This window comes from Nuphar pumila, chromosome 8 (genome assembly GCF_984573655.1).
Source record: "Nuphar pumila chromosome 8, dmNupPumi1.hap1.1, whole genome shotgun sequence".
Lineage (NCBI taxonomy): Eukaryota > Viridiplantae > Streptophyta > Magnoliopsida > Nymphaeales > Nymphaeaceae > Nuphar > Nuphar pumila.
Window position 1 is genome coordinate 120565554 of NC_143256.1, and position 72089 is coordinate 120637642.

At 37.5% G+C, this 72089-nt stretch overlaps 1 protein-coding gene and 1 pseudogene across 4 annotated transcripts; one reads left to right on the top strand and one right to left on the bottom strand.

Moving 5' to 3' along the window:
• Nucleotides 1–11611: 11611 nt before the first annotated feature.
• On the top strand, nt 11612–35510 carry LOC149830441 (uncharacterized). 3 transcript variants are annotated; one of them, XM_090015814.1, is made up of 9 exons: nt 11612–12025; nt 12981–13073; nt 15464–15675; nt 27567–27711; nt 27803–27875; nt 30261–30407; nt 30502–30627; nt 30717–30808; nt 35139–35510. In XM_090015814.1, exons 1-9 carry the CDS (start codon nt 11697–11699, stop codon nt 35158–35160), a joined length of 1239 nt encoding a protein of 412 aa, XP_089871940.1. In that variant the 5' UTR covers nt 11612–11696; the 3' UTR covers nt 35161–35510. The 3 variants fall into 3 exon arrangements, with proteins under 3 accessions (XP_089871940.1, XP_089871942.1, XP_089871941.1); XM_090015816.1 differs by having other exon boundaries at nt 35060–35402; XM_090015815.1 differs by having other exon boundaries at nt 30717–30835; nt 35060–35246.
• Nucleotides 35511–37397: 1887 nt separating this feature from the next.
• Nucleotides 37398–59013, bottom strand: LOC149830442 (uncharacterized; annotated as a pseudogene). Its single transcript, XR_016433546.1, has 19 exons — nt 57531–59013; nt 57242–57445; nt 53626–53730; nt 53440–53505; nt 53169–53333; nt 52232–52306; nt 50237–50391; nt 47529–47664; nt 47365–47434; nt 46833–46891; nt 44716–44898; nt 44494–44582; nt 43961–44046; nt 43817–43883; nt 43669–43735; nt 43433–43569; nt 39393–39484; nt 39167–39233; nt 37398–37914 (listed from the first exon to the last, which is right to left on the bottom strand). The product of XR_016433546.1 is annotated as an uncharacterized LOC149830442 (transcript).
• Between the last annotated feature and the right edge of the window lie 13076 nt (nt 59014–72089).

Genomic DNA, 72089 nt, shown 5'->3' on the forward strand with positions numbered 1-72089 from the left:
GTTTAAAATATAAATATCATATTTAAATCATGGTATTTATGTTTTTTTCATAAATCTCATGATATTTTGAAAATCTCACGAGAAATTGTTGTTTTAAACTTTGAAGCAATTTCTAGCAATATTATCACAAGATTTTCGTAAATCTCGCGATATTTATGACACTATAGTGGACTGAGGTTCTTGAACATTATGTGCTTGAAATACATGTTTAATAGATTTTCATGTTTTTTTCTTTTATTTTTAAAATTTAACTGTATGGATGTGATCTATGTACTTGCTTTTATAGATAAAGTGTTCAATTCTGACACATGGGTGGATTTTTATAAGGTTTGAAAAATTAATGATCCAAAATTTTGTAAATTTTTGAAGCTCTAAATATCATTTTTTCATCCAAAATACATTATTCAAGTGTCCATTCCGCATAAAATATAATACAAATATTATGTATATTATATATAAATATATGGTTATATATGCATTAATAATATTATATATTAAAATTATTATAAAAATATCATATGATGCATATTATATATAATATATTGATAACATACTATAAAATATACATAGTATATATTTTTTTTATATAAAATAAAAACTTAACATGACACGATCGAGTCACTGAGTTGACCCGGTCGAGTTACGAATCACTCAAGGATGAGCCAAGTGATGAGTCATTGGGTTTTAAAACCATGTTGGAAACCAAGAGGTTAGCAAACACTACATCTTTTAAAAAAAAGTGTTTCTTGCATCTTACTTTGAATAAAGATCATGAATTATATCTTGAATTTGCATTCTACCTTTGTCCAAATTACTACTCATGTGTTATAATAATAGTGCCTTCGGTTTTAAACCTAGCTTGAGCTTGAAAGTCTGCGTCAAAAGATTTCATCTTATGACATATGATGTTGCACGACCCTAATCATCCAATCAAATGTATTTGGACAGCTAAGATAATATGTAAAAAAGCCCACAAGGGCTCCACTCATTTGGTAGGGTGATTTGTGAACTTCACCAAGTTGGCATGACCTAGTAAATTTGAAACCCCACTATGAGCGACCTTTGCCACAAGGTTGAAGCTGGGTGTCCTTCTCGTTAGGAACTAGAGACCTAAAACGTTTTACCAATCTAAGGTCTACCAATGTGCTGTTGGGGATGGGTTTTAATTCTTTTTCTCATTTTAGTCGAGAAAAGAAATTCTACAAACAAGTAAAAATGTAAAAAATTATAATATAATAAATAAATAAATATAGTCACTAGAATATGAGAACTAATGTGTGAACTGTGATTTTCATGGATTTTTTGTTATTTTCTCTTGAATTTAACCATACAGATGTAATCTACGTGCTTTGTTTTATAAGAACTCGCTCTTGAATCATCCAATTTTGATGCATAAATGACATTTTTTTGAGACTTTAAAATCGATGGCTCATGATCTTCATAAATACTCAAGTATTCAAAAATCACAATTTTCATAAAAAATACACTATCCAACGGTTGATTCCTAGCAAATTCACCGTGTCAAGCACATCCACATGGCTTGATTTGCCAAAAAAAGGGTTGTAAATGCCAATATTTTTATATACCTTGAAGCATTTTTTTGCTTGACATGAACCATCTGTATGTTTATCTTTATTTACTCAATAGATAACGTCTATTTGATTAAGATTTTTTTATGCTTGGATGTGCATTTTAAAAAGGTAAAAAATTGAATGATTAAGATATTGTACTAAAATTTTATGATAAAATATTTACATTTTTACATCAAATTATTTTAAAAGCAAGCTTGTTTCTTAGTAAACAAGCAATGATAAACACATCTAAGGGTTCACATCCAGCAAAAAATGCTTAAAAATACTATTTTAAAAGATCCTAACTAAACCTAAAAAAAAGGAGAGAGAAAGAACCATCCCCTTCTTATATATATATATATATATATATATATAAGTTTAAGAACAATTCAAACCAAAACCCTAAACCCGAACCATTTGATTATTATAGTACGACCTAACCATCCAGCTATTATGTTGAACCTTATCCAAGTGGCCACATGTTTATGATATAGTAATGCCTTTCAAAAAAAACGTTTATGATAGAGTACCGATGGATTCGAATGAGAGAGCACGTGCTCCACAACTTACAGCTAGAGATGAATTGTAAGGGGCAGAGATATTCATAAATTGTGAATAATTGAGAAGGGTCAAGGTCTCTCTCTCTCTCTCTCTCTCTCTCTCTATATATATATATATATATATATATATATATATATATATATATATATATATATATAGTTGGAAAATGCTGATCAAAATTTTCTAGTTCATTTAAAAACAGTTAATCCAACATTGTTTAATCAAAACATTGACTTGAATGCCAATTGTTTTTAATGAGTAATTTATAAAATAAAAATGACTAACTTATAAACTATTTATTCCATGGAAAAAAACTTACAAGCTATTTAAAAAAAATAAACTAATATTTTAACAATCGAATTTAGTCATCGGCTTTTGAAATTTATAAAGCAAAGAAAAATGTAATTTTGTGCCTTAGGTAGGCAGTTGTTTGCAACAACACATGGGATGTGCGCCTTGTTGTAAATAGATGATAAGCTAGGTGGCTTTGTGTAAATGACTTAATTTTGTTTTTAAAACAGTTTGTTGACATGTCACATGAATTAAAGAAAGGTGGCAGATTACTTAAAATTTAAAAAGACTTTTTTTTGTAAACAATTGACAGTTAGGCGGTCTTTTTGTAATTTCTAGTATTTTACATCTCTCTCCACTTTTTTAGATGCCCCTTCATTGCAAGGCAGGCTATTCATTAAGATTAGGGATGTCAACTGATCGGGTTTACCCGATCCGAACTAAACCCTATAAGGTCCGGGTATGGTGATAAATAAGAAGACCCGCCGCTTAATGGACTCATAGGTCTGATTAATACAGGGACCTGGGTATAGTTTGTGAAATTTTATACCAGACTCAGGCTCAACCCCAGTTCCCATTAAGACCCACAAATTTTCAATGTAAAAATGACAAAAAATATTGTTTTACCGGATATGGTTCATGTAATTCTTATCGGGTCTGAGTATGGTGTCTCTTATAATGGGTCTGATTAGACTTAGGTCCAGACCCAATACCATACCTGAAAATCAGGGTCAGGTTTGGTTCCACCTGAGTCCGAACCAAACCCGACCCATTGACACCCCTAATTAAGATACCCCCAAATCAATCATTGCCCCCCCCCCCCCCCATATTTTGACTGGGGCTTGCCAAGTTTGTTAAAATACTCCATCTTTACTGGTGAAATGTAGATGATGATACCTTGAGTACACTGCATGGCTGTGTACCCATTTCTTCCTTTTCCATAATAGTTTTGGTTTTAGGTAGGTGGGGCCCAACTCACATGGCTATTAATCTGTTTTTTAACGTGAAAAAAACCTTTGTGAGCTGAGATGAGCTGTACACTTGAGGCACATTTCACTGTTCACCACTCAGCAGCATGTTTATTCTTTCTGCTACTGACGAGATCTGTCCTGCCACACACACAAGGGCTTTGTTCATCTGATAAATGTCACCAAGCTCAAGGGATGTCATGAGTTCAAAACCCATCAGTGTAGGTCCCCACAAGGTAGAAGCTCGGTGTACTTCCTAATAGGTTAGGAAAACTTCGGGTTTTTTACCCCAATAAGGTCGAAAGGAAGGGAGGCGGTTTTCTGAATTTCCTGAAAAATCTAAAAGACTTGCCTCGACACTCCGTTTAAGTTGCCAACATCTTCTATCAATCAACTCATTTGATATGGAGAATGAAATGTCACCAAGTTGACAGGACGTCACAAGTTTGAAACCCACGAATAGCATCCCTCAAAGCTGGGTGTACTTCTTGGTAGGGGTGGCAATTTCTGACACGACCCACCAACCCGCCTCTTAGGCCGGTTCAGGTTGGGCTTAAGCCAACCCGTTTAATAAACGGGTCGACCCGCGTAACCCGTTTATTAAACAGGTCGGGTTCGGGTTGGGGGTATGCCAACCCGCCAACCCGGCTGACCCGTTTAATAAACGGGTTAGGCGGGTGGGTCAACCCGCCAACCCGTCTGCCCGACCCGTCAACCCCACCCGCCAACCTGCCAACCCGATCCGTCAACCCGACCCGCCAACCTGACCCGCAAACTTGAAAACCCGTTTACCCGACCCAACCCATTTATTAAATGGGTTGGCGGGTCATGTCGGGTTACCCGTTTATTAAACGGGTCGGGTTCGTGTTTGCCACAGCAGACCCGTTTAATAAACGGGTCGGGTTAGGGTTGAGGTATGCTGACCCGCCAACCCGACCCAATGGTCACCCCTACTTCTTGGTGAGTAGAGAGGACATCAAGAGTTTTACCAATCAAACGCCAACAAATTTGCAGTGGGTGATGGGAGTGAGGGTTCTCTTAGATTATCAAAAAAAAAAAAATTGATGCTTTATTGAAAGCTATATCACAAGGACTCCATACCACTCAAGATCTTTATTTTGTATTTTTGAAGACTAAGATATTAGTTGATAAATAATATATTCATATTTTAATATGCTAAAATATATTTGTTGTCCAAAATATTATTAAACTCATCATGACATGTTAGGTGATGTGTCGTGTCCCCTAAACAGGAGACCCTAAAAGTGTGTCCCTGTGACGTAGATTGAGAACTTTGGCATGAGAAAACCTAACCCATATGAGCAGATCAGGTAGCCTGCATGCCGTTAGAGTCGCCCAAGATGCCAATTTTCTAAGCAATGATTAACGGCATCCAACTACCATGGCAACACTTAGGGGTGGCAATAGGGTCGGGTTGGCGGGTCAGCATACCTCAACCCGAACCCGACCCATTTATTAAACGGCTCGACTGTGGCAAACACAAACCCGACCCGTTTATTAAACGGGTAACCTGACACGACCCGCCAACCCGCTTAATAAATTGGTTGGGTCGGGTAAACGGGTTGGCAGGTTAGTGGGACGGGTTGGCGGGTCGACAGGTTGGCGGGTTGACCCGCCCGCTTAACCTGTTTATTAAACGGGTCAGCCGGGTTGGCATACCCCTAACATGAACCCGACCCATTTAATAAACGGGTTAGGCGGATGGACCCGTTTATTATACAGGTTCGTTTTCACCCAACCCAAACCCGCCTAAGAGGCGGGGTTGGCAGGTCGTGTCAGGTTTTGCCACCCCTAGCTACACTATTTTGCTCTCAAATGTTCCTTTTAAATATTCTACATGGTTTTGAAATTTCTTGTGGGGCCCATCCGAACATAGGCAGCCCAGTCATCTCTTGGATGAATTGAATTGCAGTGATCCCTTACCACTGACTAGGGGTGGGCATCAGGCCCGCCCAAACCATTTAGAGCTCGGACTATCAGGTTTTAAGTATGCCTCAGCCCAGAGATGGCCCGGCCCATTTATTAATGGGTCAGGTTCTTAATGAACTCGGGTTTGAAGAGCAGCCTGTGACCTGACCCGAAGTTCATAAATTAATTCCTATAAAACCAAAAACAATAAATGAAAGTTTAATGCACCCAGCAGATTATCTTTCTATTTCTCATATAATTAATGCAACTAAGTAGGTAAATAGTAATAGTTACCAAGGTACTATGCAAGCGGCTACTTAAAAAATTAATTAGGTATTTTAGGCTCATCGCATTGGCCCGGCGAACCGGGGCCCGCCACATATATATAACAGGTTTCAGCCTGATAGCTAAGAGGTCAAGGCCTAAAACCTTTACCTAAATCCAGCCTATGGTGGGCCAGGTCGGCTTGGCCTACAGGGCTGCCCAACCCATTGCCCACCCCTACCACTTTATCCAAATTCACCAAAATCTCCTTCTTTAACTCATGTATAATTAAGGATGGCAGTGGATCGGGGACAACGGGCCTCGCCCCGTCTTGCCCCATTTAGACCGGGGATGAAGGGCATGAAACGGGGATGGAGGCGGGGATGAAGGTTAAAATTTATCCCCGTGCAGGGATGGATATGCTTTCCTCTATCCGGCCCCATTCCTGTCTCAATATCCGCCTTGCCCCGCCCCACTCCATCCCCAATCCTTTAAGGGATGACTATAGACCTAGGGGAAACAGGGCCCCGCCTCGCCCCCGTTTGGACCAAGGGTGGAGGACATGAAAAGGGGGATGGAGGCGGGGGTGGAGGTTAAAATCTATCCCCGTGCGGGGATGGAGGTTTAGATTTTGAAACGGGGCGGGGGTGGAGACCTTGTCCCCCGCCCGGGTCCACCGCCATCCCTATGTATAATGACATTAAAGAGGAGTTTTTTGTAAATTGTGAAAAGTCAAATCAATGCCTTTCATCTTTTTTTTATAAGGGAAAAATCCAATCCGTCTCATGGACGCTACACTGGCTGGCCTCCATTTGGTAAATCCCTTTGAGGTCTCCCATGACCTTTGGGGAGTACACCTAGCGACAAGAGGTGCCACACATGGATTTTGAACTAGAGATGTCGGATCAACTTGATGACATTCATAAGTCGCCCCTACCAGATGAGCTGAGCCCTTGTGGTCATCTTGTTAAATTCAAATCAATGACTCCATTTTTTTCAAATAACCAAGAAGAAACCACCCCATTCACTAAGTTCATTGACATAAAACCTTAAGTCTTCCTTGCCCACCAAAGAGGATACCTAGCTTCTGCTTCATGGCAAAAGATGTCCTCATATTTTTCAAATTTGTGACATCTCCCATCAACTTGGTTATGGTTATGAGTTGCCCCTACCAAATGAGCAGACCCTTTTAGGGTATAAATATCCCACATATTGCATCCTTCTGTGATTCAAGAATCTGGGTTTGGATTCAATTATGTGCCTCTTGGACACAACCCAATAAGTCGCATAAATTCACATGTTTCAAAATTCAAGCATGAAGAACAGTGGAATTCCAAATATTCCATAAATGCAAGCTCTGATTATATTTCATGAGCCATGACCAGTCTACAAGAACATGGCAGTCGCATCATAGTTTTTTAATGGCTCCCTTCAAGCCCAAAGCTTGACAAGCTGTACACATCAGCGATTTTTATACTACACTTTGTAATGTAAAATACATCTAAATATATTAATCACTGCTTAACAAAGTCTATATGAACTAAGCAAGTCAAGCAAACACTCGTTTGTTCATGTTCAGCTCGCCGAGCCTATTTTATGAGTTTGAACTATTTACAAGCAGAGCATGCGCTGAACCACAAGCAGCTTGTCTCCTTTGGAAGCCAAATGCCACACAAGCTTCATATAATTAGATGTAGCATACCATTCCAGGTAAAAGGTTAAATAAGGTATTCAAGAATAGGGATGGCAGACTGGGGAAGGTCTCCACCTCCGCCTGTTTCAAAATTTTGCCCTCCATCTCTGCATTCCCGCATGAATTTTGATTTTAACCTCCATCCCCGGTTCACTTTTCGTTTCATATCCTCTATCCTCAATCCAAACAGGGAGAGGAGAGGCGGGGCTCCATTTTCCCGGTCTTTTTGCCACTGTCGCCTTCCATCGTTAGACGAAGGAGAACAGAGAAATGAGAGTTGGCACGGTTTGTTAAAAGTAGAGGAAGAAGAGAGGAGAGATTCGACAAAAGGTTTTATGTTAGGGTTTTATATATATATATATATATATAAAAAGGTATAATAGTAATTTTTTAACAAAGATTGAGGACGGGGCGGGGTGAGATGGGGCGGGGGCAAGAGTAAGTCCATCTCCGCACAGGTTTTGATTTTAACCTCCATCCCCGGTCCATTCTCTGTTTGATGTCCTCCATTCCCGGTGCAAAAGGGGTGAGGAGGGGCGGGGACATGTTTCCCCGTCCACTGCCATCCCTATTCAAGAAGATGCATCCTTTAAGTTTGTTTTCAATCTATAAGCTTTCAACAAAGGAGCCATAACCAACTCAACTCAATGTTAAAATACTGCTTAATTGCTACAATTTACTTCATTTTCATGTCCATTCATCAGTCAAAAAATTAATAAAGTTCAACAAACCAGTTATTTTGCAATCTTTTATGCAAACATGGATTAAGAACATTAAACCACTAACCATAGCTGCTCAGCCTTTTTTTGGCAAAAAAACTGTCCTGACCATATTTCTTGAAGAACAAAGCTTGCATAGAGATGTTTTCCACTAAAATTACTTGGGAAGTGCAAACTTAAATGTGGATAAGAACATTTGCTATTTAACTATTAGCAGAAGGCTTTGGAGTCATGCTGAAGGAAGTTGCCAAAATATCAGAACGGACCATAATACAAGAAGAGCGTAATGGATGAATAGATATGACCAACTGCAAAAGAATAAATTTGGAAAGTTACAAACAGTAAAATGCAAATCCCCTCAGATGCCAACTGAATTTTAATCATGGAAATAGCTAAATAATAAATAGCAAACTATATTCAACAATTCTAAGATTATTAATGCTAGTTTTCTAATCCAGAAATGAGTCTGCTTCATTTGCATGGTTGGTGGCATTATAATACATTACTCTTACATGGCTGATTTCAATTATGCTTTAATAAAGTATGCCGGTTTATGCACAAACCAATGGCAATTCATCTGACTACAGTCAAGTGCATTTTGCATTACCTCAAACTTATAATTACACACGGATTAATGTTCAACTATACACTGTCTAACACATTAACAGCATTCTCTAACGTGGACTGGGCAGACTGTGTTAGACGCTTCACCAACAGCTATGAAGTTCAAAGAAACAATCTACAGTTGCTCGGTCTAGCACCGAATCAGAATATAGGGCCATTGCAAGTGCCACAGCCGAGCTAGTTAGGATTCAATAGCTCCTAAAAGAATTGGGTATTGCTCTAATACAACCACCAATTTTGTGGTGCAGTAAAATTGAAGCTGCCTATTTAACCAGCAATCAAGTATTACACGCTCAACCAAACATATTTGGTATCACATTGCAAGGCAGCATCTACAAGTGTGTTATATTCTTACACAACACCAGACTGCTGATATATTTGCTAAATACTAATGCACTATCATCACCCCCGTACCTTTTTCTTTGGTCCAAATTCAATGTGAAACCAGCCACGATGAGTATGCAGGGGCATGTTGAGACACAAAAAGGAAACGAATTATCAAGATCCTGAAGAAAGGCAAGGAGGACCTAATGCACAAAAGAGTAGCCAGCGGCACGATTATCCAAATCTGTTCATAATGGATTCAATACTACTGCCCATATTCATATCCTATCACGAAGGGTTAAGAATATAAATGATGAGTTGTGGAGCCTAATTCAGAGTTTTTGCCCTTGCAGGAAGGGGGGTCCGGGGGCTCTTCTGACTCGGGTCCCGTTGCACGGTCAGCGGGCGAGGGGTCATTGGGGGCAGCGCCCCCCAGAAGAAATTTGTTTTGGGGCTTACGTTTGAAACCCGGTTTCTTATGGATCAGACCCAATTTGTTTAGGTTTAAGGTTGCCACCCTTGCTTTGTATAAATACATTCTTTTCTTTCTCTCATGTAACGGTCGAAAAAGAGCTCTTTGGGCGGGCATGTTTTTTTACTCTCTCTATGGTTTGAGGAAGGTTTTTTCACGTAAATCTGTGTGTCTGATCTCTTTTTTGTGATTTTATTGTTCTTGTTTCTTCATTTTCTTGCTTGAGCATTTTTTAACAATAAAATTATTACATATGGTGATTTACCTAACAAATTGTATATAACAAATAGTTGAAAAGTAATGAAGACAGCACCAGTCAATTTCAGGATAGGAAATAGCTGAAAATGTAGAACAAAACCTTGGTTTTTGCCTTTCCTTTCCAATGATTTTCATAGAACGATAACAGTGGAAGCGTCCTATCATTTCCCTGCTAATTCAACTGAATGGCTGACGAGAACACACACACACACACACGAGAACGAGTATCGTCTTGCCCCATTTTTCATTAGGTCACTGTTAAGACCTTCCAAAATTCATAGTTTCAAGTGTCTTATGCTCAATCTGAACCGTCAAATGTGTTTATCATAGATATATATTATGCAACTAGCTGTTAGTATTATTTTATTTTATTTTTTATTCCCTCTTTGTAAGTTTGTATTTTCTTTAGGCTGCACTAGTTGTTAGAGATCTTTAATGGTTAGTCTAACTAGCTATTATAACTCTCTAACAGTTAGTTTTTTGTTGTATATATATGTTAGTTGCTTGAAACACTTGGTAAGTATGCATATTTTGTGCATTTTATCAATAATAATTTTTTTTCTGTCTGTGTTCCCTTTTGCGGCTTTGTGAGTGCCTTAATGGTTGGTGAGTTTGTCTTTTGTGGGTTTGTGATCTTCTTGTATTCTTAAAGCTATTTCATTACAGATTATAAAGTTGTTGGATGTAAGGTTTTATTGTTAGATAGATGCTTTTGGTAGTTAATCCTCTTGATAGTATGGATAGTAAAATCTAAATGTACAAACGTTGTGGCAAGAGCGAGATTAGTTAAATCACAGTCCTGTGTTAAAGGTTGATTCTCTACAATAATAACCTTCATGATCAAATGTTCAAAATATTTGGAGAAGCGGATCATTAAAAGCAGCGATAGAATGGAAAACTAGGCCACAGGGTGGGTTGCAAGGAGGCAAGTGGTAGGAGAAATGAGAAGTGATGATTGGTGGAGGTGGTGTTAGGTAGTGATATAAAGAAGTTGATAATAGTGGTTGGGAAAGGAGAATAATTACCTAGGGATATATAAATAAATAAATATACATATAGTTACTAGGCATTTTCAAAGCTTTTTATGCAAATCCAACCATGTAGAAGTGTTCAACATGACAGATTTGTTAGGAATTGAATGCTGGATGGTGCATTTTTTTTATGAAAAATGTGATTTTTGAATGCTTGAATATTTGAAGATTATAAGCCAATGATTTTATACATTATATTAGGATGATTCAAGAACTAGTCCTTATAAACCAAACATTTAGATTACATTGGTGCTGTTAAATTTAAGAGACAAGAATGAAAAAATCATGAAAATTGCGATAGTTCTCATATTCTAGCGAATATATATATATATATATATATATATATATATATATATATATATATATATATATATATAAGAGAGAGAGAGAGAGAGAGAGAGAGAGAGAGAGAGAGAGAGAGATTTCAATTAATTAAGAAGCATTTTACTTGTTTTACAAAATTAAAAGTGTTTTTTTATTGGTGTTTCTTTGAGAATTTGATATTGAAAATACATTTTGTTACTGCTTAACGAGCTTATACAAAACAAACTGAGTCGTTACAAGCCGAACATCTGTTTTTCGTGTTAGGCTCATGGGACTTTTTTTACAAAGGAAAAACTACTATCAAGATCAGACCTAGGTGCCTTAAAACTTCATAGACCACCTGCGCAGCGGCCTAGGTCTCATCCTACTGCGCCAAACCCTTTTACCAGTTCGAACGAGAGCTCTTTGCACCACCCCAAACCACGACCGTTGACCACTGACATACCTAGATCCGAACCGATCTGACCGCGAATCGCGGCTCGTTGGCGATTTTGGTCGATGTGTCGTCGAATTGGCCGCTACTTAGGTTGTGCCGTTGGGATTTGGAGAGCACTAATATACTATTCTTTCTTCGTATCCACCGCCAATCAAAACGGGTGGTGTTTGAATATCTCTCTCTCTCTCTCTCTCTCTCTCTCTACATGCAGCAAGAAGAAAGTAGAAGAGAATGGCTTGCCTGAATGCTTCTAGTTTCTGCAACTATACGAGTTACGCCGACCATCATCATCACTTCCTCAGGAACAGCAACAACAGCCATGCAGCTAGGCGTGGGGGAGTCGTCCGAGCAAGGATCCATAACCACGGGACCCCGAGGCTCGATCTCGGGTTCCTTCGGAGGGAACCATTGTCTCTGCGGCGTTTCGATGCATGGGTGTCGCCCCGTTCCTTCCCTCCCAACGCGGCCTCTTTTCCGGGCCCGACCGAGGACAATCAGATCGTTACTTCCGATGACTCCCCATCTTCCGCTGATTCTTCGGATCCCGTAGTCCGTACGGGGTAATTCATGCCGTTTCATCTATAAGATTGATATGTTGTTTTTCGCTATTTCTTCTTTTGTTCCTGTGATCCTTTTTGCTTGAGTTGTTAGTTGACGAACCGGCAAAATTGCTCTCAATTTTGTATATTGGTCTCAATTTTGTATGTTGGTCATCTTCTATTTGTTCATTCAATCCTCTGTTTGAGTAGTTAGTTAGCGAATCGGCGAAATTGTGCTCAATTTCAAATGTTGGATAAGATTGTAAGCATCTGTAAGCCTTCAAACAAGTCGTTTTTGTCACCTAGTGAAGTCAATTGGGGCATCCTTTGCTTCCATCACCCGAAAAACACAAGGAATAAAGAAAAATTTATACGTTGGTTTGTGAATTTATCATGCAATAATCTCCATGCATATGAGTATGTTTGTACGTATTGTTTCCGAGGGCCATTGTTTGGTGCAATGGTAAAGTGCTCGGGTTGCCAGTGAGGGATCATGGATTCGAATCCTGGTGAGGCTGCTTCTTGTTAAGGGCAGAATGTTAGGACTGCCTCCAGTCCGGCCCGCCCCAGCACGCCAGAGTACGGGACCGCACTTGGCATGACCCCTTTTGAATGTATTGTTTGCACAATTCTTTGGATTGCTTTTACTCAGTGTTGGCTTTGCAAATCTATGACAGTTTCGCATCATCTAGATTGTTAAACAAAATAATCTTTTCTATGTAGGTTTAGTATTTCCATTTATCCCCTGTCGAATCCATGGGATGTACAAAGTTGATGCTATCTACTGAGATGAATTTTTTGATGTACTGAATATCTGTTTCCAGTCTCTTTTTGAGCAAGTTCTTGGTACTTTGTTTTGAGATAAAAAGGGGCACTTTTATTCTTCTCTTGTCGGTATTGTTATATGTGGTTTATGTGTCAGTGATTAATTTTATTTACTTTTCTTCAATCATCATTTTCTGTTTCGATGTTGCAGAATGTGGAACTGGAGAGGTTACCGTATCCGTTACCAATTTGCTGGAAATAATGGTCCTGCTTTAGTCTTAATCCATGGTTTTGGTGCGAACAGGTGCGTAAAATTTATTTCCCTTTTAAGTACAATAAATCATGACATTTTTTTGTTGGATTGTTTGAAATACGCTTTTCTTCTGTAGTTGGGATAGGGCTTCTTGATGCTGATGGGTTGTTTCAAATATACTACCTAGCTGTCAGTTTCTCGCTCCATGGCAATTATTGTTTAAAATACAAGCTTAACAAGCTCTCTGTGATTCATTTAACATAAGCAGTATTTTTATTTTTGTGGCAAACGTTGAGCTCTTTTTTAATCTCCTACTTGCATAAAAGAGGTGTTGCCATGTGCATGAGCATAAAGGTATTCAATATGCAACATATTTAGCCATTTATTGTATCTCTTTGCAATTTTGCACTTTGTCATGCATTTTCTATAAACACATACATTTTGTGAACCCTAATCTCATATATATATATATATATATATATATATATATATATATAATGTATGTTTGTTTTCCATTTCTTATATGTAAATCATTCTCTCTCTCTCTCTCTCTCAGAATAGTACTATAAATCATATTCTTCCTGTTCTTTCTTAAAGATTTGCTAGTTCACATGTATCTCATTTGGTGTTTTTGTTTGTATTCTTCAGAAGAGTTGCCTCTTCTGTTAGTAATTAATACCCAATTAAAATGGGTAAACGTTGTACACGAAAAAGCTTCAACCAGAATTCTACTCCATCAAGCTATTCCCATACTTCAACAACTTGATAGAGTATTGGGTTGTTTCTGAGAAAGATGTAACAATTTAAGTTTTGAATAGGATCACTTATCTGGGCTCCTTATATATGTAGAAAGAATTCATGGTGGTAGAGAGCACATATCCTTCAAATGTAGTCATGAACGGTAAGTTAATCTATCATAATACCAACATTTGATGCTGAAATCTGTTTTTAATCTCTAGCTGATCAAGACTGATAAGTTTGTTCCCTTTACTGAAATCCCTTTTCTTCTCCCTTTAATTTGTTATTCAAATTTATTCTCTAATTCCTTATCTTAGTCGTGTTTTTTTTCTTCACCTTTCTTCATCATTCATTTTCTATTCCTTTCCTAATACTGTGCAAGATCATTTTCATGTTCGCTTGAAAGAAAAGAAAAATCCTTGCCAGCTTTTTCTTTTTTGACTAAAATATTAGTCGTGGCTCCATGTTTCAACATGCGCATACTGGATTTTTCTAATTACTGGCATAAACAAATACAACCTGAATCACACCCCATGTTTGAGCGATTGCTCAAATAGGTGGAGGGATGGAGATTGTCAGCGATTTGAGTATTGCAAGATACATCATGGACAATGCACTTTTTTTTATTTCCTGGACTAGCAAATCACCACATGGATTCTTTCATTTGCACTCCTGTGCTCTTATTATAATGATTTATTTTTCTATCACAATTAAAAAAAAGGATAAAGTACATCTGAACTTTAGATGAGATGTATATAAGTGATAGAACTATATTTTCATAATTTCTTCAAGATTTCTGTTGAGCTGAGAATACATGCTGAAATAAACGTTTCTAGATGGCTATCAACCAAATCTGGTTTTCATTTTTTCTGAAAATCAACCAACAGAATCTATTGATGACATAATTGTGCGCTTCTTTTACAGTTTAAGATAAGTGTAAATTTGTCATGGCAAAGAGTGTGGGTGAGCACATAGTCACAAATATCTCCAATATTTCCAAAGTGTTGTGATTTTATTGCAATATTTTCAATGGTCGATATTATATTGAAAACATGATGTTTTCAAAATCACGTTTTTAACCTGTTATTAACACAATAAAGTACTTTCAACAAAGATTTTTAGCATTTTATGTCACACACACACACACACACACACATATATATATATATATATATATATATATATATATATATATATATTTATAGTTTGTATATACTAATATTTACCTGTGATCCACTCCAGGAAGACTAAGTTTTTCAAAATATTGTCATTTTTTCCTCACTGATATTTTCCTCAGACCGAGAATTGTGATGATAAGTGAGCGCTTTTTGTGGCAGTATGAGGTCACACTTCTGCCTCTTCACTTTATAAGCAATGGAAGTTTGTCATGAACTTGAAGCATGAGTAGACTTGTGAGACCTTGTGAAAGAGGTCTATCAACTTGAAATGGAACACATGGTTGATAAACAGTGGCTGTTGGAGAACTTTTATGAATATAGTAGGTTTGAGCCCTTCCGTGCAGTGCAGTGCCTAGATTATGAAATAATCAAACTTCTTTTCCCATACATGTTTTCCAATATTCTGCCAAAATTGTAATGTTTCACTCTTAATTTCTCATAGGCTCTTTGGACTTCTTATAATTGATTCTCTCACTAATGGTGCTAGAACATTGCTGTGCTTTTCTTTCTGTTGGTTTTGGATAGTGATCACTGGAGGAACAACATTCCATATCTTGCAAGATCACATAGGGTTTATTCCATTGATCTTCTTGGTTATGGATATTCTGACAAACCAAAGCCACAGAAGGTCAAGGTCAAACCCCTATACACCTTTGAGACATGGGCTACTCAACTGAATGATTTTGTTACAGAAGTAGTCAAAGGCCAGGCATTTTTCATATGCAACTCCATAGGAGGTAAGTATACAAGTCACTCCCTGCTCTATTTCCTATATGTGATATGTGGGTTATTTAGGGATGGCACTTGCGTGCTTCCGGGTTTGTGCATAATTTTTCATAAAATGCACTTGAAAAGCTTGCCTATTATTGTGACATTTTCATAAATCATTATTGATAATCTTGTACTAAATTATTTTCAACTTTTTTCAATATTTCAACATATTTTTGCAATGATTACAGTATTGTTACAAATTTTCCAATACAAATGGTGTTTTGTTAAACATTTTATAATATGTTTATGCTGACTACACTGGAATAATAATGGTATTATTCGTTTATCTTGTCATTTTCCAAAAGTTTTCGAAATTACCAAAGATTAACTGATTGTCTTTGAGAAATATGATCCATTTTTACTTATTCTGAAAAAAAAAAACTTTGCAAAGCAATTGTTAGTGCTGATACTAATGACTGTGTGCATGTATGTGAACTGCTAATGTTCAGATTTTACTTGTCCACAGATTTACCTAAAGTTCTTGCCTTGATAATAGAATATCATGTTAGTGCTTTCTGTTTGGTTGGAAAGATATACCGACAAAGTCTATTAAAAGGACGGTTCAACATTTTAAGCGAGATATGGCATTGGATAAAAAAAAATATCCTTGCAAATAGTTATAACAAGAAATTGAATTCCTTTTTTTAACAAAAGTGCAAGAATATACTTTTCCAAAAAAATTACAGGTGCATATGAGTGTGTGTGCACTATCATATGATATATATATATATATAGAGAGAGAGAGAGAGTAGAGGGTAGCTGCCTACTCCATTTAATGCCTACCGCAAGCGAACAGGGGGGAGGGGGTTCCCGGTTGTTTTTCGCAAATCTGACCTCACAGGCGTGTTCGACTTGGTCTATTTGCTAGGGAACAACACTTGGATTGTGTGTTTTCGATGCAAAGATATGACTTTTTAATAAGCCTTGGATATTTATGATATTTATAAAAAAATTACACTGTCAATTTTCAAACCTTATCAAAACCTACACGCGTGGCGAAATAGGATGATACAAGAGTCAATTCCTATAAAATCAAGCACATAGAACACATCTGCACGGTCAGATTTGAGACAAATATGGAAAAGAACCACTTTAGAAGCCCGGTAGACTGCAGTAGGCAGTTTAATGAAATCAAAGTATGCACAAAAGCGATGCCAGTTAAGGGCTATAAGAGAACAAAGTGTGTACAAACACAAAAGCCACTAATGGGCAAAATATAAAATGTCACAAGGACATACACAAATCACTCACAAAGAGAGAGGGAGAGAGAGAGAGAGAGAATAAATAAAATAATAAAAATAATTTATAAAATGCTTAAGGAAAGCATTGGATGGAATAGGTGTTAAATTGTATCTCTTTTTTGTATACATATATATATATATAAAGAGAGATACATATACATATATGTATGATACATATATGTATATGTATCTATTGTTATATATGTATAAATGTATATTATTATTTTCACATCATGTAACCCTCAGGGGTATTTATGTCTTTTCTACTTTTTATACATATTCACATTAGTGAATGTGTTTGTAAATCTTTTCTTTTTCTTTCCTTTCTTTTTCTTTTTTCTTTTCCTTTTTTTCTTTTTCTTCTTTTTCTTTTTGTTGACTTAGTCAACACTTTGGAGGGAGTCCAACACTAGACGTTGGACCCCTCCAACGGTTAGATTTCTAACTGTTGGAGGGGCTCCAATGTCTAGTGGGAGCCCCTTCAAGGTCTCCTCTTCATTATAAATAGGGGTGAACCCCCCTCTTAAATGTATTCAATGCTTGGAGCATTGTTCTCCATTGTTCAATAAAATTCTTTATATTTTAGCATTTGTGTTCTCTATTTGTACCTTGTGTACATTTTGTTCTAAGTGTTCTTGTGCCTTTGTGCACATATCCCTTTGTAGAGGTGGTGCTTATTTTGCATATTATCTCTTTTGAGATATTTTCACATGGTATTAGAGCGAGGTTGAAGATCATGTAATTCTTCATTTTTGCAAGTGCCTCAAAAACCATGCTTTGGGCTTCTTGGTGATTGGAGTAGGGACTTCTTTTCCCTCAATATTTTAGAAGGATTTTACATCAAGTAAGATTTAAAAGTCTTTTTGTGGTGCGTATAAATTCTTCATTCTTCCCTCTCTAATGGGTGAAAAATAGTCTCATTTTCACTTGGTTTTAAATTAAATGGTTCAACTACCATGTTTGGGCCGGTAATATGAAGACTCACATTAAAGGGAAAGGTCTTTGGGGTTATGTCAAAGGAACTATTCCCGAACCCAAACCTAAGATCACCATTATTGAGAAGGGTGAAATAAAGGTTCTTGATGGTGAAGAGAGAGAAAAAGCCTTTGAAGAATACAACAAAAGGCATGAAGAATAGGAGATGAAAAACTATAAAATTCTTTCATGGTTTTTCTCTTCCATTGAAACGAAAATAAATGCAAATATATTGAAGTTCAAGAAAGCTTTTCAAGTATGGGAGTATCTTGAAATAATGTATACTTCAAGAGATTTGTCCCATAAATATTATCTTCAAAAGAAGGCATTAACTCTTCAACAAGGGGAAATGTATGAAAATTTTCACCAGAATCTGTTTTGTGGGAAAGAGAAATGAAGAGGAGAAGAGGGGTTGCGGCTGTCACGATTTCAATAATAGAAATTGTGACCAAGAACATGTATTTATATATTTTGATATACAATATGGGTTCGGGTCTGATATAATGTCCAGACCCGATATAATGTCCAGACCCAAAATACATTGTACATTTGGTATGACATATGTAATATATAAAATGCTACTTTTTCACCTCCCCTCAAGTTGATCATGGTTTTGAACCATGAACAACTTGCCTTTAAGCATCCAAAAACGATCTTTTGTCAAGCCCTTTGTAAATATGTCTGCAACTTGTCTTTCAGTATTAACAAATTCAGGCTCGATCTCTTTTTCTTCAACTTTTTGTCTTACAAAATGCTGGTCTATCTCAATATGCTTAGCGTGACTGTGATGTACTGGATTGAATGACATGTTGAGAGCACTTTGATTGTCACACAGCAAGGTAGACCGAGAGATCATTTCTCCCACTTTAGTTAGTAAATGCCTGACCCATGTGACTTCGGCAGTAACGGCAGCCATGAATCTATACTCGGCCTCAGTGCTTGATTTAGTGACGGCCTTTTGTTTTCTACTACTCCAAGAGACTAAGTTTCTTCCAATAAAGGCACAATATCCTGATATAGACCTTCGTTCATCTGGATCCCCTGCCCAGTCTGCATCACAATATACAGCAAGCTCACGCATATCCTTGTCAGACGATTTTGGAGAATATATCAACCCATCTCCAATTGTTCCTTTCAGATATCTGAGTATCCTCTTAACCGCCTCCATATGTCCAGTACGTGGTGCATGCATAAACTGAGACACTTAATTGACTGAATAAACAATATCAGGTCGAGTGAATGTGAGATACTGTAACATCCCTATTAGACTGTGATACCTGGTGGAATCCTCACACAGGTCTCCATCATGAGTACTTAGTTTTTGGCGAAGCACACTTGGAGTTCCTAGAAGTTTACAGTCTTTCATACCTGCCTTGCTGAGAACGTCGATCGTATACTTGTGCAGAGTGAGAGTCAAGCCATCAGCCCGACTATCGACTTCTACCCCAAGAAAATAACGCAAGGCACCAAGATCTTTCATTTTGAACCTCTGACCTAATAGGTTTTTCACTTCTTTGATGTGATCTTCAGAGTTTCCTGTGATGACAATATCATCCATTAGTAACAGGGTGATCACATTCTGCCTTCTAAAAATGAATAATGAGTGATCCAGTAGAGAGCAGGAAAATCCATGTCTAAAGTGGGAAGCTATCAAACCAAGAACGAGATGCTTGTTTTAGGCCATAGATAGCTCTTTTTAGCCTGCATACATGTGTTTTACAATCTTGCTCGTAATATCCAGGTGGTTGTTCCATGTAAACTTCTTCATTCAAATCCCCATGCAAGAATGCATTTTTTACATCAAGCTGACTCAGCTTCCATCCATGTTCAACAACTAAGGAAAGAATAATTTGAATCGTTCTCATTCTCACCACTGGGCTAAAGGTCTCATCATAGTCTTGCCCTGCTTCTTGGGTGAACCCTTTTGCCACTAGTCTTGCCTCTCTTTTTAGCCTGCATACATGTGTTTTACAATCTTGCTCGTAATATCTAGGTGGTTGTTCCATGTAAACTTCTTCATTCAAATCCCCATGCAAGAATGCATTTTTTACATCAAGCTGACTCAGCTTCCATCCATGTTCAACAACTAAGGAAAGAATAATTTGAATCGTTTCCATTCTCACCACTGGGCTAAAGGTCTCATCATAGTCTTGCCCTGCTTCTTGGGTGAACCCTTTTGCCACTAGTCTTGCCTTGTATTGTTCAATGGTCCCATCTTGTTTATACTTTATTTTGTAGACCCATTTGCATCTGACAATATTTTTGTCAGGTGGTTTGGGAAAAATTTCCTAGGTTCCACATTCATGCAAGGCTTGCATTTCATCATTCATGGCTTCTATCCATTTGGTAGAAGTGGTTGCCTGATAGTACATAATAGGTTCATCTTCCTTATTGAGGGCAGTTAAAAAGAGCTGAAAATCCATGGAGAAGTTGTTATAGTTGACCCACCTATCAATAGGATGTCGCATGCGATTGGATCTTCTGACCTCAAGAATATGGGAGGAAGTAGGTGCAGCTACTGGGGCGCGATTTAAGAGACCTGACACGGTCGTTCTTTGTCTAGTATAGGAAATGCCCTTGTATCTGCCCGGTACCAATGATGGTACTTCTTCCCCATTCTGTGATCCCGATGCACCAATAGTCTCCAATATTTCTTCTTCCTGCTGCACGCAATCTGGAGAACAAACTTCATTGGGATTCTTAATATTCTGATACGTCTGGGTTTAACCAAAGATAATAAACTTCAGTTGTGGTAGAGGACATATCCGTTGTGCCAACTTTGTGATCAAAATTTTGTTCATCAAAGACAACATTTCTTGAGATTCTGATACGTCTATTAGCAGGATCATAACACCTATATCATTTGTAGTCGTCTGCATATCCCACAAATCTACACTTCTGAGCCTTGTCCTGAAATTTGTTTCTCAGGGATCGATCAATGTGCACATAACAAACACATCCGAAGGCACATAAATCATGATAACTAGGATGAACCCCAAAAAGACAGTAATAAGGAGACTTATTTTTCAAAACAACCATAGGCAATCTATTTATCACATGTACGGCAGAATGAAAAGCTTTTGTCCACAGATTAATGGGAAGATTATTGTCATGGAGCATACTCATTGCACTTTCGACAATATGTCTGTGTTTTCGCTCAACAATCTCATTTTGTTGAGGTATGTGTGGACAAGACACCCTTCTTCTTATTCCATTATTTTGAAGAAAAGAAATAAAGTCACTAGATGAGAAATCCCCTCCTCCATCACATTGGAAAAATTGGATGGACTCAGAGAATTGGTTTTTTACTAAGGAAAGAAAGTTTTGAAACAAAAGAAAAACTTCCGATTTATTTTTTACGAAATATATCCAGTTGTATCGAGAGTAGCTGTCAACAAAAATTAAGTAGTATCTGCTTCCAGATCTAGAGGCAACTGGGGCAGGCCCCCATACATCAGAACATATTATCTCAAAAGGCTTTGAAGCTCGCTTATTAACAGAGCAAAAAGGCAATACATGACTTTTGCACAAAAGACAACTGGAACACTTTTGACTTCTCTCATCCACATTGAGACTTTCTTTTGGAATGAGATTATTAAAAACAAGTTTCTTAATAAAATGACTCCCACAATGTCCTAACCGACTGTGTCATTGGAAAGTCTTATTACAATCAGAATTACTAAAAACATTTGCTGAAGGGAAAAACACGACTCTAATGAAGACTTCAAATCCAGGTGAGTAGAGCGGACGGAATGACATGGATCTTCTTGAAAGACATACATATTGCCTTGTCTCTTTTTGTTTGAATTATTATCTAGAAATGAGGATTTTTTTAGCGATGATGAATTGAACGAGGATAGTGATATAAGTGAAAGTATTCCACCACCCATCCAACATGAAGAAGAAGTGATAGTTGAACCAATTACCTATACACATAGAGATAAAAGTACCTTTAGAAGTGCAATAGAAAAGTATAGTAACCCTAGTGAACCTTCCAACCACTCTCGAAGAACCGAAAGATCTAAGAAAAATCCTTCTAGATTTATATCCTATGAGTTTTTTTCTTCAAAACATAGGGCATGTCTTAGTGCCTTTCACTCATATTAAGAACCTAAGAATTTTGAAGAAGCTAAGAAAAGGATAGAGTGGAGGGACGCCATGGATAACGAACTTAAAGCTCTCAACAAAGCCAAAACTTGGGTCTTTCAATATCTTCCAAAATGAAAGAAATCAATAGGATGTAGATGGGTTTTTAAAGTCAAAACCAAGGGTGATGGCACTCTTGAAAGATATAAAGCCCGCCTTGTTGCAAAAGGATATAGTCAAGAATACGACATCGATTACGAAGAAACCTTTGCCCCTGTTGCACGAATGGTCACTGTAAGATGTTTGATCACCATTGCATCTATTAAAAAATAGAACATTTACCAAATGGATGTTAAAAATGTTTTTTTAAATGAGGACTTTAATGAAGAAGTTTACATGGATGCTCCTCCTCGCATGGACGTACCAAAGGGAAAAGTCTTTCGTTTGCAAAAAATGCTCTATGATTTAAAACAAGCCCCTAAGGCTTGCTATGATCGTTTTAATAAAGTAATGATTAAAGATGGTTTTACTTCATGCTACACTGACACTGTTCTGTTTGTCAAAAAGTCTGATGCAGGAATTGTAATTTTACTGTTGTATGTTAACGATATGTTGATAACAGGTAGTGACATAAAGGGGATCAAAAGTATTAAAACCACTTTAAAAGAGAGGTTTGAAATGTCAGATTTAGGGTATCTGACATACTTTCTTGGTATCGAGGTAGCTTACTCTCATAGAGGCTATTTTTTGTCTCAAACTAAACTTGCATGTGAGATTCTTGACAGATCAGGTATTACTGACGATAAAATCTGTGAGACCCCTGAAATTGTGGGATAAAAAATGAAGATCGATGATGGGATACCTTTGGAGGATCCCACCCCCTATCGACAACTTCTGGGGTCTCTAATGTATCTTAGCATCACAAGGTCAAACATCTCACACGTCGTGCACACTGCAAGCCAATTTTAGCATGCTCCTACATCCGTCCATATGGGCGCCGTTCTCCGAGTTGTCAGATGCAGAAGGGGAACTTTAAACAAGGAAGTTTTTATTTTCTCATCTTCTGAGTTCAATTTAATTGCATATACTGACTCTGATTGGGGAGGTGACCCAAATAATTGTCACTCCACTACAGGTTTTTGCATTCTTTTAGCTAAATCCCTGATCTCATGGAAATCCAAGAAACAACAGAAGGTGTCTCTATCATCCATAGAAGCAAAATATCGAGTCATGACTTTCACAACCATGTAAATTATGTGGATTCATCAATTGCTACAAGACATGGGGATTCAGGTTCAATGACCCACAAAGTTATGTTGTGATAATAAAAGTGCAATCTACATTGCTAAAAATCACACGTTTCATGAACGCACAAAGCATATTGAGATGGACTGCCACTACGTTAAATAAACATATTTGCAAAAAGTTATAGATCTCTCATACGTGATCTCAGAATATCAGTTGGCAGATTTCTTCACCAAGGCGCTCTGCTCTCCTAGATTCAACTTTCTTCTCGGCAAAGTCTCGGTCATTGCAACCTAAGTTTGAGGGAGGGTGTTAAATTGTATCTCTTTTTTGTATACATATATTTATATATATAAAGAGAGATACATATACATATATGTATATGTATCTACCATTATATATGTATAAATATATATTATTATTTTCACATCATGTAACCCTAGGGTTATTTTTGTCTTTTCTACTTTTTACGCATATTCACATTAGTGAATGTGTTTGTAAATCTTTCCTTTTTCTTTCCTTTCTTTTTGTTTTCTCTTTTCCTTTTTTTCTTTTTCTTTTTGTTGACTTAGTCAACACTTTGGAGGGGGTCCAACACTAGACGTTGGACCCCTCCAACGTCTAGTGGGAGCCCCTCCAAGGTCTCCTCTTCATTATAAATAGGGGTGAACCCCCCTCTTAAATGTATTCAATGCTTGGAGCATTGTTCTCCATTGTTCAATAAAATTCTTTGTATTTTAGCATTTGTGTTCTCTATTTATACCTTGTGTACATTTTGTTCTAAGTGTTCTTGTGCCTTTGTGTACATATCCCTTTGTGGAGGTGGTGCTTATTTTGCACATTATCTCTTTTGAGATATTTTCACAATAGGAACAAGAGGTCCCTTTATATACAACAAAAAAAGCCAAGGGAGCTCCTAATAGAGTTGTTGGGAGCTCCCAAAATGGCTATAATTGTAGCCGTTGGGATGCTCCCAATGACTCTATGGTCTAATGACCATAGAGCCCCTAGTCTTTAGTAAAAAGGCAGAAATAAAAAAATAAAAGAAAAAGTCAAAATTATCCCTAGAGGACAGGACCTATTACAAGATAAAGAAACCAAAAATGCCCCTAGAGGACATTACCTATTACAAGACAAAAAAATATATATAGAATGCATGCATATAAATGTATATATAACTGTAATTTATCTTTGAGGAAAGCCATGTTATAAAGTTTTTTGCTTTCTAGATTATGGAGATTTTCCATGAAAAGCCATTTTTGAAAATTTCCAAAAAATCATTTAACTGATGTTACCTTGATACTGATACTTATAGCCAATGTTGTAAGTATCATATCATACAATACGGTATGATACATATCGTTACTATGGAAAAAAGTGATATGATTCACACTATTGTATCTATATCGTATGTATCGTATGATCCAGGGTGTATCATACGATACACCTTTGGCGCACTTTAAAAAGGGCTGAAACTTGTTTTTATTTTTTGGGTTTTAATGACCTCCTGAGGGCCGACATTTGTGTAGAGGTCATTAGAGGGGTATCCACGTACCCTAGGAGTCGTGAGAGCGATTTGAGAGTCAATCCGTGTGCAAGGAAAAGGGCTTTTATGGTTTGCTCAAATAAGAGTGCATTTTCATCATTTTTTCACTCAAAGAAGTGGGTTAAGGTAAAAAAATCTCTATTATGAGTAAAATTACAAACTTACCGCAAAGTTGGATCTGTGAAAATTAGGATTTATATTAAGGTAGAAATCAGGCTCCACACTTCTCCAACAAAGATAGCATCAAATGATCCGGCATGGTAATCTGACACTCAAGTAATGAGTGAAAACCAATTGAAAATTCAATGCAACTATTGTCAGAATATTTTTATGTAATATGAAAGTATGGTCTTGTGGCATGTTCTTAATTGCAAGATATTTAATATTTTGCATTGTTCTTGTGAGATAGTTGATGTTTGATGATGTTTTATGCAGCTCATAGAGACATAAATGCTTCATATGTGATTTTATGGTTGTATTTTGTTTAATTTATCATTGTTTCATGTGTAATGATTTTTTTACAATTTTTTTACAATTTTTGCTTTTTTCTGATTTTTCATGATTTTTTTTGGAAATTAAAAAAAATTTATTAATGATTTTTTACGATATGATACATATCTTATTTTGGGCCCAACCGATACGGGTAACGATACGATACTTACAAATTTGTTTATGACCATCTGAAAAAAATTGTGGTGCCTCTATCCACTCTCAGGTGGCCTGACTATGACTTTTTGTAGAAGCTAGTTGACTGTCTCAACATAACCTTGATTATGCCAATAATTCACTATTGTAAGTCGCCACCCTGGTACGTTATAGAGACTTTTGAAGGCAAAAAAATGCAAATTTCTTGATGTTTGTGGTAAGATGTTGACGTTGGCAACAACTTATGTGTACATAGCGCTTTATATATAATTATATCTATATAAATGTTATTAACATGCATCAATTTTGGTGGGCATTAACATTAACCAGCCTCTTTTTTTACCTTAACAAATTTGGAAGGTCCCTCCTGAAAAAAAAATTGGAAGGTGGCATCTTTTATAAATTGTCACCACCAATGGTGTTCTAGTAATTTTTTATAGAAAACATATTAAAACACTGGTTAATTCATAAAGTACAACCAATAAATGTGCTTGTTTTTAGTGTAGATGTTTGAGCCCTAAAATTTAACCAATGCTCTCTCTCTCTCTCCTTGTTCATCTTGCACCTCTCATTCTCTTTTCTCCCTCATGTTCCTCGCATTCATCTCTCCTTTCTCACAAGTTATCATGGTATCAAAGCATTTTGAGTAGATGTTTAGTTTATTTAAAAACAACCTATCCTCCAACACTGGGATGCCGCTTGACATCACATTGAGGCTAATGACTGGCCAAGTGAAAGGGGTGTTTTTGATGGGCCTATTGCTGTTGCTAAAGCATAATTTCAGCTGGTATTTAATATACTCAGCAGCTTTGGGCAGGTAAGAGAACTGTATGATTTTTATAAGCAATTTTTATGTATTCTTATGACTGGTTATAGATAACAATTATGAAGGCTATTGAAATATGATTAGTCTTTTAAAAGACCAAATCTTTCGGAGAAATTTTTGCTTGACAGTTGTATGTGGAGTGCTCTTTGTGTCGAAATTTGCTTGGGTACAGATTTTATTGGTGACTACTTGTCGCCAATTTTTTAATTGGAGTATATATCTTTCCATTCAAATATGTGTCTGTGGATCACTCTGATGAGAGACATATCACTTGTGAAAAGGAATGCATAGTTGATTTAGAAGGCTTTAGCTGGGAATTTAACATGGTGGAACCTAAGGAGCCTAGTATGAGTAATGTGAGTATAGAATCATAACTAACTTCTTCAGGTTAAAAAAGTTGGATAAGGGTTAAACAGGAATTGAATGAAGGGAATGAGATAAATAATCATGTCATTTTGTCTCTTACATCATGTGTGAAAGCCTTTTAGAGCCGTTGTTGCTAACAATTAATTTTGTTTTTAATGCAATAGTTTATCAAAATCCTTGTTGAATCCCAAGTAAAAAAGCTCATAAAATGAATATTGATTCCTTGTAAATGAGAAATTTGAGCTTGTGACTCTCCCTGAGGGTACTGGATATTCAAGCCAGATGGAAACATTTTGAAGCACAAGGCTAGACTTTGCAACAACTCAGTGTGTATTATCAAGTGAACTCTGCCATGGTTTTCAAGCTTAATTCTATTAGGGCATCCATTAGAAGCTGATCTGCATATCTTTATCAAGTTCAGTTCAAGTTGGCATTGGGAACCCACTAACTCATATGTACACACAGGTAACCACAGTATTTTAAAGTTTATTAGGGTCGAAAGCACTGGTGAATTTGTATGTTCACTATATGTTATGGACACCTACTGCTTCCAATGTATACTGCCTGTATCCCTTTATATAGATCATACTACAGTATCATATGTGCATCGGTGAAATGCCAAATTCGTGTACCATATCCTGGTGGTCTGGGTAATCATGTTATTCTGGAGAATTAAGGACTTATTAGATCCCTGCTCGGGCTTCCTGAATGATCGAGTTGTTATAATCATCCCACTAAGGTGAATTTTTTGTTTTAGACTCTTTCATGGTTACCAATCATTTAAGCATTATTTCAGATCTGCTTTTCTTCTCTCTTGCCTGTTATCAATTGAACATTTGAATTAACTTCTATTCATTTATTCTTGTTAGAATTTTTTATGGACTGAGACGTAATGAATGATTTCCATTGATTTGGTTATGAATTCAGGAATAGTTGGCCTTCAAGCAGCTATTATGGAGCCTATGTTATGTAGAGGGCTAGTTCTTCTCAACATCTCTTTGCGCATGCTTCATATTAAGAAACAACCACTGTATGCTAGGCCATTCATTCGAGCATTTCAGAATCTCCTAAGGTATGTATATGACACAAAATAAATTTGGTCTTTGGTTACTAATGCCATGTATTACTGTGCTCTATCTTAAAACTTTATTTTATTTTTACAGAAACACAGAGTTGGGAAAAATCTTTTTCAAGGCCATTGCCACACCAAACTCTGTGAAAAGTATTCTTTCTCAGGTTCTAATTTTATTTAACATATCAAGACTCTTGACAATTGGTGCCTTCAGTAGGGGATCAAAGTCTTTCACTATTGCATTACAATACTGAGTGGAATAATCCTTCATAAAGGGTGAAGGCAAACATGGGTAAATATTTCCAAGTTGGAAAGCTGTTTGGTTGGGAAGCAAGTCCTTGGTTCCAGTTCAATTGAATGTTGATATGTCGAAGTTACTAAAAACTTCTAGTAACATTCTTTCGGGGGTCTCTGCCTCTCCCTACACACACACACAAAAACAAACACATGCATATATATAGGAAAAGTGGTAGCTGCCTAACGCCTACCATGAGCAGACAGGTGTTTTCGGGTTGTTTTCCACAAATCTATCCCTGCAGATGTGTTCCCATGTTCGGCATGGTTGATTTGCTATGAAACGACACTTGGATCATGTTTTTCAATAAAAATTGATTTTTTAAGCCATAAATATTTATGACAATTTTAGACCGTCAATTTTTAATCCTTATAAAAACCTACCTGCATGTCAGAATCAGATGATCAAACAGTTGATTCCCATAAAATCAAAGCTTATAGAACACATCTGCACAGTCAGATTTAAGGAAAACATGAAAAAAACCTTTCAAAAGCCTGGTATGCTGGAGAGGTGATTGGCAGATACCACCTACTATATATATATATATGTATGTATATATATATATATATGTGTGTGTGTCTTTGTATGACAAGATTTTGTTGTGGATGCCACCAACTCTTGTTACCCAAAAATCTCAAAATCCGTTCTCAGTGTTGTGCCAAAGATAACACCACCATGGATAATTTTTTAATATTAAACTTAATTACATGTATTTTAGATTTAGCAATAAAAGCCTTAGGAGCATTATCCAAGATGAGGCACTACTATGGAATTTCAGAATTTTTTAGGGTGACAAAAGCAGCACAATATTTTATAGATATGTGTGTGTGTGTGTGCCAATTTCTTTGAGAGCCATTTAGAAAAGAAATACTATCAAAAAATAATAAAGAGGAGAGAAGGTGCCAGGGGCAGTCTGGCTTTTTTTGTTAGGTACCATCTTAGTGGCAGATATGTAAATATATTATGTTGTATTTATTGTTCTATAGTTTGTAATATATTATTTTGTATCTTTTGTGATCTATCCTTCTAGTGTTTTGACATAAATGAAATCTAAGGGTGTATACACATCACATGCAAACCAGTAGGTTCGATGCAAACATTGCCCTATCCCAACCCTACTTTTCTGCAGTAATATTTCCTGTGGGTTGTTGGTCTGACTCTATTTCCATGGAAGACAAAGCATCCTATAGAAGTTTAACCATCTTCATGAAAAGAACATTAAGGGTCACACTTAACATCCTCTATAACCTGCGCAAACTTCCTTTAGCAAGGCCAGCTTTTCAAGGACTAAATCTCTTATGGTAGGCAAGACAGGACAAGATGAAAGCCATCCTTTCCTTTTCACCTTAGGTGACCATCCATAATGTTTGACGTAACAAACCCATCTAAAATCTCCCTTTCCTTTAGAGAATAGCCCTTCTATTCATTACCTTGACTTCTCTTACCTTGATCACATCAACAGTCTAAACCTAAACCTTAATCCCTTTGCCTTATGTTCCTCTCTTTTTCTTTTCCCTTCTTGTCCTGGTGTTTCCTTTTCTCTCAATATTCTAGTCGCACCAAAAAAAAAAGGTAGGTCAGGTTTCAGTGCAGAATTTTCCTTTTAGTAGGTATACTTATCTGTGCTCATCTTTTAAATGCATTGTCTTCCATTGGATTTAAATGGATCCAATGCTGATACTGGGGAATAGGTGTAATGGAGGTGTATGTATGATTATTTATTGGAGAATGTGAAGGACATGATACATGGGTACACCCTTTCTGTCTACTGTAATTAGTAGTTGTCTGCTTTACTATGAAAAAAAGGGAGGGAAAATTCCATTTAGGGGCCAACCTTTTGCTTCTAATTCCAAATATGGGCCAAACTTTTCCTGGGAACTGTCAAATAGGGACTTAAGGTCAACACCCATCATATTGGAAGATGTGAGTCCTTTTTTGGTTTCTTGTATTGTCCCTTGAAAACTGAAAAGTACTTATCCTCCTAAAAAAGAAAAGAAAAAGTAAACAGTGTGAACTTTTAATGATGAAGGTCATTGTTGTAATTTGATTTATGATTTAATCTGAGTTAAATGACATTAATAAATGCGCAGGCCCATGTTTGACAGTTTCTAGGAAAAGTTTGTCCCATATTTGGAATTTCAGAAACGTGAGGCCCATATTTGGAATTAGGAGCAAAAGGTTGGCCCGTAAATTGAATTTTCCCAAAAAGGGAATCTCCTCAAATGTCATTTTGACTTCTTTCCACTAAATGCAGTGCTATTATGACAAATCCAAGGTGACAGATGAACTGATCCAAAAGATCCTTCTGCCAGGACTTGAACCTGGTGCACCTGAAGTATTTCTTGAATTCATATGTTATTCAGAGGGTCCTCTACCTGAAGAATTGCTTGGCCAAGTGCAGGTGATCACTTCTTATGCTTAAATCTATTTACCAAGTAGTGGTTATAATGTTCTGGAAGTTTTTCTGATTGTTTGAACATGGTCTATGTTTGCAGTGCCCAGTACTTATTGCATGGGGTGATAAAGATCCATGGGAGCCAGTTAAGCTTGGAGAAGCATATAGGGATTTTGCAACAGTAGAAGACTTTGTCATACTCCCCAATGTTGGCCATTGTCCCCAGGTTCATTTATTTCCTGTGATGATGTGTATCTTTTCTTTTTCCTCCAAATCTTCCCCTGATCTGTGACTATTTGGCTATTTCTCGTGAAGGATGAGGCGCCTGATCTTGTGAACCCTCTTGTCGAGTCATTCATAGCGAACCATGATTCAAAGGAATTTAGTATTCCTGCAAGAACTGCCTGGTAATGACTATGATCTTGGACCACTAGGTAAAAAGTATAAACCAATTACGGTTTCTTTGCTTCATAAGTTGTGACCAGAGTTCTGCCATTGAGGAATGCCCTATCACCAAATTGGAACAATGGGGACAGTGTCTTATGTGCTATCACTATTATTAGTTTTTTTTTCTCATTAGACACTATCATGAGTTACGTAAGCTACACTCCTGTTGTTCATTGTCAAATTTTGCTCAATGTCATACCAATCTAACTATACTCACGGTAACATGTAAAGAAAGATACAGCTGGTAATTGTCAAGTGTCAAAAATGTCACAGTATAGATTTATGAAGTCATTTCTATTAACAACCCTCCTCGATCAAGTTTGATGAGGGGATGAGAGGAACATGAAACTAAACAAAAAACATTTAGGGAAGAAATACCACCCTTTTTGTAGTTTGGATGGAACATAAGAGAAATAATGCCTCAAGTTATTCACTTACTTTTCTCACGCACAATGATTATGTTAGAACCCAGCCCTAAGAAGGGGCGGATTCTATAAAAGGGCTTAGGGTCTGGTAAAGCCTACCCTCTTGAGGAGCTGGTTTTAGCAGTTGAGCTCCGAGTTGTCTGAAATTAAAGAGGGCAAGGGGAGTGATGGAAAGGGGCGACTAAGGAGGGAGAATATTGATACCTCGGGAATTGGAAAAACAAGAACGAAGAATAGAGATTCACTCAAGAAACTTCATCAACTCCATTAATGAATAATAACACTTATTTATAGAATCTAGCTGAGAGTCCTAAAAGAAGTAAAAGACAAAAAATAAGAATCCAAATAGAAAAGGAAGTCCTCGGGTCCCTGTCAGATTGGGTCTCTTGGGTGTATATGAATCTAGAATGGCTTCTTAGGGTCAGATATGGGATTGTTCGTAACAATTCACCCCTTTCAAATTTGCCTTATCCTTAAGGCAAGAGCTCCCTGAAAATTGTTGCCGCAACTGGTCTTTGTCACCTCTTGGGTCAAATATTAGGTGTGTGGTTTTCCAGTTTGCCTTGATGGGATTGAATCTGGGGACAGGTAAAATTTGGGTTAATTTTGGACCATGGATTGAATTCGAGCCTTGATAGGTAAGGGAATGGTTTGGGTTTGGATCCGACTGGATTGGGTAAGGGTCCATTTGTTTTAAATAGGGTTTTGGGTTGTTTGGATTTGGGGGATCCAATACAAGAGATTCAGATTCAAGACATGTGTTTTGATCCAAATCTTCTTGAATTGGATTTGGGTCATTGCAGGTCGAATTTAATGGGTTTGAGGCAAAGAACGGGTCAATTTGATTGGGATTCGACCTTGCTTCGAGTTGGTTTGGAGTCTGGGCCGGCGGAACATAACTCCAGATCCAAGAACCGTCTTGAACCAACGGTAACTGGTTTGGATCCGACTCCAAAACCAATGGTAACTGGTTCAAGACCTCGAAACTAGTGAGAACCGGGTCAGAACCGGTTTGGGCCAGCCTCGAACCAGCATTAAGCTTATAGAAACTGATCCGATTTTCATTTGGACCGGGTCCAATAGCTGGGTAATGGCCGAACCAGTTCTAGGACCCAGTTTGACTGCTTAGGGCATCGAGGGTCCTCCCTCTCAAGATCAGAACAACGGTGGGTAGTGCCTCCATCGAGCATGGGGAGCATCGTCAGGCCAGGTCCAACCGATGGGAGGGCACTGATCAAAATTCGGTCGACACTAGGCCCCTGCCCAACCAACTGGGCCTCCCACGTAATGAGAGGAATGGCAATGGAAAGCAACCCCAGGTCGTGGGCGGCCCCTCTAGCAAGATAGAAAGGAGTCGGCCAGACGGATCCGACCATCGGGCGCAGGCTGGACGAGGTAGCTTCTCTTGTTGGTGGGTCGATGTGCATGGCAGGAAGGATGGGCAACAGGAGAGAAGAAGGAGTTTGTTGAAGGAAGATGCGGGTCCGACCAGGCGATGTGCCCAACTGCCTAACGATCGGAGGTGACATGTGGTGACGATAGGAATGCCGCCCTGTCCTGCTCTTCCTCTATCATTCTCCATGGCAGCAAGGACCAAGAGAGGGTTTAGTTGGTTTCTGGTTGATGCCGGTGTCGGTTGCTGCGAGGGTTCGATGGTGGCAGTAGGCAGCTCTGGCAGCGGCAGTCACGGTTGCAGCGTGAGAGAGAGAGAGAGAGAGAGAGGGTCAGTGGTTCCTTCTACCATGTTGCGGATGTCGGGAGGCTCCTGCCTACAGGTGGGAATCGCGTCGAGTGGCCCTGGCCGGTGAGGGGTCGTTGGGTGGGTTCTCTGTGACATCTCTCCATCCCATCAGAATAGTCATAGAATGGATGATTCTCTGCAACGCTCGCTTTATTCTGTTGAACCCTTCGTCTACCGTGCTCTCTGGACGATCCACGCTTCTCTCAAGATCGTCAAAGGACTTATTAAGCTTCGCCATCGCTCGAACGAATTTTAAACTGTTAGGAACCTGAATGGATTCAAGAACGGTGTGGGCCCTTGCTGTTGTGAAAAAAGATCATGATAACGCAGATCCATCATTCTTGATCCTGCGGAAAGCCTCGCTCTGATACCACTCTTGGAACCTGGCCCTAAGAAGGGGCAGATTCTACAAAAGGGATATGGTAAAGCCTACCCTCTTGAGGGGCCGGTTTTAGTAGTTGAGCTCCAAGTTGTTTGAAATGAAAGAGGGCAAGGGGTTGATGGAAAACGGCGACCTAGGTGGGAGAATATCGATCCCTCGGGAATTGAAAAACAAGAACAAGAACGAAAAATACAGATTCACTCAGTAAACTTCATTAATTCTAATTCATAAATAATAACATTGATTTATAGAATCTACCTAAGAGTCCTAAAAGAAGTAAAAGACCAAAAAATAAGAATCCAAATAGACAATGGGGTCCTCCGGTCCTTATCATATTGGGTCTCTTGGGCGGATCTGGATCCAGAATGGCTTCTCAAGGTCGGATCTGGGACGGTTTGTAATAGATTATCCATTTTAGTATGCTACTTTTATGGGTCAACCGATAGGCGTACAAGTTGTTTACTTTAAGCAATTTTTTTCCCCTAGCATCTGGTTAATGATATTAAAAGAATGAATGGGTAAAGTTCTTAAGCTGATAACAACGATTCCAACCAATTAGGTTTCTAACTAATGTTGAACATTCAACAGGAAGAATATCCCATGCCAAACTCCGAGCTTGAACACTTTCTCAGGCCAAAATCACAGAAGCTGTAAAACAATGAACTACTGAAACTCAAAGTAACAAAATGCGCCCTATGTGGTCCCTCTCCATCATTCCCTGCATATTGGTGTGAATTGATAAAATTATTTGTTCTTGCTAATGTAGAAAATATATAAATCATAGTCACTGATATCGTCTATATTTTGAAAATATTGCAATACTGTCACCATATAACGTAAGCTGAAAATATCAGTAACATGTTGCGATATTTTCAATATATCCCCAGAAATCAAAATATCATGATAATACCACAATATTATCACGATATTTTTGGGAAAAAATCTTATTTTTATATATTCTAAGCCCAATTTTATTTTAAAAACTTTTCAAACTTATTTCCTTATATTTTTGCAAGAAAGATTATACAAAATCTGATAATTTCTTATATTTCTTATTATTTTTTATACTTTTTAATTTTAGAACTCCCAAGATTTTTCCTAGAAAAACCTTAAGCGAGATAAATCTCTCTGAGAAAAACCTTAAGCGAGATAAATCTCTCTGAGAAAAACCTTTGGCGAGAAATTGCCTTGAAAGATACAGGTTAGATAAATCAATGATGAAAAACATTCAAAGAACATGCTTTTCAGAATAATGACCAAGTAGAATTTATATGCAATAGTTGTGATTATCCTATTATCTTCCTGCTTTTGGTGAATTGTGTATTTTACTGAATAATTTCTCATTAGCTTGTTTTAATTAAATTAGTGTACAAGTATGAATCATATTGTTTTTTTCATCTGTCATGTGAGCTTGTTGTTTGTAATTTGTGATCCTATTTTGTTGGTATCTAATTTGCAAGTTCTGGAGTCAAAAAGTGGTTTCTTTTTCAAATATGAAATGGACTTGCCGCCTTTTTCAGTCCATTCTAAATTAGTGGTGTTTTATGAAGTATCTATTGTTTGAATAATTCTTGTTTTATGATCTTAATGTTCGTTCCCAGTTGCATTTTCAAAAGGTTATGTTCTTTTAACATTTTCTATATTGTTTCTCCCTCTCTCTCAGATTTAATGTTTCTTATCTTATGGGTTTGATCATGTACATATTCATGGCCATACGATGCACAATTCACCAACTACGCAAGGTCTACCACCCCTGGAGAGTAGAAATTCTATTTAGTTGCACTGCTGGATAGACAAAGATCAGGTCCTTTGGTTGCAGCATTATCAGAGGTATGGAATTCCAAAAGAAACATGTCTGCTTTGGGTAGTGATCCTTGACTTCATGTTCCACTAAAATATGTCATATACAGGGTGCTTTATTTTTTTTTCGGGGCATTAACAATGGAAACATACTTCAGCATTACTGTTTTTTATAAGGATCCACCTTTCACATACTTTGATCTGCATTGATTTCTTCCCCCACTTCAAAAGAGGATATATTTTGAGCTATTTGCCACTCACAAACTAATAACTTTGGTTCATGGAGTTGATCATTTATAAGTTGATTCATGGAAGTGGTGCTCATGTCTTGTATAGGATCATATTCTTGTGTGCAAACCTTATAAGAATGTCAGCTTGTTTGTATGGTGGGATCTACATTTGCATAAACTAGTTCCTGAATCTTCAAGTTGATTATTATCATATATCACTTGGAGGCTTTACAACTTGTGTGTGTTGACTCCGGTCCATATATTTGTCGAGGAGAAAACCCAGTTCAGGTGGTAGAGCCCAGGAGATATTGACACTCTACCTTATTGCTCACCCCAAAAGCGGTTAAAACCGCTCAGCTGCCCCTCCCTTTACCCACCAGGGAGCCCTACTGCTTTGGCCATAAGGCAAGGGATGCACAACCTAGGTGTCAAACTCGACATCCTTCAACTTGAATGCCTTGAGACAATCCACCTAGCCGTATGTGTGGTCCGTTGTGGATGACTGGTCTTACTTGGTTTCTCTCATTCTAAATAGATTGTAGACAATCCACTTAGCCATTTCTGTTAAACTTGGACTGTGGTCTATCATTATCACTGTATCTTTCTCATCTGTGGGTGTGAGTTGGGAAAAAGTAATGATATGCTGTGATAAGTTGAGAAAGAACCCTGCCTCTTGGCTAGGAGCAATTGTGGTTTGGCACTAACATGGGATGATCATGTTTGGAAACTCACAGGGGCCGTCCCTTAGTGCAAGGTTGAATTTGGGTACACTGTTTGGGAAAAGGGGACCTCAAAGGTTTTATCAACCAAAGGACTGCCAATGTACGGTCAGCAAGTCGTCCAGACAATTTTTATGACCCAAGCCCGCCCATTGCCATGCCTAAATAGAGAATGGGTAAATATTGGCCACTAATGAAGGTAAGGAACTAATGAGTAGAATTTCTTCAAAAAAATTTAATTTTTTGTAGATCAAATGTCACGGTTTGTTTAGTAAGAAACTTATTTTGAATCACGTAATTATGACAAATAATTAGGTTTTTAAAGGGGTCCAAAAATCAACGGCCCACAAATGTACCAAAATTTCATAACTCAAAATATCACTGTTTTACTTCAGAAATGCACGATTATCCTTAGCAAACAAAGCATGTTGAACACATCTATGTGGTTAGATTGAGTCAATGCAACTTGCACCTATGCCTTCATTAGTAGCCAATATTTACCAATAGAGAATATAGCTTCATGGGATATTCTTTAGCAGCCAAGTCGCTATTTAGGTTCTGTGTTTAGGGACATAAGATGATACGTGATACTTTATGATACGTATTGACATTGGTTTGTAATTTTTGGTATTTTTAATTATATCATCAATAACAAGTGTATTCAATTATAATAAAATACGAAAAAGTATTCTTTAATCAATTAAGTGATTAAAAAAATGTGTGCCCTCGTAATTATTTTTAAAGAATTTGTGACCGTGTGTGTGACTTTGGGCACCTTTGCTTCCACCCATGTGCGAATCATCTGTTGATGTTTATGATAGTAATTCTCAGGAGGATCATTTTATCGAGGCATTACAAATGTGAGATAACTGGTGTCCTGAAAAAATAGAGGGTCATCTCCGAATCTGACCTTGGGACTACCTTTCTCAGGAAAAATAATTTTCAAGTGAATTACTCGGCTTGAAAGTGCTTGCAAAAGCGTCCTTAAATTGCATGGGAACCTCTTTTTTTGTGCAAAATTCATGGAACTTCAAACCTTAATACTTCTCTCTTTTATATTTGATCTTTCATGTTGTGTTAGTCTTTTGAGAGTAGGTGTCATAAGGAACTGGTCTACCCTCTGCTCCACACATTATTTATGTCCCACTAATTCAGGTTCTGGAGAGAGAGAGATCCCACACGTTTCCAACAGGTCAGGTGAAATAAGAATATCCAAAAAACAGTGAACAGTCAAAGGTTCAATCTGTAAAGAAAAGAGACAACTTCAAATCTTATATTTCACAAGGTTTGTCAAAAATCAAATAAACAGAGACAGGCACCAAAACTGCAACAAAATTGCCTCGATGACATCGCTCTCTACACTCGCTCACCATAACCCCCCCAAAAAAAATCAACCCGGACTCCACTTTGCAACAGAAAAGAAGACAAATATGCTTTTTTAATCAATAATATACACTCTGCACCAACACATTTGGACCACGCACTGCCCCCACAGCACTCCACACCGAGGTCAAACTTAATGCATGGAAAAAGAATAGGGAAACAACGCATACAGAACTAAACAATCACCAAGTAGTTGCAATCTGCAATAGCCCTGGCACCAGCTATGGAGATAGAATTGACTGCAAAGCAAGTTGATGCTGAGGCTGTAACGACGACCAGGTCGATGCAAGAGCAGCTGGAGGCAATGTTTGCCGAAGCTGTCGTAGAAGATTTATCATCCTGCTAGCTGTTTGTTCTGTTGCCAGGTCCTTGCCCGCACATAGAACCTGTAGAAAGTAAATGATGCCAACCAACTAACACAGTAAGGACACCATGATCTTAACAATTATATGCATAAAAATAACATCACTAGAGTGCCAAGGGATAAGGGAAAAGTTACTAGAGAAATCATGCGCTCAAGCTTTCTCATATAAATTAAATCTGGACAAATTTCTTAATGCAAATGGGGAACAAGTTTATATGCCCAGCTTTTTAATACAGAAAACGTGTATATGCACATTAAAAATGCAAGGTAGAAATTACCATGTAAAAAAACACTAGAGAACATGTCTTGAGAGGAACAAATCTCACTAGAAAAAGAACCTTGGAATAAAATTTCATCCTAAATGTCAAGAGTCAAGACTGCTTTCTAATTTTAAAAGGGATTGACAGCAAAACCTGTCAGAACATACCTTTGAAGTGATGGGCTACATAATAGTAGACAGTAGCAACACAAACTTGTAAAAGACTTCTATATGGTAAAGCTACTTTTACAAATAACAAAAAATGCTATCAGAAACTGAATTTAGCATTTTAGTACAAGCCTGAACTAGGGTCCCAGACTCAATACCCCAGGCTAAATAGTTATTTTTCTTTATATCTCAAAATATTAATGTTAGTGTAATCATGTCAGCCTTTTACTCTACTCATAGTCTCATATACTGTCAATAACCCTTCTTTACTATGGATATGTGCCGATCATCACTGTTACCCAAATTTATAATTGACATGTCACTTAACCATGACTTGACACCAATCTACCTTTTTTCCATTTTAAAGCAAAATAGCAGTCTCTTGATTTAATTAATGTAAAATCCTTGGTTTCAACTACATAGATGTTTCGTATACACACTCTTCAACAAAGTGTAGCCGTAGTGACAAAGTAAAGGGGCTGACAGACATTCCAAAATTTGCATCTCAATAGCTGCCTTAAGCACACTATATACAGAACTAAAATTGGAAACCTGGAGAAACCCCAAAGCTCTAAGATTGCACAATGAATAGATTTACATTAAAATAAAGTACCCAAAAATTCAGTCATCTTACATCTTGAAAAAAGAAAAGTAAATATCTCTTGAGGCTAACACAATGAGCAGGGTATGGAATGACAGAATTCGTTAAAAATAAAATATGATATCCTAAAAAAGGATCCATCATTTTCGTGAAGTGTTCAGACATTTGCATTTGTTTACCTCCAGTGCAAATCTTAATCAAATAGCTATATGATTTTTTAATAAGGGAATGTAAAGAAAGAACTACCTCAGCGAACACTGCAACAATCTTAGGAAGATACTCGTTATTGGGCCCTAAAAGTTCCATATCCAACCTGCACACAAAGGATTGGAAACAAAGAGCATTGCGTCAACAATAAGAGCATAGATATAGCACGCAAAGTAGAAAGAACACTAAGCACAGCCAGTCAGAAATATCCTCATAGTTGAAAAGAATATTTACATATTTAGTTATTCTTGTTGTTAGCTGTTACCTCTCAACCATTGAACAAAGTTGATCATGTACAAGTTTGGCTTCAATCAGATCTCCTTTTATAGGCAAGCAACTTAACCAGGCAGGGATTACCTGTAAAACAAGCACAAGTTGCATCCACAGACACAAATCTGCTGTTACAATTTAGAAATATTCATTAAAGAATGAAATAGGATATATAAGCTTACCCAAAGTGAAACAGCTGTCCCTAAATAAAACAAAATTTCCAATAACCTCCTCTACCGAGCTTTAACATAGTAAATTCATTGTTCCATATATATATATATATATATATATATATATATATATATATATATATATATATATATATATATATATATATATATATATATATATATATATATATATATATATATATATATATATATGTGAAGTATCCTAATATAAGAGCACTGAACATGAATCCTACCATTATTACAAAACCATAATTATAAGCTTTGCTAATTCGTAAGATATTGAACATGAATCCTACCCTTATTACAAAACCATAATTATAAGCATCGCTAATTGGTAAGATACAGCAATTTACCCTACACTGAAACTTTCTTATTTTCTGGAGGTATGTTACTATATTTCATGCTGGAGAAGAAAAACAAAGGCAAATTAGATCAAACCAAAGAGTACACATTGATTAACAATGGTTTAGCTTTACATTACTTACTGATGGTGTGATTGATATTTTATAAGGTTACTTTGATAAATGAACCATTGACAGTCTGCAAAGGCTACTCTCTTCATTGGCATACCAATGTTGCAGACAATATTGAAGACCCGCCAGTAAAGGATGAAACCATCACATTTTATTTCCATAGACACCATTTACATGTGCTAGTACATTTACCAACTAGGATGGTTGCATAAAACCGACTATAATGGTTGAACAGTTATGGCTATTAATCTATACCACATGCAATTGAAACATTGTGATATAGAGATAATGTAATTCCATTAGGGTACGTTTGATAGTGAAGATAAAAACTCTGCCAAGACTTTTCCCCCCGATTTTAATGGGACCCACGCATGCATCAAACGCACAAAAAGTTTCTCCCAAAACTTGGGGGACTTTTATCTCTCCAAAAATTGGGGAGGGGGGAAGTCACAACCCCCACCCAGCAACTTTTTCCCGTCAAGTTTCTCCAAAAAAAAAAAGTTGGACAAAGGGCATCCATTTTCAACCCTCGTCCTCATCTCCATCTCTGAGCATCCCTGACCTTCGTTGTTGTTGGAGGCTGGTCTCTCTCTCTCTCTCTCTCTCTCTCTCTCTCTCTCTCTCTCTCTCTCTCTCTCTCTCTCGTTCAGAGATCAACCGGTGGTCTTCACCCTTCTCTTCCTCGCTTTCTTCCTAAACCCTAGAGTTTCTGCTTATGTGTCACTACGTCCGTTTCACCAGTTGGCCTGTCTCTCTCTCAATGATTTTTTCTCTCGTTCTTCTTCGCCTCTCTCTGTGGATTTTTTTCTCTCTTGCATTCCTCTTCTTCTCTCTCCTTGGTGGACTTTCTCTCTTGTCTTCTTCTTCTTCTCCTCTCTCCTTGGTGGACTTTCTCTCTTGTCTTCTTCTTCTTCTAATGGCATGGATTTCAGATTATGAGAATCCCTTATCATACATTGAGGGTTTTCACGTATTGTGATAAGAGGTGTAGGAAGATAAGAGGTGTAGGAAGAATACCACGACCCCCTTGTCCAAACCGATCACGCCCTCTTCCTCCTTGATATCCTGCATTTTCATGTCCATGTCCAGGTAATGTGTCAATATACAACACATTATGTGAATTCCCACCTTGGTCACCGCTGCCTGTCAAGTGTTGCTTCATACTCATCTCATGTTGCAATAGCTTGGCTTGTAGTTCTCCAAAAGTGGGCAACACAGGTAAGACCTCAAGAGCTGTAGTGAAGGAGTAATACTCCGGTCCAAGTCCATTAAGAGTTTGATGAACCTTTTCTTTATCTGAAATCACACTTCCAACTATTCCCAACTGATCTGAGATGGTCTTAACACGATTGAGATACTCCATAATTGACATCGATCCCTTACTGAGATTGTGAAATTCCTTCTTTAAGTAAAGAACCTGAGCCTCTGATATTTGAGAATATGTCTCTGCAAGCGTTGCCCATAATTGTTCTGCTGTGAGGCCATCTGTGATGGAGATTAACACTTCTTGAGAAAGAGTAGAGGTGATGTAAGCTACCACACACTGATCCCGTTTCATCCATGTAGTATATTCTGGATTGCGAAACTGTGGTGGGGCCGGTGTAGAACCATCTAGATGCCCAAAGAGATCTTGGCTACTTATGAAAGGAGTGATTTGTCTTTTCCAAGTCAGGTAATTAGAATGGTTAAGTTTTTCAGAAATGAGATGAGGAAGAAAGCTCGAGGACATACCATTTTGAGTAAAAGAGGAATCCATTAAAGATTGAAATGACAGAAAAATAAATATTCAACCACCAACACAAACTGAATAAGCTGTTCCAAACAATTTGTAAACCTATGCCCGTTTTTTTTTACAGTCTCAGCAGTAAAATGAACAGATCGTCTGGTTGATGTTCAGACAGGAGGCACTGATTTATGAGCGTTATAAAATTCAGTTGTAAATAACCACTCACAATAAACGAAGAACACCAGTATATGTGATTTTACGTTGCTGGTTGAAAAGGCATAAAAAAACTGTTTTGAGAAAACAGTCAAGAAGACAGAAGGCAGTAGAAAAGAAGTTTTGTTGATTCAGGCTGCTAGCAAATAGAATGCAATAGGAATAGAAGGAGAACAAATCAAATCTCCACAGCAGAAATATAAGCAAACAGAAATTTCATAGAATAAAAAGAGTGTATCAGATCGGTGAATAAATCAGGAGCCGAATGATTAGACGTCAGGCCCAAAACAGAAACCGACTAGATTTGACGTCAAACAAAGGCAAATCTTAATGACAACACAAAGATATTAGGTTTTGAGAAGAAGGAAAAAAAACTGATTTAAGATAAGAGTAGGAAGAAGCTGAGGAAGAAACAATAGAAATAGAAAAAAAAACTGATTTAAGATAAGAGTAGGAAGAAACAATAGAAATAGAAGGAGAATGAAGAGAAAGTAGTACCCACCGTTGGATTGACTGAATCAGATCTCTCTGGGCATACCTTAAGGCAAGACAGTCGAACCTTGCTCTGATACCATGAAAGATTTACACCGCAGCCCTATTCTGCAGAAAATAAGAGAAGAAGAGAAGAGAGAGAGACTTACAGGAAAAAGGGAGGAGGCTGAACACACGTTAACACCTCTCAACCCTAATATGATTACTTATACATGATTTACAATATGTGAATATTACAAAATGCCACTGATTAATGAAAAGAATATAGCACATTCTGAAAACAATATAAGTGAGCAGTTTGGATCTGGACCCAAACGTTCCCATACCCGATGCAGCACCTCTTATCACATATGAGAAGAGGTTCTAAGAGATTTCTACTAATTATGATTTCTAGTTCCCTATAATCATGTACATCCTCTGTTTAGCTCACCGAATGCATGTGGATTACACATTCTTTGATTATGCATTCATGGATAGAAATGGATTATGCAGATTTTTCATGTATTTATTTGTTTCTTTTACAGTTCTGTAACTTTTGTTTTTTTGGTTTATCTATAGGAATGCCTGTTTCTGGTTTCACATTCTCATTTCGATGGTTTGTGTTGATCGTTAACCATGAGCATGTTGTTGGTGAAGAAACATTCTTGTGCTTTTCTTTCTGTTATGTTATCCATAGAAGCATTGACGTGTTTTGATTTTGTTCTACTCTATGCATGCGCATTTCTTGTTTCTCCTATTTTGCAATCAAACACAAGAAAAAAAGGTCACCCATGTTTTCCAGTTGCAATCAAACAGAAGTTAAATTATCCCTGTGATAAAATCTTCAGGAAGTTTTTATCAAGGAAGAAAAGATCTTGAAGGGGTTTTTGTCTCCAGCAATCAAACACACCCAAAAACACAAAATTGTTAGTTTTAGAAGCAAAACAGAGAGAGAGAGCACCTTGGAAGCATCAATACTGTCACGGTGGAACTGACATATTTTTCCTAGAGCTGAAACAGCATTGTCATAAGCCATCACATTATCTGACTGAAGCACATCAGGCTGCCCTATTACAACATTTAGTCTTGAAAGGGCCTCTGCAAAGAATAAACAGCAACCAAGAATTATTTAAATTTCAAAAAGGGGCTTCTGTCCACGAGAAATGAAATGGCATACAAACAAGACATGACAAATACCTCCAACCAAAGGCTTAAATTTTGCCCCCCCAAATTCTGCACACACGCCAACCCCATAAACAGCAGCCTGGGACAAGGCATGCACGTAAGTTGTAGAGTAACAGAAGAGAATTAAACACTAATGCAGCTTGCAGTTCTATATGCAAACCTGTCTAACATCAGGGTTCTGATCATTACATGCTTCTAATAAGAATGGAAGGAAAGTATCATAGTACCTGCCCAAAAGAATTGAGAATAAGCAGATGAAAAATTTAAGGACTGGAGAAGGCACTTAGGCATAGGGAAGACTTACTTTATCGCAGCCTCACCACACTGTTCTGCAACATCATCAAATATGCAAATGGCAATCCTCCTCTCTTCAGCAGTTTTGTCCTTGCCCTGTGCAACCACAGACAGCTTAACACGCACACATACACACAAACACATGCACTTTCATGCTAGGAAACTATATGAAGTGGTCAAAGCAAATAGATTTATTGCTTTCTCAATAATCTACATATGTGATGAAATTCATTTTCATATTTCCAACCATTATCATCCACAAAAGAACTGAGCAAACCGCTTACACCTTGGCAGTAAATGCATGTACTCCAAGCAATGAAAAATTTATATACAATTGTTTTGTAAAGCTGATGCATTTTTAAGATTATAATGTTAGCCACCAAGAAAAAAATCACGATGCCCAACAATCAATAGCATAAAGGCAGTACAAAGGTAGTTTATTTATCTTCCACGGAAGGTCTCATATATTAAAAAATACCAGTCAAGTTGAACATCCATAAAGAACAGGCATAAGCATTTAGTACCGTCCACTACATAACTTACCCACATAGGAGTTATATATGAAGCAATTTCATCAAAGGCAAAAATGATGCCTTAAATATTTTGATCAAGGTGCCCAAGCAATCACCAACCTGCAATTAGAAGAAACCGTTAACCTATTAAAGTCTTCGATTTATAATGGCATTCCACAATGTAATAACAAGAATAGAGACACACGTTGGATGCTAACCCAACAAATAAAATTCCACCCATTTGGTTTCTTACTTGATCAAAAAGTTCTTCTTGTTCATTTTCTTCCTTAAGTAACTCTCCTTCCTCTGCATCAAAATCTTCAGCTTTGGTCCTCTCTGCTCTTTCTCTTTTCCTTGTTGCACTAGCAGTAATCGCCTGCTTTATCTCATCAACAATAGATCGCACCTGACCTTGGTCTAAAAGTTGCTCAGAGATCTACAATAAGAAACAAATAATAGTGATCAAAGGACTGTCGATTTCTCTGGGAGCGCTAGAATGCTAACTCTTTGAAATTAAACTGAACCAAACGAGGCCAATGGAAAAGGTGTCATATCTTGAGGCCCGAACCAGAAACAGCTGTTTAGGGACAGTTAAATTTCATATCGATGGTCAAAAAGAAGTATGAAAAATCATCAACGACTACATGTTTGCTAATGAGTTGGTGCCAGTTGATTACTTGATTCACTCATTCCTCAGCATTTATCCATTGGTAGCATGACTGGCATGGAAAAGGCACATTAAATCACAGGTATGTCAATGCTTTTCGTTATGACCATTGGCTTGTCTCATTAACCAGCCCACCTTTTAGAACCTCTAGGCTCATCAATGGAGGATGGATAGATAGGTATGTCAATGCTTTTTGTTATGACCATTGGCTTGTCTCATTAACCAGCCCACCTTTTAGAACCTCTAGGCTCATCAATGGAGGATGGATAGATATGGCTGCTATTTTGTTCATTAATTGTTTGATTGACAATTTGCATAGACCACTATAAACAAGCAAAATAAAGCACTATAATAAGACACTTGGATTAATAAGAACTTTTTATGACTTTTCAAACTATGTACCAGCAAATGTTTAAGATAAAAGAAAATTTGTCATGAGCTGCATTGCAACTGATACATATAATGATATTTGTGACTAGAAGCCTTCAAATTATCACCCACCTCTTCCACCACGTTCCAATAGGAACAACAAATTATGCTTGTTAGTATCCTGAAAGTTGATAGATACATGCATCAAGATTCCAGACCGCTATGATGCTCAGCAGTTTAGACCTTGTCAACTAGACAAGCAACAACTTCCATGGAATAACAGGGTGAAGCCAAACTATACTTGCTATATCATCTCAGTTTTGAGTTACAGCAAACACTAAGTATTAAAGGGAATAGAAGTCTCATTACCAGTTAGAATAATCATAAAAACTTTTTTTTATATTACACAAAGCTAATTGACAAAGATTGAGGAGCCCCTTTGGCACTCACTGAGCAACCACTTTGATAGGCCAAAGTATTATAACACACAAGGATATAAGTGGCCTGTGTTTCTTAGCTTTCAGTATGCTAGAGTTGGCCTCTCCAAGATAGAAAAGCTATGGACTATGTCACACATATACAGGCAAAGGTACGAGATACGACATGGACACACCTGGTATGATGCAAGAGTTTTGTAAAAGTAAGATACAAGATGCACGGCAATACATCTTATAGTGAATTCTAGAACAAAGACTCTGAATCTTTGTTATTATAAATATTAAATAATAATCTGTTTAATATTAAAATGTAATGTCACCATGACAAAATTTAAAAGAAAAATACACATAAATACAAAATGAATAATCAAGAGTATAAAAAGAAATGGACGATGTTAGTGACACAGCATTGACTGTATTCGACATAGGCTGTGTTATGTTCATGAAGTGTAATGGTGTGTCTGGTGTCATCATGTATTGACACAGGGATATGCATGCTAGGTGAAGCGACCATGTGAAATGGCTCTGGGCTTGTCTATGTTCACGACCAATATGAATAATTCACTCCAAAAGATGTAGTAGTTTAGATGCTTACACACTTCCATGGGAGTAGATGTCTGGCAGACATGTTTAAAAAGCAAAAAATATTGCATTTGAGATCAGAATGTTCTTACAATCTTTGTCAAATATATGCTTTTACAATGTTGGACGATGTTTTTGCAACCATGAAGAACAAATAATATCTTTTTTGATAAAAAAAAGTTTGAGAACAGTTTGAAACCTTCATCCCATGTGAGTAATTTGTTCTGGATGATCATAAAAATTTTGGTCAGTATAACCCAAGCATACTGAATCTTGTTATATTTCAACAAATAGTTACATTTTAATAAAGTTCACAAATTCCTTAAATCCATTTGCATTAGAAGACCCAGCTTTTGCAGAAGTTGCAGTCAGTACTGCATCAACTAACATATTCAGGCAATTTCAAAGTCATGCATCTGCGCAGGGACAAATTCATACCAAAAAACATATCTATCAACCAATTTTACTAAAGCCAAATTTAGAGAATCAGACATGGATAGAAACCGTATGAACACCTGCCTGATATCCTATAAACTAAAATCCGTAAAGATGTATCACAAGTATATAAGAAGATATTAGGTAGCTAATATAGTGCACACATGTGTGCATGTATGTCTGAGACATTTCTTTTATGCATAATAGGAAATCTGTATGACCAGTTGAACTGCTCACTGTTGAGGAGGCTGTGGATACCATTTTCTAGTGTTGGCCATCAAGTGAATAATGTGGTTTCTAGTAACTGCAGCCTGTCAGGCATTGCTAGGAAAAGATAATAAAAGATGGCCACTTGAAAATATCAAGACAAGATGGAAACGTCTAAGTGACTACAATAATAACTAAATATTACCTGATACAGCAGCCTTTCGAACTTCTTCATGGAAATAAAATTTAAGCAGTGGCACCAATGTTGGAGCAACCTGAACATTTTGACTTGGTAAAACACAACATGCTTTATGTAAACAAACCTCACAACAACCTCAGCTACCAACTGCGGGTAATAGCCAAGCCAACCTGATCAATCCAAGGGTAGAACCCCTCCTTAAGCTCATTGGCATAACAACAAAGCATGCTGCAAGCTGTGGCTTTCTCCTCCAGCACACTTGTTTTGATCCCAATTCTTTTATCACCAAGAGTGATGGTCTCCACACTGTATAAGTGCGGATAAAACCATAAGGTGAAAACAAATATACTAACTGCCCAAATTTACCATCAAGCAAATCTTGTGATACAACCAAAAAAAGCTGAAAGCCTGAAACACACTCCAAATGCTTCTCAAATTAAGGACCCTCCACACACACACACACACACACACACTCCAAACCCCCAAAAGGAAAAAAGAAAACCACCAGCCAAACAATCCCCAGCTTAAATAAAATATAAAAAAAAAGAAAGATTCTGCCCTCACTTGTACAATGTGCAACCATCAATCAGAGCACATATACTTGCATCCAAGAAAATTTGTTGGAGACTCCATGCATTGAAGTGGAAAGCTTATAGAAGAAAATTCAATTTAAATACTAGCAAGAAATGATAATTCCCAAAGGTACACTGTAAAATTTATAACATTAACCATAATTAAAATTTTGGGAAAATAAAAAATAAGAAATGAAAAAAATAAACAGTTTGTGAACTACGATTTTCCACAATCAAGAAACAAGTATGAAGGATACATTACTTTTTGCAAAGCAATAATGTAGATGACTAAGATTAGAATACGAGAAACAAGCTGTAAATGACTTCCTCCCATCGTAGTCACAAATCTCGGTGAGTATTTCAAAATCTCACAAAAAACATGACATATATATTCTGTATTTTTCACGTATAAAATGCAAGAATTTTAAAAAATGTCTAAATTCATTTTCTCACGTCCTTTTCGTGTTTTTAGCGAATTTCTCAATAAAACGCAAAAAAAAACACCTAACAAATGAAAAGGTTTCAACAGCCTGGTTTTTTTTTTCTGGCCAATTATTAATCTCAAGGCATTTTAGCTGAGCACAAGCGAATAAACGGCATAGGGAGGATTAAATATCACATAAATTCAAAATAAACTGAATATAATCTAAATATATATGCTATATCTAAAATATATACTATATAATGAAAATATAATTATAAATTATAAATTGAATACAAACTTGTATGTACTGAGGGTAAAATGGTGTTTCCAGGTATTGACGTGTGTCGACACGGGTACAAAAGGGCAAAATGGAGTGTTTGTGTGACATAGCTCCACGCCTAATCGATATGGGTATGATCTCCTTTCAAAAAAATCATAAAGCGCAAATGCGTGATCCCATATCATAGTCCATACACCTTACTAGGCATAATGCCCACCCATTATGCATCACATGTGTTACCAATGAGTGTTTAACCATTTCCTCAAAGGAAAAATGAAACAAGAGGGAGTTAGGGCATCAACTGCAAGTCGGTGAGGGTTAGTGCATCTCTTTACAAGTCACATTCATCTCCCAAGCTAGCCACTCACCCTAGTTATCCTGGTTCATGCATACTTCTCTCTCTCATCTGCAAATCGGTGAGGGTTAGTGCATTTCTCTGCAAGTCGCCTTCATCTCCCAAGCTCGCCACTCACCCAAGTTATCGTGGCTCACGCATACCTCTCTCTCATCTGCAAGTCGGTGAGGGTTAGTGCATCTCTCTACAAGTCGCCTTCATCTCCCAAGCTCGCCATTCACCCTAGTTATCCTGGTTCATGCATACCTACCTCTCTCTCTCTCTCTCAATGCCAAGATGGGGGCTTCTTTAAGTTGTTTGGCATTTTGGGGTATGTGGATTTATCGATTTGAGAATTTGTGTGCCAATGTATTGAATTTCAAATGAGAAAGCAAGGAAATGGATATGCAGAAAGCTTGTTCTTTGATGTTAAAACAATTGTTTTGGCTTCTGGATATATGATTAAAATAAGGACTGCCCTTTGATTAAGTGGATCAGATGGGTGTGCGCTGATCTATGATACAGATATTGGTTTTTCGATGTATTGTGCCTTCGTATGGATGGATCTGGAAATGTGTCTGTTACTTTTGCTGTTAAAAATTGGTTTTTGTTTCTTGAGCATCTTACTGTCTGTGGGATCACTGGGGAAGATATCGTATTGCACATTCGAATTGACTCGGTAGTTTATGGATGGTGTAGTAATTCACTTTTCTTGGGTTTTTGAGTGCTTTCATTTTGGTTTATAAGTGCAAACTTGGTTTATGCCACTAATAATTGGGTTAGGATTTTGACTATGTAGGACTTTGGTGAAAGCCTATGGCCTCTTTCATTTGAGCACAAAGATAGGTCATTTATACCAGTGGTGGCCTTTCTTTTAAAATGTTGAAATAGACCTAGCAACTTACCCTTGTCACTATTTGTTAGTATTGGATTTTTTCTTTATTAATTACTATTTATTAATTTTTATTGACAATCTGTTAGTTCTTAGTTATATACATTGTTGTTAGAAGTGTAAAACAATGTGTGTTTTTATTTTTTGATAATATAATATATATATATATATATATATATATTCCGAGATTTTTCTGAAAAAACAACTTTTTTAAAAATCACCCAAGATTTCTCACCGAGAACTTCCAGAGAACAATATTTGTGACTATGCCTCCCATAAAGATGGTAAGGGATTACATTTATATACATCACAGATGCATAACTCAAATAGAAGAAATTGAATTCAAAAGATAATGTGCAAGAGAAAAGGAGTTGACCTCTCATCATCGGTTTCTTCAATATCATCATCTGAATCAGCAGAGGTGATGGTAACATCCGGCTTCAGCTGTGCAGAGTGAAGTAGTGGAGGCATCACAACACTCATATACGGCAGGAAATCTTGTCCAAGACACTTGCATAGCCTCGCCCATGCCTGCAACAAACATACCAAGGTTTTGTCAGAATTCTTATTTCAATCTTGGTTCTTTTAACTGGCTAGGTCCATCTCCTCACGTCAACAACTAATATGACCAGACATTGGTCTAAATGGTGCTTGTTTCTTTTGATAATGATAAGAGTTTGCACTTTTTGTGAAATAAGGGCATTCACCTAGCCATGAGGTTGCAACTTTTGGGAATTTAGCTAATAAAAGCAGAAACTATGTGGAAATTAAATTTGATCTAACAATTTGAATGGTAAAATTTGAGGTATCAAATAGGAACATTGAACATGACAACCTGGCATGAGCCATAGCATTATCCACCCGTGTTTTTTGCCGATATCGTGCTGGAATAGTGAATGCTATGAAACAGTTTGACAGTAAACTACATAATAGTTACACAATGTCAAATTTATTAATGGTTTTTAAAAGTTGCAGCATGTATATTATGAAACATAGGACTCATATGGGGCTGCACAATGAGCCGAGCTAGCTCGAGCTCGGCTTGGGCTCGACCCGCTTAAGGTCGGGTTCAACCTGTTTAAGCTCGGCTCGAGCTCGTCCAAAAAAATAAATGAGGCCCGAGCTTGAACAATGGTTCAGGCTCGATATAAATAAATGAGCCGAGCTTGAACAGGCAATCAAGCTCGATTAGCCCGATTAAGCTCGGTTTATATAGTTATAACGACTTAGAAATCGTATATGTATAATTTTTGTCGATACATTTAACAGAAAAAGAGTCTTACTCTTATCCCAATGGGTGAGAAGTTGGGCTCTTAATGAGTAATGCTGGGATTGAAACCCAGTACTCCTCTGTGATTTCAAACCTTTTTGTTAACATAAAAAAAAAAGTTCAGCTCGGCCCGCACCAATCTCTAACAAAGTGTTTTCAAGCTCGGCTCCCGAACCCCGAACCGATCTCTAACAAAGTGTTTTCAAGCTCGGCTCGAGTGCAAGCTGAGCTTGAACAGGTAACTTTTTAACGAGCCGAGTTCGAGCCAGCCCAAGCTCAACTCGAACCTGGCTTGTGTGCACCCCTAGACTCATACAAAAAAAACACCATTTTCCTTTTTCAAAAGGCTCAAGAATTAAAGATGACATTAATTTCACCAAACTGGGTCACTAGTAGCCCATGATCCAATTAACGCAAACTAAGTTCTTGTTTTGTGTCAAGTAGGGGTGGTAAACAAACCAAATAACCCAAGCTTGGGCTGTTTAAGCTCGACTCGTATATACCAAGCTCAGCTTGGGGCAAGTCGAGCTTTTAAAATTCCATGCCATACAAGCTGAGCTTGACTGGGTCACTCAAAATGATAGGTTTAAACCTAGCCCAGGCCACCTCTTTGCAAGCCATCTACCTCAATCAAATGTTTGACATAGTACTAACACAAATAACTTAAAATACAATAACAAGCCCACACAATCCATGTCGCTCCCAACCAATATCCCCTTGTTTATGCCAGGCTTACTAAACTGCACGAGCAGCATGTGGCTCAGCTCCCTGAAACTTTTTTATGAGCCTGAATAAGCCAAACAACCACTAAACCATGAGCTCCAGTTCTTTCCCATCCATACTATCAAATGCCACGTATCTTGTGACCATGTGCCAAATAGGAAGGAAAAAAAATGAGGCCCAAAACAAATTAAATGGAACAAAAGTGGAAGTCCAGAGCAATTTAAATGAAAAAAAATGAAAATTCAGAACAAGACCCCAGCAGTACATAGATCATGAGGCAAAATTTCATCAAATGTAGTAGAATAGATATCGACAACAGCATAACGAGTGATGCTGGAATTTGAGAGAACCATCTAGAGAAATCAAAGGAAAGCATACTTGCAACATGTAGCTTATTGTAGGGTCATCTGTCTCCATCTGTGATCCTTGAAGTGACATCAGAACCTCCATAACCTAATGTTATCACACAATCAGATAAGGATAGAAGAATAAATAATTTAATTGATATTAACAAAATAGGCATATTATAGAAAATGAAATTTTCTACTATGTATGTGTGCACTTGTATATGTGTATAGGTAGGGTTGTCAACAGGTCGGGTTAAGGCCAACCCAGGCCCGCCCATATAATTAATAACTGGGTTTGGGTTTTGCCGGGTCACGAAAATGGAATCCCAAACCCAGACCCGCATAATTTCAAAATTTTAATTTTACTGAAATTACATATAAAATACTCAAGTCGGGTCAGGTAGAGTACCTGGCAAAATCATGACCCAAAACCAGCCTGCATATTACTCGGGTTGGTACTTTTCATGCTCATACCCGAGAATTCAGGTTTGGGTCAACTTGGGACCCAGTACAAACCCAACCCATGGATAGCCCTATGTGTAGGTGGATCTAGTCAGACTCCCTCCCTTCCTCGATCATTCCCTCTCACATATCATTTGTTACAGACACATGCACATGTGAAGACAGAATGATGCTCATCAGTCACATTTAAGCTCAGAACATGCTATATCCTAATTGTTATCGTGATAGTTATTTAACTTCTTCCCTCCCTCGCTCCCTCATATCATTTGTTACACACACATCAATATGTAAAGACAATGATACTTCATCACATTAAACTCAGAACATAACATCACCTGTTGTAATGGTGACAGTTATTTAACTAGTTGTAAAATTATAATATACATTTGTTTAGGCATAAACTTCTTCCCATTAATCCATAGAGGAAAGTGCCATACATTAGACCCTAGAAGTAAAAAAATAGGAATTTTTTTAAATTCCCAAGATACAAGGGATTTTGTTCTTACATGTTTTGCATCATCCCTAAATTTCTCCTTACCCACAGCCATTCCAACCAGACTAATGCATTCCATAGATTTCGCACGAAGCATCCTATTAGACTTGTCAGTTGCATTGACAAGGATAGCCTTGAGATATGGCATAACAACATCATAGTACTTTTGAAAATGTTCCTGTACACCATATGAAGAACGACATATACATGCATAAAAAATGCCATAGAAAGAGAATTATTTCAAAACATGCAAGTACCATTGCCAAATGCATTTATACAGCTACCTGAGAAGAATCTGCAACTGATGCTAAAGCTGTTAATGCACCCTCCTGAACCATTTGCTCCACATTCTGGATTCATATGTTAGAAGGATATTAGATCACAACCAGTCAATAAATATGAAGGTTGCAAGAAATCCATAAACAAATAAACTTATATCTGAAAATTGTGAAGGTGTTAGTATAAATTACCTGCAGAAGGACAAGTAATTTGCTAACAATGCCATCCAGGTAAGGTGTTAAAATTTCAGGTGTGCAGTTCTCGCTGAAGTTTAGAACAGCAGAGGCTGCATGTGCCTGAAGAACCAAGAAGACAAAACCATAAACCAAAGTCAGTATCCTTCCTAACTAGGTTCACAATAATGATGGGGACAATACTGTATGCATGCAAAGAACAACTTACAACCATGTAAAATGTATCTACATGAATAAGCTATTTTGGTTCCTAAGGGCTCGTTTGTTTCATTTTCACGTAAAGGAAAGGCTTTTCATGGGAATGGGCACAAATTTCTAAAAATTCCTGCCAACTCAGCCTTCACATGTGAAAGCTTTCATAGGGAGAGAGGTATGAAAGTATTTACACAAAATTGGTAGCTGGTGGGAAAAACTGGGGCCCACTTGTGCCAGCATGATGATTTGATGTTTGTTTCATTCATGGTGGGAAAGGATTACATCGGGATTGCCAGCTCAGAACTTTCCCATGAAAGTTGCATGAAACATACAAGGCCTAAATATAAGAACAAAGAACACCCATCAAGCATAAATTTGTGTACCTATTGTTATGTACACACAGCCACAAAGAATTGCCATATAACCATGAAGAGGTGTACAACTGATATATAAAAGCCACCTATGAGATAGTTTCTTCAGCATACCCATAAGAACACAATTTAATTATATACAATGAAGTCAAGCTAAAACTCACATGGTGCTCAGAAGTAAACAGTTCTCAAACAAACCCAACAATCATCAAATCCACAAATCAAGTTGATGCAGATTTGCTCCATAAGGAATCTATACAACAGAATAAATAAATTGCCTGAAAATTACTACATAAAATTCAAAGGAAGCAAATCATATCAAGTTCTGCATAGCATTTGAAACAACTTTTGTAGCCAAGTCAAAGCACCAACAACTATAACGAGTTGAGAACATAGTGTCATCGACCTTCTCATTTCATTCTCTCTTTGATTTTTTGTTTTCTATTTTTTGTAATTATTTGACATGATCAAAATTCCCACTTAGCTTAAATATCTAAGTGAGATCTGAAGTTCCAGATTTACACCTTATAAATGAGAAGCAATTAACAGGCTAAATAGCTCTTATATATAATAGTTTCACTTCTTTTTTATAAGACAGCAGAAGAAAATCCATCAAAAATCAAGAATCAAGACAGATGACGTAAAACAAAAAAGTAAAAACAGAAAAACAAGTATATGGAAAATGTGGTTATTATCTCATTCGAGGTTCTTGAAGCAGTCACCTACAACCCAAAATTCCAAATCCAAACTACCAACTAGGGCCTTCTACTTGATACTAGAAGTATCTTTAGTGTCATTTTGGATAGACGCTGTAGACCAGTGTTAATTTCCAATTATAATATTTCTACACTGATTACAGCCATCAAAATAACACATTCTACAAAATTTCCACCAGTATAGACAACATAATCATTTCTACCAATATAAATATTGCTGGATAACAAGAATAAACTTGACCTTTTTGTATACTCAGTACCAATGTTGTATTGTACCGTTCATACATATAGTTACTATAAGCAAAAACGATATGATACACACTCATATCGCGAAACGAGTGTGTATTGTATCCATAACATATGTATCGTACGATACTACCTGGTATTGTGTCGTATCGTACGATACACCTTCGGCAGACTTTAAAAAGGGTCAAAACTTGTTTCTTATTTTTCATGTTTTAAAGACTGCTCGCATGCACCCTAGGAGTCGTGAGAGTGATTGGGGGGCGATCTGGGTGTTGCCCTCCTGAAACCCCCACCAACTTATCACGAAGTTGGATCCGCCAAAATTAGGAATTTATATAAAGTAGAAATCAGGCTCCACACTCCTCCAACAAAGATGGCATTAGATGATCTAGCATAGCAAAGAGACACTCAAGTAATGAGTGTAAATCAATTAAAAATCAAGTGTAACTATTGTCATAATATTTGTGTTTGTATAATATAAAAGTATGAGTATTGTGGCATGTTCTTAATTGCAAGATATTTAATACTTTGCATTGTTCTTATGAGATAGTTGATGTTTAATGATGTCTTATGCATCTCATAGAGATATAAATGCTTCATATGTGATTTTATGGTTGTATTTTGTGCAATTCATCATTGTTTTATGTGATATGATTTTTTAAAAATTTTTGCTTGTTTTTTCTGAATTTTCATGTTTTTTGAGAATTTTTGAAAAAAAATATTTAAAAAATCATGGTTTTTTACGATACGATACTTACAACCTTGTTTAGTGCCATATTTTCTATCATATTTTTTATGGCACAAAAAGGAAGTTGACAAAATAAAAAATGGGTACTAACCAATAAGTGAAATATTAAAATAAACACAAGATTTCCAAAATTCTACACCTATTCAGCTGGATGAGTTCAAAATTTTCAACATACAAATGTTATCTCTCCTGAGTTATTTGGCAAATTAGGAATGGCATCTTTAGGAGCCTAATTGGCTTGTCATCAAAATTTAAAGTTTTTGCAGCCTACGTTGCATAGTGACAAATATCGCGAGATTTATGAAAATCTCGCGATAATATAACGAGCAATTGCCTGAAAGTTTTAAACGGCAATTTCTCGCGAGATTTTCAAAATATCGCAAGATTTATGAAAAAACATAAGTATCATGATTTAAATGTAATATTTACATTTTAAATGGCTATTTACCGTCAAAAAACTATGTTTTTTTAATTTTTTTAATAATGTTTATTAATATTTTCTTATAAAAATTATTTTAGATATTTATTTTTTTATTTTTATTGCCGAGATTTTGCCGAAAAAATGTGAGATTTATGAAAATTTTTAAAATTCTCATGAGTTTTTGAAAAACAAGTTTTTGCCATTTTTAAGGTTTGTCACTATGCTACGTTGTTGAATTGTTAATCCTTCACACTTCAGCGGCTATAATCATCCAAAGTAATACTAGAATAAGAAGTTCTTGATTCTCAGATTCTAGAGTCAAAAGGTCATTGTGACTGAATTTTCAGACGTCGCAAGGGAAATAGAAAATATTTTTTTCTAAAAATGGAGAAATCTGGCATTTTATTGATCAATGGATACCAAAACCCTAATTAGTGGAGATGCATTCAAAATCTCAAAGAAACTCTGATGCAAGATTTAGGTCATATCATATTGAAATTTTCATATAACAAGATCTAACTTTTAAAGATTTGTTTTTACATGTTTCTGAAAAAGCTAAAATATACATGGTCTCAAAACTAAGATTGTTTTCAACACTTGGTGATGTCCACAAAGAATAAGTTGTCAATTCGTGGTCATGGCTTCAATCAAATGACCAGGTGTAACCAACTTTTCAAAAGCAAACCACTAAGATACCACAAACTCAAAAAACATTTGAAGGGCATATATATGTACTTTTCAACGCTACAAATCCTTTAATTTGTGCAATCAAACATCCACACTAAAAGAACCAAAAAAGGTGAATGTGCAGAAGCTGCTGCAAAGTAATACTAGAAGCATGAATTAATAATTTCAGCATCCAAAACCAAGAAAATTGTTCAATTTATAAGAAACTAGGAAAAGAAGAACAGTTAACCTGTACTCTTGGGTTCTGGAAGTCATCCATCGCGGATGCTAATGCTGGGAGCACCTTTTGATGATACTCATTCTGCAAATCTGGACCCAAATCAGTAGATAACTGGCCAATGGCATTGATAGCCGCCCACCTCACCCGAGGATGGGGATCTTGAAATGAGTTCAGAACCATTGTAACCACTTGCTCTAAATTCTTTATCATCACCTGCAACCAATCACAATGGAGCAAACAAATTAGGATTGCACCTAAATTTCAGTTACCATGAAAATTTGTTAGAAAAGGAGCTCACCTTTGAGCAACCTTCGGCTATTTGGGCAAGTGTAATGAGTGCAGCATGGTGTTTCTGCCATTCGTGAGCTGCCAAGTAAGCAGGAAGAAGCTCAGAAGAGACAGGAACAATCGTGTTACCGCCCAAGGAGATGGCGAGCCGATCCAGACACTCCTGCCCGAAGTTGTAGTTGCTCGTCTCGCCTGCGTCTTCATCCTCCTTACCCGCGGTGTGCCATGCTGGATCGTCCTCGATGTCGAGCAGCATTTTCATGAGGATGGCAAAGAGCCTGCCAATGAATTGAGGCAGCTTCCTCATCATCCCGGGGGCTCTCTCCCTCGCCTCTGCCAAGGTGATAATGAACTCGATTGCGAGACGGCGAGTACCCTCCTCCAAGCGATCCGCCTCCGCAATCTGGAGCATACTACCGACGATGTCAACCAGCTGCCTGCGGAGGAACTTGGGTTCGGTCCCAGCGAGCTCGACGAACATCTCAAGCGCTTCCTGGGCGGTGGCCTCCTCCCCGCGGTTGAGCGCCTCCGTGAGGGTCTGCATCATTGAGGGAATGAGATCCTGGAATCGCTCGCGATCGGCGGGCGACTCGATTGCCTGGACGAAGTTGATGGTGGCGCTGAGGGCGGCGGTCCGGATCTCGGTCGGGGCGGATGAGGCGAGGCACTGGTGGAAGACGGAGTGGAGGGTGGTGAGATGGGGGAGGAGGATGTCGCCGATGTACTGGGAGAGCTGGGCGAACACAAGGAGGGCGCTCTCCTTGAGGCCAGGGGAATCGGAGGTGACGCACTGGAACATGAAGGGGAGAAGCTCGGGCCACTGACCCTCCGGGACGATGCTCGCAGCGAGCTCGGCGATGGTGTCGCAGAGCTTCTTCACGATTGTTTTGGATTCCTCGCGGTGGAGGCAGGAGAGGAGGATGGACTTGATGGTGGATTGGGTGGGGGCGGAGAGGGAGGTCCAGATGAAGGAGTCATCGCGGGTGATCTGCTTTCGGAGAAGGACGGCGGCCATGGCTCGGAGCTCGGGCTGCGGCGACGATTGGAGGAGGTGGGCGAGCTTCAGGACGAGGGCGTCGGGCTGCGAGGACTTGCAGAGGTTGAAGAGGGACTCGGCTTGGTCACGCTGGTCGTTGGAAGCGGACATGAGGTGGGTGATGAGGGTTTCGAAAGGGGAGGGGTCGGGACCGAGGATGGCAGCCAGCTGGGCGGCCTGCAACTCCGGTGCTTCCATTTCTTCGATGATCCGATCGATCTCTTCCTCCTCCTCCTCCTCCTCCTCCTCGTCCTCGTCCTCCTCCTCTTCTTCTTCTTCTTTCTTCTCTCACTCTCTCCTCGTTTGGTTCTAGTGGCTGCGCTGCTCAGGGGTTGGCGAAAGAGAGAGAGGGAGGAGGGTTTTTGCTCTTCTTTGTTTCCTTATAAGAAACGAATGACACCCCCCCCCTCTCCCTCTCTCTCTCCCCCTCTGTGGGGTTTTGTTGAAAGGGAAAGAATGAAGGGGAGGGAAAGATTTTCCTGGTTCAAAGTAACTGTAAAAATGGGGGTTTGGGGTTAAAATATTTTATGGAGTAACTGCTGTTTAGAGAGAGAGAGAGAGAGGTGGCAATCATAATCACAACTATCGACCATTTTGTGAAAATCTCTCTATTTTATTGAGATCTTTAACAACCAATATAATCCTGATAAAAAACATGAGATCTTCCAAATATCGCCTATTATAAAAACATGGAGCTTTGATTGTGGATATCATTATATTATTATGTTATTAATGCAAATACTCAGATTTTGTATATTTCAATGTCTTTTATATTTTATTATTTTTAAAATTTAAACATGCTGATACTTTGCCAAGATTTTTTCAAGTAAACAATCTTTTAATTTATCCTCATAGTTTTCCTTGCCAAAGAAATCCCAAGAACTAGATTTGTGACTTGGTTCTTAGTGCTATATTTTCTGTCACAGTTTTAATCGTGTTCTTTTAACAAATGTAATGTTGTTGGAATAGACCTGAATCGGTCGATTCAGGTCAAATCGGCCCAAATGCGATTCAAAAGGTGTGATTCAACTAGTAATTTTTAATATTTTTAATACTTTTTAATATGGTTGGATTTTTTACATTTTTTATAATTTTGATTTTTTAATAACATGTGTCATACTATGGTGAAAAGGTATCGATTTACAAACGATTTTATTAGATTAAATTCAGAAGATTTTTTTTTAGAATGAACCAATTTTAACAACATTGCTACCAAGTCAATATCTTATAAATTGGTTTTTTACCATTTTTATTTGATTTTGGGGAAGTGTGTGTAAGAGTTGTTAGTAAAAAAGGGAGATTCGATGTTTAGCTCTTAATTTTTCTTTTAATTCATTTGTTGTTTCTTTTAAAACTCTTTTACAGTCTTTTTTTTTTAAATACAGCTGTTTTTAGTCAAAACAACCGGATTTGTATATTTTGCAATGTGAATGTTTAAAACCTTTTAAAAGTGTGGGCAAAAACCAAGTTGTACCCACAAAAACAAGTTTTGGATAGTGTTTGTATGACACTCTCAAATGGATAGAGCGATGGGACAAATATGAGTGATATTTTGAAAATATTAGCCAGTCAGACTAATACTGGTGATATTTTGAAAATGTTGATTAATTAGCCGAATATTGGTGATATTTTTTAAATATTGGTCAAAAAAACGATAATTTAGTCATTATTGTAAATAGTTAAAATACCCCAATATTATATTTTAAATGAAAACAAGTTTGTGTTTTTTAGATAACCAAAGAAAACAACCCTAGCTCGCGAGTTCATTTGTTTTTTTTTTATTTATAACCCCAAGAAACCACACCATACACGAGGGCCTGATCATACTTGCTCAGCCTGCCATACCTACGATCATTGTGCCGGCAACGTAAAACTCTGAGGCTAGGACCCCTGCCCCAAAGGCCTATGCTACGGATTGTCTTGCGCAAAGGGGTAACGCCCATGAAAATCGAACCTTGATTGACCGTCTAGCAGCCAAGGCCCCACGCCACTACGCCAACCCCCTTGAGCACGGGTTCATTTATTTAAAATGGCAAATACTCCTAGCTCAGCAAGAGCAAGTAAACTCAGCTTGTCAGGTGCAATGTGATCGCACAAGATGATCGGTGGTTAAGTGCAGCATTACACTAAAAGTGTGCAATCCCGTTGCACCAGATCTTCCCTGACTTTGACCTCTCAAAACTGCATTTTGAAACCAAAACCAAAATAAAACATTTTGTGTAGTACTAACTCGTGGTAATATACCAACGTGGCTCCACGTGGTTGGTAGGAGCTGTCAGTCTACGTCTCCTTGTGGTGGGATGTTGAAGGTTCAAAACTCAATGGTACGTGAATAATAACGGGTGAAATCTGCCTAACCCCAGCCTGCCTTTAAAAAAAAATCGTTGTAATATGCATTTCTTTTAGCCATAATTATAATGATGTTTGATGTTTTTGACGTTAATAATTTTTCACACCTTATAGTCTTGTGCATAGCTAGCCAGTAAAATGATATTTGGTCAATGAGAGAACTTTTTTTTTATAATTCAAGGGAAAAACCCCAATCACCAAACACACTTAACCGACATCCAATTGGTAAAACCCTTGAAGTCCCCCTAGCCACCTGGGAGTACACCTAGCATCAACATTGTCACAAGGGATGCCACCTGTGGTTTGTGGTTTCGAACATGTGACATGACATTAACTTGGTAACATTCACAAGTCTCCCCTACCAGATGAGAATAGCCCTTGCGGGCAATGAGAGGACATATATCCACACATGGATGACATTCTTAGGACTCAGTATCTTATCAGCTTCGTGTAAATCGTTGACTCGAGCGAGTCAACTCGGTGTCTCAGACGAGTCATGGTTTTTTGTTTAATTTATTAAAATTAAATAACAAATATATATTTTATAATACAAAATTTTTAAAAATTAGCAAATATGTGTGATTTATTATATACAATAATACATGCAACTTATAATTTTATATAAATATGTACATACTGACATATTAGATACTTCTTAGATTATTGTTTTTTTGTGAGAGAGAAAACATGAAGTTACATGTATTATGAAATAGTGTTGAAAAACATATGTTAGTTCACTATTTTAAATTATAAAATAAAGTAATATTAAAATATTATGACATATTTGAAATTTGTAAATATCACAATTTAATCACATTATTGGTATTATAAAGATAAAAGTTCCAAAAAATTGCATGAGTGATTTAAGATGCATTGATGAATGGTGCCGTCTTCTCTCTTTATTATCGTGATTCTATTATTAAATATTCAATATTTAACATTTAATTCGCCAGCTCTGTCTCTCTCCCTCCATTGAATGCTATTTCTCATTGACCGAGAACCATGACCAATAATAGAAAACATTTTTCTTGAAAAATGTCATGAAGAACTTTGAAAAATATAAAGCTTTAAATTCTTTTAATTAACAAATTGAATTTTTAAACAAAACCAAACTATCCTATATGGCAGTGGGTTGAGTCAATGATAGAGTCCTAACCAAGTTATATTATTTTTCTGACTCGATTAAGGCCAAAATCGAGCCAACTTGGGTGAGTCTCGCCAAGTTTGCCAGCCATGTAATCACAACATAATATCATTTAATTAGCAGTTGAACTTGAATCCCACATGATTTAATCAGAGGGTTGACGTCTGGACCATAGTGACAAATATCAAGAGATTTATGAAAAATCTTGCGATAATATAGTGATAAATTGCCGGAAAGTTTAAAACAGCAATTTCTCGCAATATTTATGAAAAAAACATAAATACCACAATTTAAACACTATATTTAGGTTTTAAATGGCTATTTATCATGAAAAAACTGTGTTTTTATTTTTAATAAATTTTATTAATATTTTCTTCTAATTTTTTTTTTATATTTTAAATTTATTTTTTATTGCCAAGATTTTGCCAAAAAATACAATATTTAAAAAAAAAACAATTTTCGTAAGTTCTTGAAAAAAGAGATTTTGCCAAAAAAAAAAAAGTTTGTCACTGAGCAACTAGGTCTTTAATCATGGGGGCATAAATATCATAAAAAATCAAAGACTTGGACTCTTAGTCTGTCTTTCTTACACATTTCAGATCGTATCACGACTATAACATACTACCTCAGTTCTAACAGGTGTGTTAGTCTAGTCACCTGGGTTCAGCCATGGCATTAAGAAGCAACAGTAGGATCATAAGATCTTCAGGCTCCAATATTCGCATAAAGAATCAGTGCCATATGTGGGAAGCCCCAAGGCGGCAAATGCTTCCACAAAGAAGAGGGGCATCAAAATCAAGTTGTGGCTTGTGATAGACTCGTTGGGGGAGGTCGAGGCTCCAAGAGCTTGGAAAGCACCAGGTCATGGACCGCACCGGCCTCTCCATGCGTGACAATCGGATCCTTGAACCCTTGCGTGTGTACCCATCGCATATCCTTGCCAGGGACAGGGCCATCGTCGTCAACCTCGAGCACATCAAGGTCATCGTCATGACGAGTTACGTGGTTAAGATTAACTTAGCACATATTTTTATGCGAACTTCATTAGGTATATATGGATTAAGTAGGATATTTGAGAGGTTAAGAAGTTAAGTTTAATAGAAAGTTCACATATTTTTTATGCAAATTTCGTATTATATACGTACACTTAGTTGGGTATTTGCAAGATTATGAGGTTTGGGCTTAAAAAGATGTTTGTAAATATGATTATGCTAACCTTATGATGTTGGCAAAAAAAAGTGTGTGAACCTTCTTTTAAGTGGGAGTTTGCGATACTCAATGAGTGGAACAATATCACACAAACTTCATGAGTTTCGCATATGTGAAGGGTAAAAATATCTTAATGAAGTTGGATATTTACGATTTTGGTAAACAGGCAAATTTTGGCAAATTATTGTGTTTTTAAGGAAAACACAGTTTTTTTCAAATGTTAGAAGGTTTTCACATGTCTAATATATCATAAGATTATTTTTTAGATAGTGTAAAATCAACGGTTCAAAATTTCTAACAATAAGAATAGCTTAGAAATGGTATAAAATATCTTATTTGAGTCAACTTTAATGCATGAAAATAATAAATAGAACATACTAAATATATATCATCCATTTTTTTTTTTTTTGCTTTTGAAGCTTAGATCCATGTACATATATATGATATAGATTATACTTATGTTGGCATCTTTTATTCAAATTCATATGTATGAAACTAAAAAAAATAAAGAGGTAATAGATATAAAGTATTAATTATGGTTGTTGAAAACAGTAGTTAAAAGTAGTCATTAACTACCATTTAATAAAAAACCATAGCTAATAATGGATCATGAAACTTTTAACCATGACCCATTGACTTTTAACTCCCACCAAACTTTTTAAATGAAGTATTAATTATGATCACTGAAAGGCATAGTTAAAAGTCAAAAGTTTGTAGTTAATACTCCCGCCAAGCTTTTAGCTACGGCCTTTTAACTCTTAACTACAGTCATAGTTAATACTTTATTTTTACCTGCCCACGAAAACATATTTTTTCTTCCTTTTCATTCTATCATTCTTGTGTCTTTTTTCCTTATCATTCATGCAGACCTCTTCCTCTTCTTCTCTCTATTCATCGTCCTCCTCCTCCTGATGGCTAGATCAATGAAGAACCCTAGTTTTCCTCTCTATTTAAATGGTTTTCTTTCTTGTTTTCAAAGAAAAATGATGGGGAAGGAAGCGGCACACATATTCGTGGGAGATTTGGCATGGGAGATGACCAATCGACAGCTCGCTAATGCATTCAACCGCTTCAGCAGGGTTTTAGATACCCAGGTACAACTAGGGTTATGGTTTTTCTTGATCGAACTCGTTTTGCAGTTTTCATCTTTATAGGTTTTCTCTTTTTCTGATGATTTAGGTTCGAATGTTGATCATTTCGAGTTGCTACCTTTTTTATGGGATTTTTAGTTTTTTTAAAGGTTTTGCATTTATTATAGGGTTAGGGTTTGTGTAGACCTTAGAAGCTTTCATCCATAAAGTTGAAGGTTACGGAGAGGAAGTGAAGTAGATCACAAGGCTCAACCAACCAATGTCTAGGAACATCATTCTTCTTTCTATTTTATGCTTTCAACGAGGTGCCATCATGTTTTTGTTTAAAAATTATGTAAAAAATCATAAGCACCCTTAGGAGGTTGGTGTTTTGACCCCCCACTCTTTTAAAGATTCTTCTAAGGTTTGATGCCAACTTGAAATTAGGACTGGACAATGTTGGTGGCAATCTCTCCATTTGCCCTCCAATATAAATAGAGATATCTTCAATAGGGTGGAGACTAATAGGGACTTCATTTTTGTGGAATTTTGATAAGGCGATAGGCCATGATTCTTTTCTCAAGGATACATAGGAAATCTTTCTAACCAGCTTTGGTCTTAGAGATGTCAAGACTCCATTGTGGATGAGGTCTTCTCTAAAAGCATCAAAAGTTGTTCTTTGGTTTTCCATTTCTGATGACTTAGGATAGATGTTATGTTGTGGGAGGCATGTTTACATGTCTAAGGTGATAGTGAAAAGGTTGAATGGTTTTAATTGGGTTAATTTTGCCCTAACCTTCATATTCTAGTCATTGCAAGTCAGCACATGGGATTTGGGCAGGATTGAAGAAGTTGAGTATTAGAAGTCTCAGTCACCGTCTGGATAAATCAAGGAAAGCATCATCATAGCCAATTGATTGTGGAAACTAGTAGGTAGGTTGTAAAGCAAGAATACTTTTATTGTCTTTGTATTGGTGCCAAGAGATTACAATATATACACGGTAGAAGCAACAACAAGATAAATACTTTTTTTGTCTTTGTATTGGTGCCAAAAGATTACAATATATATATACGGTAGAAGCAGCAAAAGGAAACTACAAAGCTACCAAATATAGACTAAGCTAAAGATGGCAATGTCTACAGGATGCCAAAAATACAAATAACAGCATTGAAACATCAAAGGCAATGCTAGGCTATTATATCGAGATCTAAGATATGGCAAGACCCTCCCTCAAGTTGCCGCTGAAGGGTTGCAAAGGCCAAGCTTGCCTTTTAATCGATGGAATGTCGCTCGTCCCACGGCTTTTGTGAAAATGTCGGTCGACTGGCTGTGTGTGGACAGATGTGTAGTGGCAATTGTTCCCGCTAGCAAATGATCACGAACGAAGTGGCAGACAATTTCTATATGCTTGGTTCGTTTATGAAAAACATGATTGCTAGCTATGTGTAGTGTTGCTTGACTATCACAATGGAGCAGCATAGATTGGGAATGAGGAACCCAAAAATCTGTAAGAAAGGCTTTCAACCATAACAATTCTGAAGTGGCTGATGTGAGGGCTCTGTATTCAACCTCAGCTGAAGATCGGGCTACTGTAGCCTGCTTCCTTGATTTCCATGATAATGGTGAGGTTCCTAAGGTTGTGAGGTAACCAGTAATCGATCTTCATGTTGTAGGACAAGCTCCTCAATCGGAGTCACTGAACCCATGTATATGCAGATATGAATCGACTGAGAACCAAAGTCCATGTGTTGGGGTGCCAACGAGATACTTAAGTAATCGCCGAAGAGATTGCAAGTGTGATTGGCATGTCCGCTACATGAATTGACTCAGTATATGAACTGAGTAAGCAATATCAGGTCTCGTTATGGTCAAGTAGATTAAGCGCCCAACAACTATGTGGTATTGTCGTAGATTAGAGAGAGGATCACTGGCTTCAATGCTTAGATGATGATTTTGCTCCATAGGAAAAACGATTGACTTGGCATTCTATATGCCCATCTTGTGAATCAAATCAAGCACATATTTGCGTTGATTAATAAAAATGTCGGATTTGTGGCATGCAACCTCTATGCCCAAGAACTATTTCAATGTGCCCAAATCCTTGACCAGAAATTTGGATGCAATAAATCTTTTTACTGCCAGAAGTAGAGAGTGGGATGAGCTTGCCAAAATCACATTATCAACATAAACTAAAACTGCTGCAAAGGAGTCATTATTGGCATAAGTGAAGAGTGAATAATATGCTCGAGACTGTTGAAAGCCAAAAAGCTTCAAACACGTTGTGAACTTGCTAAACCATTGACGTGAAGCTTGCTTAAGGACATATAAGTATTTATGTAAGCGACATACTCGAGTGTCCCCCGGTCCCACACAGCCAGGCAGCGGAGACATGTAAACCTCCTTATGAAGGTCCCCAAAGAGAAAGGCATTGTCCACATCCAGTTGATGGAGTTCCCAACCCCGGATGGCAGCAACTGCCAATAAGCATCGAACAGTGACAAGTTTGGCAACTGGTGCAAAGGTCTCATGGTAATCCACCCCTTCAACTTGGGTGAAGCCCTTAGCCACCAAGTGAGCCTTTATATTGCTCTATTGTGCCGTCGGACTTGTACTTGGTGCAATAAACCCATTTGCAGCTGATGGGGCGCTTGCATGGAGGCAGAGGCACCAAGGACCAAGTGTCGTTCTCTTCAAGAGCCTTTGTCTCCTTATCCATGGCACTACACCACTAGAAATGCTGAACAACTTGGCTAAAATATTGGGGTTCCTGTCCATTGGTTAAAGCAACAACAAAGGCTTTGTGGGAAGTAGTGTAGGAAGGAGAAAGAGAAGTAACCATACTTGAGGACATTGGTGGTCCGAGTGAACAATCAGAAAGAAGGCATCGAGGCAATGTTACAAATAAAGTCGTCCAAGTAGGTTGGTTTGCGAGTGGTGCGACTGGGACGTGTTTGTGGACTAGGATCGGGGAGAGGCGATAGAGGAGGTGATCCCGCAAGAGACTCAATGCTTGGTGAGTGGGCAGATGTAAGTGGTGAGTCGGGGAACGTCTCAGGTGGTGATGAAGGTGAAAGATATGCAACCGAAAGTTGGCTAGGCAGCAATGAAACAGGATTTTCAGGCACAATGGTAAGCGTGAGAAGTAAATCATTTTGCAGGGGTAGCGCTGCCATTGAATTTGGAAGATTTGGAGCAGGCATGGAGTTTATGTTTGTGGGTGAACGAAAAGGGAATTGTTCTTCATAGAACTTGACATCTTGAGACACCACGATCTTGCGATTTTCAAGAGAATAAATGTGGTACCCTTTCTGTCCATGAGGATATCCAATAAAAACTTCTTTTATGGAGTGAGAGGCAAATTTGTCGGATGAATATTGATGAACATAGCAGAGGCAACCAAAAGTGCGTAAATGGGCAAACTCAGGACGAGTCCCATAGAGCACCTCATAGGGCATCAAATTGTGTAGGACAACAAGTGAGGTTCGATTGATGAGATATGTGGCCGTTAGGACCCCCCCCCCCCCCCCCCAACACCACCACAAATGGATAGAAAGTTTGGCATGGAAATGAAAGGCGTGTGCAACTTCAAGATGGTGTTTATGCTTTCGCTCCACCACTCTATTTTCCCGAGGGGTATAGGGGCAACTTGTTTGGTGATTGATTCCATGCTCCCAGAAAAATCTCCTTAAACCAATGAATTCTTGGCCATTATCAGAGCAGATTGTTTGAACTTGGCGACTGAATTGTGTTTTTACCAGTTGACAAATTTGTTTGACAAGTGTTTGAACCTCAGATTTGTTTCTCATGAGATATGTCCATGTACATCGAGTTTTGTCGTCAACAATAGTTAAAAAGTAATGAGCACCAAAAAAACTAGCTACTCGATATGGTCCCCAAATATCACAATGAATTAATGAAAAAGGTAAATGAACTTGTCTCGCACGATGGCAAGCGCCATAAATTTGTTTTGGGTTCTTGACAAGAATAATAAAAGAAAGACAATTGCATGGAACATGTCCAAAACGACAATGCCATAAAGAGGAGTCACCATGCTGATATGCCATGTGCACCTTTATTGTAGAATTGCCTTGAAAGTAATAGATGTTGTTTCGTTGTTCACCCCTCCCAATCTCCATCCTCGTGGTACGGTCATGCAAAATACATCGGTCAGGGTAAAAGGTAACTGAGCAATTTAATTGAGTGGTTAATTTGTGGACAGATAATAAATTGCATTTGAAGGCAAGGAGAACAAGAACATCTTTGATGCCAAGGTTTGGTGCGAGCGTCATGTCGCCTTGTTTGTGCACCATGACACACATGCTATTGGGTAAAGTGATAGGATGGGGCATTTTATGTAGTGCAAGGTTAGATAGCATGGTCTCATGAGAAGTCATGTGATCGGAAGCACCCGAATCCACAACCCAAAAGAGGTGATCATTGGAAGCAATGGCCTTACCAGAGTAATTGGCTACATTGTCATGAGATGTGGGTCTCAACAAGGTTTTGAACTACTCATATTCTGCAGGGGTCAAGCGGATGGTGCCTTGCGATGTGGATTCATTGGTAGCATTATTGGCTCTCTCAATTCGTCGATTTGCGCCCTTTCTTCCAGACTTGCTTCTTTCTTCCCAATCTACCAGATATCCCACAAGCTCATAACACCGTTCTCGACTATGGTCTTGTTTATGGCAATGGTCACAGAAGTACCTATTATTGCCAGTTCTTCCACCATTGAGATCAGATCAGTAACCATTGTGTTGTGCATCAGGTTGCTGGACATATTGCTTGACTGTGGTGTCTCCTTTTGTGTGTGACCATCCCTGTATATGTTCTCCCTTTGATAGCAATGTTGCAGACTCCAAAGTTACTCGTCGCTCCACCATGCTTTGCTGTTTTTCTTCTTGAAAGACGAGGGAGTATATCTTGCTCAAGGATGGCAGTGGTTCACTACTCAGATTTTGTGATCGAATGGCATTGAGGTTGTTGTTAAGCCCAAGCAGGAACTGGTGAATTTTCTCTGTCTCACGATGCTCTATCATCGATTTACTAGCACCATAAGTATATTGCGATTGTGGAGTATACATGATCAATTTGTCCCAGATGGAAAAAAATGAGTAAAATAATCAGCAACTGTGGTGTCTCCTTGACGGAGGTTTGCCAGATCACGTTTTAACTCTTGGATGCGGGAAGCATCGCCTTGAGAGAATCGTTCTTCTAGATCTCGCCATAAAACCGCAGAAGATTTTAGGTAGGAAACACTATCATGGAGCTCAGGGGCCAATGCGTTGAAGATCCAAGTCGTAACCATAGCGTTGCATTTCTTCCAAGATGACAAATTCGCTGACTTAGCAGCAGATTGAGGAATGGTTTCATCAACGAAACCTTGTTTATTCTTGGAACAGAGCGCATTAAGCATGGCTCGTCGCCATGTGGGGTAATTCTCACCTTTGAGAAGGCATGACACCAATGGTGTGCCTGGATTATTCGATGAGGCCAACAAATAGGGCGAGTTAGCATCATTGTTAGCGATCTCTTTCTTTGAAGAAGACATGGATAGAAACAATGTTTAGGTTGTGAAAAGAAAGGTAGCAGCGTTTTAGGGTTGTGCACCAATGACTCTGATACTATGTAAAGCAAGAATACTTATCTTGTCTTTGTATTGGTGCCAAGAGATTACAATATATGCACGCTAGAAGCAGCAAAAGGAAACTGCAAAGCTACCAAAGATAGACTAAGCTAAAGATGACAATGTCTACAGGATGCCAAAAATACAAATAACAACATTGCAACATCAAAGGCAATACTAGGTTATTATATCGAGATCTGAGATATGGCAAGACAGGTGTCCTTCCATAAGCTTTGATAGTTTGCTACTTAGAATTGTAAAAGATTTGTGTATAGATTCTTTAAAAAGCAAACACACTGGTCTTTTCTTCGATTCATTTGGTTCCTTGAGAAGCTATTCATGATTTAATTATATTTGCATCCTTGTGTTTTGGTTTATAAACTTGTAGGATGTTGGCAACACATGTATCCTATGTCACATAGGTGCGGGTGTGGATGCAGATGCGGCACTTTAAAAAAACTTAGGTGCGGGGTGTGAGGAGTATATATATAATTTTAATAGCTTAAAGTTAACATTGTGTGTATTTGTGTGCATTTATGTGTTTATATATATAATATAGATAAAAATGGACTTAATTAGGGTTAAATGAATCTACTTTTAAATAGAAATTGACCTTTGACTTCACCTAACACAAAGAAAGTTGTGTCCAAGTATCACACCTACATAGGTGTAGGTGCAACACGCGTGTGGTGCCTTGTTAAAAGAGTCTGTGTAACATAGCCTGTCAGCTCACAAACACTGTTAACCACACAAACAACACAACCATCACAAGTTGCTCCCATACAAACTCAGGAAACTAAAGGGGCAACACCATAACCCAATGTTAGTGCAAAGAAAATGGTTAGACAAACACTTATTGAGGTAATAAGTTTGGTTACCCTGGCAAAGATGATGATGGCACTTCATAGGTAAATTTCTTACATTGAAAAATATATTGAAGGATCTTTTTACTCTCTATTCGCCGTCCCATACTCCAGTTTCTGCTTGGCAATCTGGACCATAGGTTGGACTGAGTTTTGGTGGGAAGTATCCTGTTGCGATGGTAATTGTATGCTAACGATCGTTGTTGTTTCTAAGGTGGAACCAGCCCTAGGTCCTGTCACTCCAGTATTGTATTCATTTTAGGTGTCTTTCTTGCTTTCTTATAAATATGATAGATGATTATGCCTTCAGAATAAAAATAGGTGGAGGGTAAACACAATGTAATGGCAAAAATCCATCAGTTATCTTGCTATCCTTCTCACATCTACACAAATATGTTGTGAACCTTCGAAAGAGGAAACTCATTGAGAAGATTCATACTTGCCACATCTTTTCGTTTTCATTTGTGTGGATCTCTCAACATTCACATAATTATCATGTGAACCTCCAAATATGATAAAAATCATTGAGAAGATTTACATGATAGTTGTGTTGACTAGACGACATTCATACAAATCACCTAAGAATCATGAAGAGCTGAATGATAACACATAATTAGGGTTCGCTAGAGGGGCAAAGAGAGTCGCAAAAAAAAAACTCAAGTATTATACAAGTATGAAACCATGCGACTATAAACTTTTACATATTCATAAGATATTTTATGCGAATATCGGAAGGTCCTATAAATATCATGTAAATATCCTTAATTTGATTTTCAACATATTTTTGCGCGTTAGGAGGTGGAGGTTCGTAACATATTTATGCAAATGTAAGAAGGTTCACAAGATATTTGTGCGAATGTCAAGCGATCCATACAAATATGTTGAGAAAGGTAAAATGATCATAAATAAATAAAAAATCAATGATTTTGCACATGTAAAAAATCTTAGCATATTTGTGGGGGTTTTGCAAAAACAGGCTCTTTTTAGAGGACAATACATTTATTTTCAGTAAATCTTAATCCAATTTGAAAGAGACCATGCCCTAGAACAAGAATCCTTTGTTAACACTTATTTAAATGTCCATGCATTACAATAAAATTCAGATCGGCACCAAGATCCTGTAACGATAGCTACCAAATTGAAGGTATGTCGAAGTTCACTCTCACAAGAAAGCATAATTTACAGGGAAATGTTCTTGTAGGTTTTAGTCTATAGACCCCATTTTAAATGGTATCAAGTATGTCGATGTCAGATGCACAGTGGAGTTATGT

What these genes read in the sequence shown, in the direction of transcription:
- LOC149830441 (XM_090015814.1), top strand. Translation starts at nt 11,697, where the DNA reads ATGGCTTGCCTGAATGCTTCTAGTTTCTGCAACTATACGAGTTACGCC. An exon ending in ATGTTGGCCATTGTCCCCAG is followed by an intron (nt 30,628 to 30,716) that starts GTTCATTTATTT and finishes TTTCTCGTGAAG; the next exon opens with GATGAGGCGCCTGATCTTGT. An exon ending in ATTCCTGCAAGAACTGCCTG is followed by an intron (nt 30,809 to 35,138) that starts GTAATGACTATG and finishes CAACTACGCAAG; the next exon opens with GTCTACCACCCCTGGAGAGT.